Source organism: Carassius carassius, chromosome 1 (genome assembly GCF_963082965.1).
Source record: "Carassius carassius chromosome 1, fCarCar2.1, whole genome shotgun sequence".
NCBI classification, from domain to species: Eukaryota; Metazoa; Chordata; class Actinopteri; order Cypriniformes; family Cyprinidae; genus Carassius; species Carassius carassius.
This window is the reverse complement of record NC_081755.1, coordinates 7,420,747-7,492,835: the sequence shown is the minus strand read 5'-3', so window position 1 is coordinate 7,492,835 and position 72,089 is coordinate 7,420,747. Positions and strand designations below refer to the sequence as shown.

The window sequence follows — 72,089 nt, the reverse complement described above, 5'->3', positions numbered from 1 at the left end:
GCAACCAAAACAAAATTACGGAGTAGACTGGACATAAGCAACACACTTCGAGTGTCATTGTCTCCCGTTACCCCTGGATGGGACCGTCTCGTTGCAGAGAAACTAGCTCAAGGCTCTCATTGATTTAGCGTTATGGTGAGCTAAAATTTTCAGGAACTTTATATTCATTTTTGTGGGTATATTATTTTTAAGTCACGTTTAAATGTCACCATAGCGACCAGAGTGAGTGAACGTTAGGGTTAGGGGGCAGAGAGGATGCTATTCATGTTATGTTGTTGGTGTGATGTTACAAGGACACTGCTAATAAAGTTGCATACGAATACACATTGGATTCATGTTTATTATATTTACAATATACCACAGTTTTTATGCCAGTCATATCATTTTATTTTGTTGTATTTATCAGTCACACCTTAAAACCCGGCCCGTAAAAATGGTCCTTGGTGCTAAAAAAGTTTGGGGACCGCTGCTCTAGAGCATCATTTAATGTATGCGTGCACTCTGTCTATCTGTGTTTTGTTTGGATGGGGGAGGGTGAGGGGAAGGGTAGCTACTCTGTTGGAGCCAATCTGTAATCTTTATTATCTGCTATCTTCTTTGGTGGCTGTAGCCGGTACTGCATTTTTTTTCTTCACTTCTTAAAACTATAGTGAATTTACATTCTGCATTTAAATTAATATTCTCATGCAAATCCTCCAAGGGGTGGCCAGAGTTTGGGGGCGCCCCTGGCAGGTGAGAACATCCTTTGGAGACATCAGCGTTGACTCTCTTAAGTGTGTCTGGGTGAATGTCCCACTACCTCTGTGTGGTTGAGTGTGTATATATACAGGTTTGACTGTAATTGTTTGTGAGGGTCAAGTGTTCTTGCTTATATAGGGAAATATCATGGCAACCAACAAGTGAGAACATTGTACTGGTCCTCACTAGTTAAAAGCCTCATAAATGAGCCAAAACATGTTTGTATTCAAATCTAGTGTTTTGCAAATGTTGGGTAGGTACATCATAATGTTAACTTGATTAATGTGATCATCATGCAGCTAACAAAGCTCATTTCTCTTTTATTTGTTTTTCTACAGAACATTCGATGCCTCCCGGGATTTATTTATTTTTTAATAATTTGATGTATTTATTTAAATTAACATTTTTAATGACTAATTATAATGTATTATTTATATAACTTATTTTAATTAATTATTTGTAAATTATATATTTATTACTTACTGAATTATTTCTATATATTCATTTTTTATATTTATTTATTATAATAATGCATATATTTATATCTTTTAAATTAACCTGTTTAACGAACTTGTTGAAGAATTTACTTTGTTTTTAATGTCAATGTCAATGTCACCTTTATTTATATAGCGCTTTAAACAAAATACATTGCGTCAAAGCAACTGAACAACATTCATTAGGAAAACAGTGTCAATAATGCAAAAATGATAGTTAAAGGCAGTTCATCATTGGATTCAGTGATGTCATCTCTGTTCAGTTAAATAATGTCTGTGCATTTATTTGCAATCAAGTCAACGATATCGCTGTAGATGAAGTGTCCCCAACTAAGCAAGCCAGAGGCGACAGCGGCAAGGAACCGAAACTCCATCGGTGACAGAATGGAGAAAAAAACCTTGGGAGAAACCAGGCTCAGTTGGGGGGCCAGTTCTCCTCTGACCAGACGAAACCAGTAGTTCAATTCCAGGCTGCAGCAAAGTCAGATTGTGCAGAAGAATCATCTGTTTCCTGTGGTCTTGTCCTGGTGCTCCTCTGAGACAAGGTCTTTACAGGGGATCTGTATCTGGGGCTCTAGTTGTCCTGGTCTCCGCTGTCTTTCAGGGATGTAGAGGTCCTTTCTAGGTGCTGATCCAGCATCTGGTCTGGATACGTACTGGATCCGGGTGACTGCAGTGACCCTCTGATCTGGACACAGACTGGATCTGGTGGCCACGGTGACCTCGGAACAAGAGAGAAACAGACAAATATTAGCGTAGATGCCATTCTTCTAATGATGTAGCAAGTACATAGTAGGGATGGGACGGTATGAAAATTTAACATCACGATTATAGTGACTAAAATTATCACGATTATCAATATTATCACGGTTTTGTTGAAACGAGATGAAAGTGTTCAAAAATAGTTGATGCTCACACTGAAAACATTTCAGCAAGTTTTATATTTAATAATCAACAAACAACTAATAAAACAAGCAACTCTATGCACTTAGTTTAAAGAAAGATTAAATTCTGTGGCATTTCCTTCCTTACAATGAAAAGTGTAGAAGCATAGAAAAGCATAGAAAAGTCACTGACTTTCGCCATTCCTTCTCGAAAAAAAAAAAAAAAACATTGTGCGCTGCGCTTGCGTCAGACTGTTGCTGGCTGGACATGATTTAATAGCGAGTTATTAAAACCGCGATAATCAAACACGGTTTTAATGATAATTCATTTTTAAACGATATTACTAACCTTCAGCACATTTTATCACGGTTATCAATAAAACCGGTTATCGTCCCATCCCTAGTACATAGGTTGTTATGGGAAGTGTTTCCGGTTCCGGTTTACCTAATTAATGCAGCCTAAAAATCCTTTAACGGATTTGGATAATAAAAGCATATTAGTATGTTATGTGTATGCCAGGTTAAAGAGATGGGTCTTTAATCTAGATTTAAACTGCAAGAGTGTGTCTGCCTCCCGAACAATGTTAGGTAGGTTATTCCAGAGTTTGGGCGCCAAATAGGAAAAGGATCTGCCGCCTGCAGTTGATTTTGATATTCTAGGTATTATCAAATTGCCTGAGTTTTGAGAACGTAGCGGACGTAGAGGATTATAATGTAAAAGGAGCTCATTCAAATACTGAGGTGCTAAACGATTCAGGGCTTTATAAGTAATAAGCAATATTTTAAAATCTATGCGATGCTTGATAGGGAGCCAGTGCAGTGTTGACAGGACCGGGCTAATATGGTCATACTTCCTGGTTCTAGTAAGAACTCTTGCTGCTGCATTTTGGACTAGCTGTAGTTTGTTTACTAAGCGTGCAGAACAACCACCCAATAAAGCATTACAATAATCTAACCTTGAGGTCATAAATGCATGGATTAACATTTCTGCATTTGACATTGAGAGCATAGGCCGTAATTTAGATATATTTTTGAGATGGAAAAATGCAGTTTTACAAATGCTAGAAACGTGGCTTTCTAAGGAAAGATTGCGATCAAGTAGCACACCTAGGTTCCTAACTGATGACGAAGAATTGACAGAGCAACCATCAAGTCTTAGACAGTGTTCTAGGTTATTACAAGCAGAGTTTTTAGGTCCTATAATTAACACCTCTGTTTTTTCAGAATTTAGCAGTAAGAAATTACTCGTCATCCAGTTTTTTATATCGACTATGCAATCCATTAGTTTTTCAAATTGGTGTGTTTCACCGGGCTGCGAAAAAATATAGAGCTGAGTATCATCAGCATAACAGTGAAAGCTAACACCATGTTCCCTGATGATATCTCCCAAGGGTAACATATAAAGCGTGAAGAGTAGCGGCCCTAGTACTGAGCCTTGAGGTACTCCATACTGCACTTGTGATCGATAGGATACATCTTCATTCACTGCTACGAACTGATGGCGGTCATATAAGTACGATTTAAACCATGCTAATGCACTTCCACTGATGCCAACAAAGTATTCAAGTCTATGCAAAAGAATGTTGTGGTCAATTGTGTCAAACGCAGCACTAAGATCCAATAAAACTAATAGAGAGATACACCCACGATCAGATGATAAGAGCAGATCATTTGTAACTCTAAGAAGAGCAGTCACAGTACTATGATACGGTCTAAATCCTGACTGGAAATCCTCACATATACCATTTTTCTCTAAGAAGGAATATAATTGTGTGGATACCACCTTTTCTAGTATCTTGGACAGAAAAGGGAGATTCGAGATTGGTCTATAATTAACTAGTTCTTTGGGGTCAAGTTGTGGTTTTTTGATGAGAGGCTTAATAACAGCCAGTTTGAAGGTTTTGGGGACATGTCCTAATGACAATGAGGAATTAATAATAGTCAGAAGAGGATCTATGACTTCTGGAAGCACCTCTTTCAGGAGCTTAGATGGTATAGGGTCTAACATACATGTTGTTGGTTTAGATGATTTAACAAGTTTATACAATTCTTCCTCTCCTATGGTAGAGAATGAGTGGAACTGTTCCTCAGGGGGTCTATAGTGCACTGTCTGATGTGATACTGTAGCTGACGGCTGAATGGTTGCAATTTTATCTCTAATAGTATCGATTTTAGAAGTAAAGTAGTTCATAAACTCATTACTGCTGTGGTGTTGGGAAATGTCAACACTTGTTGAGGCTTTATTTTTCGTTAATTTAGCCACTGTATTGAATAAATACCTGGGGTTATGTTTGTTTTCTTCTAAAAGAGAAGAAAAGTAATCGAATCTAGCAGTTTTTAATGCTTTTCTGTAGGATATGTTACTTTCCCGCCAAGCAATACGAAATACCTCTAGTTTTGTTTTCCTCCAGCTGCGCTCCATTTTTCGGCCTGCTCTCTTTAGGGTGCGAGTATGCTCATTATACCATGGTGTCAAACTGTTTTCCTTAACCTTCCTTAAGCGTAAAGGAGCAACTTTATTTAAAGTGCTAGAAAAGAGAGAGTCCATAGTTTCTGTTACATCATCAAGTTGTTCTGAGGTTTTGGATATGCTAAGGAATTTGGATACATCAGGAAGATAACTTAAAAAGCAGTCTTTTGTGTTAGAAGTGATGGTTCTTCCATACCTGTAACAAGAAGTAGAATTTACAATTTTGGCTATATGAATTTTGCAAAGAACTAAATAATGATCTGAGATATCATCACTTGGCTGAATAATTTCAACACCATCAACATCAATTCCATGTGACAGTATTAAATCTAGAGTATGATTTCGACAATGAGTAGGTCCTGAAACGTGTTGTCTAACACCAATAGAGTTCAGAATGTCTATAAATGCTGATCCCAATGTACTTGTCAGGTTCAGGCTTTTTTTTCATTTTAAATGAAATTGTTTTAATGAACTGACTATTATAATAATGGATGTATTAAAAATATCTTTTTCCCAATAAAACCTAACCTACTCCAGGTGGTAACTAGGGTGTTGCTATGCGGTTTCTAGGTTGGTTTGGATAGTTGCTAGAGTGTAGATAGATAGACAGACAGACAGACCGACCGACCAATGGACCCCTAGGAGTCACCGATGCTCCTTTTGTGACCCCTAAAGTAGAGCTGTAATTGGGCCTTAAAAGTTAGGCCCCACAGGACTCGAGCCCGACAGATTTCAGCCCGAACCTGACAAGTACGTTTTGATTGACAGCTTTTTACAAGCCTGAACCCGTTTACAGCCCGACATTATTCAAATGTCCGCACGCAAACAGCTATTTTGCCTTTTGTCAAGAATGAGTCATTTATATATGTTTTAACAAATTATTCATGACTAACCTAGGCTATGGGCCACTTGGAAGTTGGAACAAAGAAATAAAATAAGTCCTCTGTAACATCATAACATCTCAGCACTTTTAATAGGCATAGGCTCATTTAGCCTATAAATAAGCCAACACACCAATAAAAATTTGTCTTTCTTGACAAATTTAATTAAGATCAAATCTAAATGAAGATGGGTATTTGGCAATAACAAAATTATGATTGAGGGTCCACCGGATTTGCTTCGCCACTAGCAGCTGACATTTAATAAAAGAATAATGCCAATATTAGCGTAAATACTCTGTCCACATTATGCATTTAAGACTCAATTAATATTTAATTATATTTAAAAAACATTTACTCACAGAGATTAGGCTAAGCCTACATGTTTTTGTGGAAGAAAATGATTGAATCCACTGAGGATGGCTCCAGCGCGTTCCTGCGCTCACTGATGGTGCGTCCAGCAATGTAACCAACTGGCTCATTATTCTTATTATATGGTCAAAACTTTTTGGCCAAAACTTTTCCACACCTCAGTCTCTGCTGGTGCAACCAAAATGTAATCGCCAGAGGCAAGCCTCCGTTTCACCTACTCTCACCTACAACTACATTTTCGCATCTCTCTCGCGCTAATCAAAACGCATCACATGACCGCTCATTTACCTCGCAAACCGGAGCGCAAGCCAAAGGCAATATATATATTTATATATATATTAGAAACATAGGTGTCGATTACGGGGGGGACGCGTCCCCCCCAGATTTCATCATGAGTCATTTTGTACCCACCACTTTTTTTTTTTTTTTAAACCTCAAGTTCAATTTAGCCGTTCTGCTGCTGCGCTGGCTACACGCTTTTCTGTTCATTAAAACTGCAACAACTGTAACATTGGGATACGTTCTAGGTTGGGGGAGGGGGAGGGGGAGTCATCAGGTCACTAAGGCAGGTGCAGCTCAGCTGACGTGCCTGTTCACTTTCACTTCTTCTCCGGACTGGACCATTTTGTTCGTGGTGCTACTGGCCGCCTGCATGAACATGTGGAGGAGGTAACGTATTAATTTATTCTTGACAATCAGTAAAAACTCCTTTCTCGTAGTTTTGACAAAGAACAGCACGTTAGATTGATAGTTTTTAGCAGCTAAATTCTATCATTGACGTTAGCCGGCAACATCAGCTTCTAGAAGCCAAGTAGCTGCTAACTGTCACAGTAAAGTTGCAAACTCTGGTCACAAATATAAAAGGAAATAAAAGAAAGAGTACAAAGGTCGATAGAGCGGTTATCTATTCTCCTCACACTCACGCATGCGCAGTTCTAATTTTTTTACCTCAGGTTAACATCAAAGCACAAAGTGACCGTTACACAGGAGTTCAAAATGAATTATCTATGCTACCCTCTGCCAGTCTTCCCATGTGTTGTATTTTTAACAAAGTAAAATTTATGGAGTTGCGGCATTTGCATGTTATTTTATGTAAAAAGTGATTTATTAGTGGTTAACTTAAACCAGGTAGGATCAGGCAGTCGATTCAAACATGTACGGTTAATTGCTGTGTGTATTGCCTATATTTCTGTCACTGATGCCAATCCAATACATTTTATTATGGTCCTTCCTTCTTTATGCATTCCAGCCAGTGTTGAGCTCCAGCCTTTGTGTGTGGACTGGACTGAAAAGAGGTGGCCAAATCTGACCAGGTATGGATGTGAATTCAGCAGATTTTGAATTGTTTGCTAAACAGAATTTGAGTGCTGTTTTTTAATTAGGCTACTATTTCTAGCAGAACACTGTGTGTGTGTGTGTGTGTTGATTGTAAAAAAAAAAAAAAAAAAAAAAAAAAAAAAAATTAAGTGCATGTGAATTCAGCAGATTTTTTAATGATTGCAAAAAAAATTAAGTATTGCTTTTTAATTGCAGAACACAAAATGGAACACAAAATGCACTTCTGTAAGTGACAAGCTGGACAACTGTCTACTGAGTACACATGCATTGAACAAATTAACGACAAATTAACGACGAGCAAAAGAGGAACGATTAAAAGACAATTAAAAAGTCAGCCTATTATCAGCTTAAAAATATAGAAAGGGTTAAAGGACATCTCAGCAGGATTTGGAAAAAACTCTACTAAAATTTTCCAAAGAGATGTGAACGCCTCTCGGATGTTCCAATGAAGGCCACAGCTATTTCTTTTCTGCCCATTTTTTGCAGTTTCTCCCTGTGGACATGGCAGACTGATACGCTGTTGAGCCGTGACTGTGCCATTGTGGAGCGGAGCCAGGTCTTCAAACGTCGCAGGGCACTGAAACTTCGCTCAGCTTCGCAAGAAGACACAGGGACTACAAGCAACAGCCTAACCAGAGCCTCCACTTGGTGAAACAGCCGTCTCACTTCTCGCACCATGGTCTTCAGGATCTGACTGACCTCCTGGCAAGAATGAAACTGGTAGCTTGCTTTCAGCATAGCCAGTTGCATTTGCAGCACCTCGGCGTCCAACTCTGGGTACAGCTCCACTACCTCACTCGACTCACCTGTCCGAAGGTGTTCCTCCAATTTGGCCAGGTGGCCAAGGCCCTCTTGGCTAAATCTGTCATCTAGCTGAGTGACAGCTGTATCGGTGGCACAGAAAAACTGTACTTGAAAGTACTCCTCTGCAGAAGATGGGATGTGACTGTTAGCTGGCCCACCATATAGGTTGGATGGTTTCCAAATATGTGGCAACTTTATTGCCTCGAGATCATAAGATAAGGCGAGTTCTACCGCTCTTGAGTAAAGACTCATAAATGACTCACTTGTTCTCTTCGCCAGGAAGGCTTTCTTGGTGCAATCCACAGCCTGCAACATCCCGCCAATTGATACTGCTCTCCCTTGCAAACTTTTATTGAGACCTTCCAGCTTCAGTAGGATATCCTGCCCCATTACAAGGCCAAGGACGGTGGTACCTTTGTGAAAATGGCCAAGAAGGCCTCTTGCTCGAGGAGCTGAGACACTCGCTTTGTCTGAAGCAATCTCCTCCAGTGCAGCCAGGACTACCTCATACTGTGTGAGGACCGACTTGATGGCTGGTGTGCACACAGTCCATCTTGTGGCACACAATGGCTTAATGGTGGTGAACGAGCCATTTTCAGATATGGCTATCTGTTCGAAGATGGACTTGAACTTCCCAGACTGGCCAAACAAACAACCCAGGTCATGGATCCATGTGAGGGCATCACTCACAACTGGTGCGGATGAGGAGACTGCCTGAGTGACCAGGTTCACACAATGCGGCCCACAGTGGACGAAAATGGCAAGCGGCTGTACTCTGCGGACCAAAGCTTGCATCCCAGCTATGTGCCCCGACATGTTTGCCGCTCCGTCATAAGTTTGGCCACGAAGACCTGAGAGTGGGAGGTTGAGACGGAGCAGCACATCGGAGGCAATTTTCCAAAGATGTGTGCCAGTTGTGGAAGAGGCCTCGTACATCCCCACAAACTCCTCCCTTGGCTCCAGGTCTTTGTCGACATAGCGCAGGCAGATGGAGATCTGCTCCGTTCCACTGATGTCCTGGGTTCCATCCATTATGAGGGAGTACTGCAGTACAGGTAAGGCAGAAATTTCTTCAGCAACCCCCCTAATTATGGTGTTTCCCATAATGCTCAACATTTCGTTTTGTATTTCAGGGCTGGTGTAGGTGTGATGCTTCTGCAGCCAGCTTGCCAGTTTGAGGTCATCCTCTGCCTTATCCCTGAGATAAGTCTGGAAGTTTCCCTCTTCGTTTGAATGGCCTCTAAGAGCCAAGCCCTGTTTGGAGAGATACCTCAGAGCACCTACAATTTCTAAGAGAGCAGACCTGGCTGCCTCTTGAGCACTTGCTGATGGGCTGCATAATTGCATTCTTACAGAATTTTGTAGATGCGTATGTGTGTTGACAGCTATAATGTGTGCCTTGCTGATCTCATGCCTACTGAAAGCATCCCTACCCTTTTTCCAGTTTCTGAAGCCTGCCGATATAAAGGTTGGTTCAGCACTTTTGGCCAAGTTGGAGGTTTTCTGCGCAAAGGTATTCATGCAATGAATACAAAAAACCCCCTTTATTTGATGGCTGTAGTGTAGCCAGGGGAACGCTTTGTACCAGCTGTCCTGGAACCTTAGCGTCCGGTTTGATTTGGTAAGTGGCTCAATATCCCTTGCACTGGGCTGGTGCGGGCAGTCTAAAGGATGGAGGTGGATCCCCTCATTATGAGTAGCTGGCTGCTCCTGAAATGTAATTAGTTCATTGGATATGAATGAAGGAGTAACTGAGTGGTAGTTTAGTTAATGGCATCATTTTTGTAAATAGTTATTTGTGTAAATAATTTAGTAGTTTAGTAAGTGGAATCATTTTTGTCAAACAGTAATGTTGCTTGTTTTAAGATTATTGTTGCTGTCTGTTTATTTGAATTGTATAGGTTTTTTCTCCAATTATATGCAGACCTCACCTCGTCATGCTCATCGGTCTGTTCCTGCCTGTCAGTCTTTCTTTCAGATGGACCTGGGACCTGTTCCTGATATAAACCATATGTAATGCAACTTGTTTTGCATTATTTTTGTTCATTTTGTTTTTCAGTTGTGTGTTGACCTCACCTCTCTATTGTGCACCAGTTCCTGACATTCAGTAAGTTCTTGTCCCTAATAATGTAAACAATACAGTGAAGATGGATGGTAACTTGACTGATTTTGCAGTCTCATTTTTATTGTGCTTTTTTAAACAAACACTTTTTTATAATGCCTGGATTTCTCCTTTTAGGACTTTGTTTCTGTTTTTGAATGTGCTACCTCACCTCGTCACTGTCTTCCACCAGTTCCTGGCTTTCACTTAGTTCCTGTTCCTAATAAAACAAATTTTAAAAGATTGATAACCCCATTGATTTTGGCCTGTGTCATTTTTATTGTGGTTTTATGTTGTGTACGCCCAACAGTCTACAGCAGTTCTTGTAATATCTTCTCTTCTTTTCTCCAAACCGTAAATGTAATAATTAATATTAAGTAATTGGAAATTGAAGGCATGATTCGAACAGGCTAAGTGGTCGTACAAAAAATTGTCACACTTTTGCTCTTCGAACCGACCATAGGAAATGAATGGGAAATTGACAAAAACACAAATATTCTCTACAAAAAGGCCTCGATGCAGAAAATAAAATGCTCCGCAATGAAGGGGTGACCCTTTAAAACATCAATAGTAAAAAAACATAACATAATAATTATAATTAATATAATTATAAAATTAATATAATGTTTAATAATAATAATAATAATAATAAGCTGTGATAAAAGCATTGCTTTTTATTTTATTTTTATTGAATTGTAATTACCTGTAACAAAATGCTTTCTCTGTATTCAGGTTTGACTGTAGTAATAATGGAAAAAACGTGTACACTTCACATCAAATTTATTTTAAAAAAATGTATAAACCTTGGCAAAAAGTATTATTTGGGAATTTATCTAAAAAATACATTCAAATCCACATCTTAAAAGTAACTAATTGGGTTCAAAAACAACTAGATTTCACAAAACTTTCCATAGAGAGAAATAACAAGTTTTATTTAATTTTCTATCAACAGATGGCACCATTTTTAGGTGTGCGGTCACTTCTGACCGGGAAGTTAACAAGTGGTACACCCACATGAAGAGCAAAGCAAACTGTGCGCTGCAGTAACTGCATGGGTAACTGCTAGCTAGCTAGCTAGCTAATAACATTGTTTGTCAAAAAGAGTGACAGAATGGGTTATTCATTTAGCCGATAAGATACCGGCACTTACTGTGCATGTCTGCTTCGCTTTAAAAAAAGCTCTGATGTCCTGTCCACTTCTTTTTGACATAATGCTGTTATTATTTTCTCTATATGACTATCGCGCTTCTTTTCTTTAAAGAATGTTTTTAAATGAGTTGACAGTTTGGAATGGACAGTGAACGAGCGGGAACGAGGCTACCTAGTCTTTGCTGGGATTGGCCAGAATTTCTGGCGAATGTATCATAGACGAGCAAGTCATTTAGCCTTTATACAATATCACAAGGTTGCATCCTAGTGCCATGGACTATAACATATCAAAGTGATAACCTGTAGAACAAATGGATGTTGTTGTACACACAGCATGGGTCTGCAGACCATTGACACAAAGGTAAGACGCGATAACTTATGTTTATTAAGATTTGCTGGTATTATGGCTAGGTCTTGTGCATTTGCACACAAGGGATCGGCTGTTTTAATTCTTCTTTTGCAATTAATGTTACGTTAGTTGTTACTTCCTTAGCCACCAACTTAATTAGCTAGTTACGGTTTGCGTTCATACAGCAAGTATTGGGGGAGATGATTGTTGAGTAGTCAGTATCTTGTTTAATTATTGCTTGAATCTATTGCTGAATTCTGGAATAGTTGTGATGATGATGATGATGAGGAATGGATCAAGTTTTAGTCAAAATGCCTGATGTAGATTGGATGGATGCATGTTGTTGTGAATTGAGAGCAGTCAGATCATGGTGTGATAGTCAATAGTGTTCATCTGTGCTACACGTATTTTTGCTTTTTCAATCTTGATAAAATTTGTAGTGCTTAAGTTGTGTTGTGTGTAGATATGGTAAATTGTACTGGGAATTAAATCAAATTATTACATGGCTTGGTTGAATTCCACTGTAGAATGAAGTCTGTTATTTCTTGATAATGACACCGTTGCCATGAAAAACAGAGCGTTGCTATGGACGCGGCAGGATTCTAATCGTAGATCCAATCTCTTGTTTCATGGAAAACACAGCAGATAATGAGTGTTTTTAGGAGTCACATTCTGAATCATTACTGATTTTGTTGATGTATTTGGGCATGTGGCATGCATTGTCCAAGGGTCCTCCTGTAATTTGAGCTGCAGCAGTAGGGGCAGAAGTAGCAGGGTCATTCCAATCAGCAAGCTCCAGAATCAGGGCTTCACGGAACACTCTTAGTGTTTTTATTTTTTATACAACATTACTGAGGTAATTCAACTCACTTGTTACAGTCAGCCACTGCAGCAGGTATGGTAACAGTCAGCTCCATCCTCATCCTCTGTACTGTGCGGTCTCCATTTGCTGAATGGAAGGAGGAGCACATGAGCACCTCGCTGGTTGTCAAAAAACAGTAGCTTGTCATTGCGTATCCACCTCATACTCCCATGTGGAGCATTTCTGGGCAGTCTGTTGTCAGTTGCTTGCGGGTTGCTGTGAATTGTCCCACAGGCCCAGATGCCCTTCTGGAGGAGGTCTCTGAACAGTTATGGGCTGGTGTAGAAATTGTCCACATACAGCTTGTAGCCTGCTGTTCCTAAGATTTTCTCATCCACCATCACCATCACCAATTCATAGCAGAGTCCTTTAGTTTGTTCTGCTTGTGCAACAGGGGATTTGCCCTCATAGATAAAAAAAAAAAAGAAATCCCGTTTGTAGCCATATGTGGAATCAGCACAAATAAAAAGTTTGTACCCCCATTTTGTTGGTTTCGTCTACTGCAATGTTCTGGTGAAAGTGGAAGAAGGTCTTGCAGGCCTCATGTATCTGCTGATAGACCGGCTTCAGTTTGCCAAGGCGATCATAGGCAAGAGTTCCTTTTTTTTTCTCCATGTTCTTTTTTGGATCAGTGAGATGCAGTGCTGATGATATTGCATGAAATTTCCTGCCTATTCTGTAGAGACTGGACCAATTCCTGTAATACGTCAGAGCAGGAACTTTTACCAGACCCATGTAAGACCTACTGGCAGGTATGAGTACAGATCCTTTATGGACATGTCCTGCCATGGTTTTCTTGCAGCATCTTGATTTTGTTCCGCATAGGCATTTGAATTCTGAATAATTGTCTGACATACTGAGGGTGAAAGATACAGCTGAAAGAGTTCTAGAGCACTGTACGACTCCATACGTATCAGCTGAGGCTCTGGAGACCTAGCTGGACGAAACACTGTCACAGGAGCAGAATGTCTAGTTCATCCAAGGTGTGCCATTTTGCTGAGATGCCACAAGAAAAAACAGATGTGTTTGTCTCCCTCTTCCTCTGTCTCTCCCTCTGCTTGGACCTCTTTCTCTCCTTCTTCCTATCCCACTCCCTCTTTCTCTCCCTCTGTCTTCATCTCTGAATCCACTGAAAGTTGCAGCTGAAGTAGATGATTCAGATGCAGAAGAGGTTGATGGTTGAGGTATGTCCTTATCCTTGTCCTCATCCTCGTCTTCATCAACTGAATACCTATTGCAACAAAATATTATGAACTGAACTATGAACTATAGTATAAAATTAATATACAATGTAGTACGAACTGAATATAGTATAAAACTAATATGTGCAACAATATATTACAAGTTGAATATAACATAAAAATAATAGTGCAATGCATAATTCAATGCATCATACATCTAAATATATAATTATCACATAATTATGGCACATTTGCACATAGACCATTAAAACTGCTAAAGGTTGTATAAAAGAAAAAAAAATGCATTAATTCACCGATCTAGGGCTGAATCAGAAATGTATTCAGGCAGAAGCATGTCTGACTTATCATCACTTGATGGATGATTTTGTTCATCTTTACTTTTGCGAAGTTCCTCAACAACTTATAACAATGTACAATGCCTTTAGGCCATCATGGATCGATCTTGTGAATGTGAGGTGAAAAATGACAATGTAGTAATGTTCTGGCTTTCTACTCTGCAGATTTACAAACATTCACCAGGTTTTCCAAACAGAACGCTGAGCGTGATTTGCACATGTTTGCAATCAACCATAAACACGTTTTCTATTGGATAAAGTTTATCTTGTCATCAGTGTTCAAAGAGGTCAAAGATTCTACCAACACAGCAATTAGTAAATTATTGCAAAACCATTCAAAAGAAAATCACATTTTATTACAAAATCAACATTATTATTCTCATTCAAGACAGTATATATGATATATGAATATAAAGATATACATCTTATATGTGGAAATATAATTGTATCCATATTTCTGGACAAATATTAGAATTAATGTTTTATTATAAAGCTTCAGCAGAAAAAGAAAAAAAATTAGTATGAATTATTGAAAGTGTGTGTATCGACTTTTTGTGACAAAGGTTACAACTGTTATGATGTAGCTTTATTTGAGATGCACTCTTGTCATAAGTTACTCTGTAACTGTTATTGTGGAATTGTGGACAAATCTCTATTTAGGAGTCTTAGACCTTTCAGACCACCTAGTTATTTTTATGAATAGAAGCTTATACCCAACCGTCCATACCTGTATTATTTGACCCATTTCTTCCTTTTCCTTGTGTGCAAACAAATTTGTTGCTCCTGCTGTGCAAGTATTTGATTGACAGCCTGACAGATTCTCCATATTTGCATTTAATTGTCACTACCTTCACTAGTTTCAAATTGTATAACAACAGAATTACTGGCAGAGATGAAGAACATGGACATAGATTGTGATGTGCTTTTACTTGCACTTACCTTAATTTGTTGCCATTTTTTAACTTTGTGGTAAATCAATAATTTATCTACGTATTCAGATTTTAGATTTTTACAAGATTCTGATCAGCCAATAATTTACGTTTGATAAGCTATTCTAATACATGTAAGTACACACAAATCTATGTAATATTTGATCCTCATATTGCTGAATCATAAATGATTTCTTCTTTTTCTCCCTTTTGCTTGTCTGTTAATCTGTTATACTAAGTACAGATAATATGTTATACTATATAATCTGTTATAATCTTTGGTTGCCAGATCATTGCATCCTCTGTGATGAGTTACTTTTGAACTGTGGCAGTGTCAGCAGGGGCAACCCACCTGTCACTCAAGTGGCCACGCCTTTAATTATGCAGAAATGTAAGGCTTAGTATAATTTTAATGGATGAGTTATAAAAAAATTCACCCCCTCACAGTTTTCATGAAGGGCAAAATTAGCTATATAGACCAAACTCATTTTTTGCACCAGGCTGTAAACATGTTTTTTTTTTTTTTTCCTGCTGTAAAGTTGGGCATTTTAACATGGGGAGTCTCCCTTTTGCAGCCAGCCTCAAGTGATGTTGTAGTTGCATAACAATAAGAAAGGGAGACCTCCCACCTTAGAAGAGGCTGTGTTGGCTTTCTATGCAAGTAACATTTGCACAATATGTTAATCAGACATATCTTTATTTTGAAATGTACAATTCTACATGTACTGTAGCTTTTACATAGACATAGGTGTCTTAGCCTTTAATGTATATAATATAATGAGATATAACACATTTAGCTATTAGCCAAAATGATCAAGTTTATTTTGAGAGACATTTGAAAGTTCGAGTAAATGTGTTGAGTAAAAACAAGGTTTCATAGCTTAAATGAAGATGTGAACAAAACTGCTATCTTTTTTCCTACAGTAGAATTCCATCAATGTAAGAACTATTTTTAAATATAATATCATCAACCAAAAATGCAGTTAATTTTATACGAATGTAATTCAGTCATATGCATTTTGTATTTTGTCTGCTGTAAACAAAGCCGATTTCATTACTTCTATTATTAGTCATTCAAAGCTTAATCTCATGGCCCTAACAGAGACCTGGATCAAACTAGAGGACACTGCTACACCTGCACTCTCCAATAATTTCTCATTTTCCCAATCCCCCCGTTTGACTGGAAGAGGTGGAGGTACTGGTCTACTCATCTCTAATGATTGGAAATTTAATCCTTTACAATCTTTGGGTATCAACAGCTCCTTTGAATCTCATTCAGTTACTGTTACCTACTTTTTTAAAATATATTTTGTAGTTGTCTATCGACCCCCAAGACCACTGGGTAACTTTTTGGATGAATAAGATGTGCTGCTCTCAACCTTTTCTGAGGATGGTACTTCCTTAGTTATGCTTGGAGATTTCAACATCCATCTAGATAAACCTCTGTTTGCTGATTTCCACTCTCTACTTGCCTCTTTTTATCTCAACCGAGTATCAACTACTGTTACTCACAAATCGGGCAACCAACTGGACCTTATTTATACATGACACTGCTCTACTGATCATGTTCTGGTTACTCCACTGCACACGTCGGATCACTTCCTCCTCACTCTTAACCTCAACATGTTCCCTGACAAATCACCTACCTCTCCACATGTCATCTTTCGACGTAACCTACGCGCACTTTCACCCTCCCGGCTTTCTGCAATGGTTTCATCTTCTCTTCCTTCCCCTAAACTGTTACTTCGATACTACTGATACTTTCTGCTCCACTCTTACATCTTGTTTAGACATTGTTTGCCCCTTATCTTCCAGGCCAGCTTGTAACACCCCTTCTGCCCCTTGGTTATCTGATGTTCTACGTGAACAATATTCTAAGCTTAGAGCTGCTGAAAGGGTGTGGCGCAAGTCCAAAAATACTACTGACCTTATTTTGTATCAGTCACTCCTATCTTCTTTCTCTGCTAATGTCTCCTCTGCTAAAATGACATACTACCATAACAAAATTAACAATTCATCTAATTCTCACATGCTTTTTAAAAAAATTTCCTCACTTCTTTGTCCTCCTCCTCCCCCTCGTGCTTCATCTCTAATAGCTGACGACTTTGCAACGTTTTTCATTAATAAAATTAAACACAGTGCACAATTTTCCACACCACAATCATTCATGCTCATATCACAAGCAAACTTACACTCATTTAGATCCTTCTCTTCACTCTCTGAGGCAGAATCTCAAAACTCATCCTTTCTAATCACTCTACTACTTGCCCGCTTGATCCAATCCATCTCATCTCCTTCAAGCCATTTCTCCTACAGTTGTACCTGCACTCACTCACATCATCAACACATCCCTCCACACTGGTGTTTTTCCCTCATCATTTAGACAGGCACGTATAACTCCACTAATTAAGAAACCCAACCTCAACCCATCTCTTTTAGAGAACTACAGACCAGTTTCCCTTCTTCCTTTCATTGCAAAAACACTTGAACGAGCTGTGTTCAAACAAGTCTCTACATTTCTCACACACAACAATCTCCTTGACAGCAACCAATCTGGCTTCAGAAGTGGACATTCAACTGAGACGGCCTTGCTCTCAGTTGTTGAAGCTCTAAGACTGGCAAGAGCAGAATCCAAATCTTCAGTACTTATCCCGCTTGATCTGTCCATTGCTTTTGACACGGTTAACCACCAGATCCTCCTATCAACCCTACAGGCAAATGGCATCTCAGGAACCACACTTCAATGGTTTGAGTCTTACCTATCAGATAGGTCCTTCAAAGTATCTTGGAGAGGTGACGTGTCCAAGTCTCAACATCTAACTACTGGGGTGCCTCAGGGCTCAGTTCTTGGACCTCTTCTCTTCTCTGTCTACATGGCATCATTAGGTTCTGTCATTCAGAAACATGGCTTTTCATACCACTGCTATGCTGATGACACTCAGCTCTACCTATCATTCCATCCTAATGATCCGACGGTAGCTATTCGTATCTCAGCTTGTCTAACAGACATTTCTTCCTGGATGATGGACTATCACCTTCAACTCAACCTTGCCAAGACAGAACTGCTTGTGATTCCAGCAAACCAATCGTTCCATCACAATTTCACCATCAAGTTAGGCACATCAGCCATAACTCCTTCAAAAACAGCTAGAAGCCTTGGAGTTATGATTGATGATCAGCTGACTTTCTCAGACCACATTGCTAAAACTATCCGATCCTGCAGATTTACTTTATTTAACATCAAGAAGATCAAGCCCTTTCTTTTGGAACATGCTGCACAACTCCTTGTTCAAGCTCTTGTTCTGTCCAGGCTGGACTATTGCAATGCCCTCTTGGAAGGTCTTCCAGCCAATTCTATCAAACCTTTACAATTAATTCAGAACGCAGCAGCAAGATAAATTTTTAATGAGCCAAAAAGAATACACGTCACACCTCTGTTTATCAATTTGCACTGGCTTCCAATAGCTGCTCGCATAAAATTCAAGGCATTGATGTTTGCCTACAAAACTACCACTGGCTCTGCACCCATTTACCTAAATTTGTTACTTTATACTTATGTGCCCTCTAGAAGCTTGTTTTCTGCAAGTGAACGTTGCTTGATTGTGCCATCCCAAAGAAGCACAGTTTTACGGACTTTTAAATTACATGTTCCCTCCTGGTGGAATGACCTCCCCAACTCAATCCGAGCACCTGAGTCCTTAGCCATCTTCAAGAATCGGCTTAAAACACATCTCTTCTATCTTTATTTGACCCTCTAACTTTAACACTCACTATTCTAATTCTATTCTTAAAAAAATCTAACTACCTTTCTAATCTATTTGTATTATATTTCCTTTTTATTTTGTTATGCAATTGTATATGTGTATGTGTGTGTATGTGTAAAGACCTCTAACTAGCTTGCTCTATTCTTATTTTTTATTCTATCTGTTTTCTTTTTATTTATTTTATTATTTAAAATCCCATGCTACATGTACTGTGTTAACCTAACTGAGACTTGTTATAGCACTTATATATCATTGTTATTTTTGTTGTTTTTGATTGCTTCCACTGTCTTCATCTGTAAGTCGCTTTGGATAAAAGCGTCTGCTAAGTGAATAAATGTAAATGTATTTATTTATTACATTGTCCTCCTCTGTAGAGTAAGTAACCATTTTAGAAATGATATTAGAACGATTACATTATTACAGTTTATTTAACTGCTTAGTTAACTTATTTAAAGTGCAATTTTATATTCCCTTTTAAAGAATGTTATTAACTTGTTCTTCTCGGTGTCTGTCTGTGTGTGTGTCTTTTACTGTCCTATCCTATCCATACCTTTATATAAATTTTTTCACTCAAACTTTTTTCTTGCTTCAATCTCTACCTCTCGCCCATTCTATTCTTTCTCTACCAAACCAAAAAACAACCTGCTGGCTGCTAAACCCCCAAACGCTGCTGCACTGCTTGCTGCTTCACTTGCTTGTGACCCAAACGCAATCTAAGCCAACACTCAAACCCCAAAACGCATGGACCCAAACGCAAATGCAAGCGTGCCAACCTGGGGCGTCGCTAGGCCCTTTTAAGGGGGGCTTCAGTTTTTAATCCACACTCTGCAGGGGAGCCAAGCAGAGTGAACATCAGATGCCGCGTTTCCACCGCAGGAACTTTACCCAGGAACTAGGGACTTTGGCCTGGTACTTGGTGTGTTTCCATTGCAGGAACCAGGAAATAAATAAAGTTCCGGGTAACAAAATGCCCCTCAGAAAGTCCCTGCTGGCGAGGTGGTACTTTTTCAAAGTTCTGGAGCTTTCGGGGGTGGGACTTGGGCACTAAACATCCTGATTGGTTGAGTTCACGCAGCATTGGTTGAGTTCAACCACCATTTATTCAGATCATTTTCAAAATATTACTGTTATTGTGCCATGAAATGTAATTTTAAAAGTATTTCAGGCGAGAATATAGTTGTTTAAAACTCAAATCTGTGGGTTATTTATAAAGACAGCGCCTATTTAAAAAAGTGTTTCGCCGATCTCGGAGACGGTGAACTCCACGCGATCAGCGGGAGCTCAGTCCTCATGTATCTGCCGAGAAGCAGCCTCACCTCGGCTAGACCTTCTGATATGTGCCGCTGGCTCTGATGTCTCTTTAGTGGTTAAACATAAAATATAATTCGTTTTGGGTAAATCTAACAGGTTATCTTTGGTCTGTATTCAATTTATCTATATGTTAAAATGAAAATAAAAAAGGCAAATTTATATAATATTTCGTTTCATTTTAATGGCTGTGTATATATAAACACATCCTTGAACTAAGTACATTTCTGCAGCTGTTATTATGTTTAAATGAAAATGAAAGGAGGCAGTGGTATTTGATATCCTATTTCGTTTTATTGTAAATATACAGAGAGGAAAATTGCAGTAGCCAAAGCGAGCTGAGTTCACGCAGCATTGTTTGGGTTAACCACCATTTACTCGGATCATTTTCAAAATATCACTGTTATTGTGTCATGAAATGTAATTTTAAAAGTATTTCGGGCGAGAATGTAGTTGTTTAAAGTTCAAATCTGTGGTTTATTTATAAAGACAGCGCCTATTTAAAAATGTGTTTCGCCAATCTCGGAGACGATGAGCTCCACGCGATCAGCGGGAGCTCAGTGATCATCTATCCGCCGATAAGCAGCCTCTCCTCAGCTAGACCTTCTGATATGTGCCGCTGGCTTTGATGTCTCTTTAGTGGTTAAACATAAAATATAATTCGTTTTGGATAAATCTAACAGGTTATCTTTGGTGTTTATTCAATTTATCTATATGTTAAAATGAAAATAAAAAAGGCAAATTTATAAAATAATTCGTTTCATTGTAATGGCTGTATATATATATAAACACATATCCTTGAACTAAGTACATTTCTGCAGCTCATTCATTATGTTTAAATGAAAACGAAAGGAGGCAGTGGTATTTGATATCATATTTCGTTTTATTGTAAATATACAGAGAGGAAAATTGCAGTAGCCATGGTCAGCTGACTGGAGTTATCAAGTACGCTGCTGTTTGCAGATTTACCGGACTTGCGTCGTCGCGGACATCACACTCCCGAGTCGAATGCACAAAGTCTGAACTACCGAGGATGCATGTCCAAAATCAGCGTACTTTGTATTGAGAAACGCACGATTTTTTAGGGGGGATAAATTGAAAGAACAGCATTGTTTCTTACATTTGTTACAGTTACATTTATTTGTTACATTTATATTATTTACATCAAGTTTTTGAATGGTATAGTATTGTATGTTGTTATTGAAACTTCATAATGTTTCACTTGATTAGACATTTACTCAAGAATTATAGTTTGAAGAAAGTCTTTGGAAAAAGTCTAACTAGTAAAATGTTTACAAGTTATGTGAAAACTAGTACAAGTATATAAATAAATAAAAAGAGACTTACTCATGTTTATGATCTCTGCTGAATAAAGTGCTTCATTGTTTTTTTCTGAGAAAATCCAAATCTCAAATCCTCAACCACATCACATCTTTTTCGGTGAATTATGTCTTATTCCTCTCATCGCGAAGCAAACAGTAAAATAAAAAAACTTGAAAAACAGTCTTGCTGCGTTTTCTTCTGTTGTGGGCGTATTCAAGCCGCGTGCTTCAGTGAAACATTAGAATCTGAATAGAGCGTTCAGCGCGGGGCGTGGTCACATTAAAAGATAATGAAGGGAGACGGGAAAAATGGACATTGCGTTGTTTTCATATGGATTACATTATCACAGAATATTAGTTTTCGGTAGTACTTGTTTAGTTTAAAAGAAGACATGTCAGGCTTTCTATAGATATATTTCTCATGTCTCTTCATTGAGTATTCACTGAGTTAAAGTTCATTTTAATGATGCATCTGTTTATGAAGATCAGCGCAGACAAAGGCTGCAGACAGCACACCTTGTATGTTATCTTTATTTTATATCTTTATCTTACGATCAAAACTGAAAGTGTAATTTAAGTTATTTTCGGGGTTATCAGGAGAAATTGCCTCATAACGCGTATATGCGTGAATCAACTTGAATCAACTGTTTGAACTTGTTATCAGTATAAAAGACACCTGTCCACAACCTCAAACACTCCAGTCACACTCCAAACTCCACTATGGTCAAGACCAAAGTCCTGTCAAAGGACACCAGAAACCAAATTGTAGACCTGCACCAGGATGGGAACACTGAATCTGCAATAGGTAAGCAGCTTGGTGTGAAGAAATTAACTGTGGGAGCAATTATTAGGAAATGGAAGACCACTAATAATCTCCCTCGATCTGGGGCTCCACGCAAGATCTCACCCCGTTGGGTCAAAATTATCATAAGAACGGTGAGCAAAAATCCCAGAACCACACGGGGGGACCTAGTGAATGACCTGAAGAGAGCTGGGACCAAAGTAACAAAGGCTACCATCAATAACACACTACGCTGCCAGGGACTCAAATCCTGCAGTGCTAGACGTGTCCCCATGCTTAAACCAGTACATGTCCAGGCCCATCTGAAGTTTGCTAGAGAGCTTTTGGATGATCCAGAAGAAGATTGGCAGAGTGTCATATGGTCAGATGAAACCAAAATAGAACTTTTTGGTAAAAACTCAACTTGTCGTGTTTGGAAGAGAAAGAATGCTAAGTTGCATCCAAAGAACACCATACCTACTGTGAAGCATTAGGGTGGAAACATCATGCTTTGGGGCTGTTTTTCTGGAAAGGGACCAGGACGACTGATCCGTGTAAAGGAAAGAATTAATGGGGCCATGTATCGTGAGATTTTGTGTGGAAACCTTCTCCATCAGCAAGGGCATTGAAGATGAAACGTGGCTGGGTCTTTCAGCATGACAATGATCCCAAACACACCACCCGGGCAACGAAGGAGTGGCTTCGTAAGAAGCATTTCAAGGTCCTGGAGTGGCCTAGCCAGTCTCCAGATCTCAACCCCATAGAACATTTTTGGCAAAATACCAGCAACAATGTGTGAAAACCTTGTGAAGACTTAAGGAAAACATTTGACCTCAGTCATTGTCAACAAAGGATATATAACCAAGTATGAAGATAAACTTCTGTCGTTGACCAAATACTTATTTTCTACCATAATTTGCAAATAAATTCATTTAAAATCATACAATGTGATTTTCTGTTTTCTCTTTTCTCAATTTGTCTCTCATAGTTGAAGTGTACCTATGATGAAAATTACAGGCCTCTCTCATCTTTTTAAGTGGGAGAACTTGCACAATTTGTTGCTGACTAAATACGTTTTTGCACCACTGTATTATTTTGTCAAATTTATTAATACTGACTCCTTGAACCGCAACCTTATTGTACTGTAGGGGTTTTAGTACCCGATTAATCCTAAGAGCTATGTTGTCCGGGGCTATATGCCCCCGGTAGGGTCTCCCAAGACAAACAGCGTCCTAGGTGACGGGTCAGACTGAGAGCGATCCAGAAGGAGCCTGAGCTTGTGCGGGAGGTTGAGATGTACCAACTGGAGATAGTCGGGCTCACCTCCATGCACAGCTTGGGTTCTGGAACCATGCCCCTTGAGAGAGACTGGACTCTCTACCACTCTGGAGTTGCCCGCAGTGAGAGGCGGCAGGTTGATGTGGGGTTGCTCATAGCTCCCCAGCTCCGCTGCCATGGTGTTGGGAGTTCACCCCGGTGAACCAGAGGGTCACTTCCCTGTGCCTTCGGGTTGGGGATAGGTTTCTCACTGTCATTTTTGCTTATGGGCCGAATGGCAGTGTAGAGTACCCGGCCTTCTTGGGGTCTCTGGGAGGCCTTTGTAAGTCCTCCTACGAGCAGGCAACCTGCTAGCATATGTTCAGCTGGCATATGCTACCCTGTGTATTCTGTGTCAGCTATAGGCCCTCACTTGTGCTGGCCTCACGACAACTGGGTGCTATCACTCACACAGGTCACTGGAAGACAGCCATGTGGCATTTTGTATGAGACCCCATTCGTCAGTCTCTTTCTGACGACTGAAAGTGAATGTCTAGGTTACATATGTAACCCTCGTTCCCTGAAGGAGGGAACGGAGATGTTACATCGCTGTCACTGGGCTCGGCTCCTCAGCGAAGACTTGAGTGTGAGTTGCTCACGCTGCTCCTTATATACCCACACAGCGGGGCGGAGCTTGCAATGCAAATCCCGCAGACCGAGGTACACTGTGTATCATTGGCTCATTTTGTTGCCACTTGAAGGTGATTGGGATCTCGGACGAGATCCCATTCCTCAGTCTCTTTCTGACGATAACATCTCAGTTCCCTCCTTCAGGGAACGAGGGTTACATACGTAACCTAGATGTATGATTGTGATATTAATTGAAAATTGATTGTAAAAAAAATGTAATGGAATTGTTTTATACTATTTCTGTGACACTCCTCCATAGAAACACACTCACTGAGAAACTAAAAGATTGGGTAAAATTATATATAATATAGCAAAATAAGTACAAAAATGTTTTATTTTTTCCTTTACAAAATATAACTTGTTAATGTATAATTATGTACCTTCATGTATAAAGGAACAAATTGCATTCAATACACATTTTTGGTTCAGTTTATTCCAATAACTTTGATCCAGTAATTATATGTAAAGAATGCACACCGGAAATGAAAGATCCAAATGCAGTGTTTTAATGGGTAATCCAAAAATCAATATCCAAAAACTGACAAGAGGTCAAAAACAAGAAAGGCAGTCCAAAAACAAGAAACATGAAAAACCACAAGGGAACACGAGAAAGCCGGGTGACGGAAAACAAGGACTCCATCAAACAGAATGAGACAGGCTGGTTTATATGGACAGTTGAAAACAATGAAAGTGGAGACAGCTGAGTGCAATAACAGGTGTGCAATTAACAGTGATGAATGGGACAAAGGCTTGTGGGAAATGTAGTGCCTGCAGTGGGGTGACTATGGGGAAGTGAGACCACTAATGGACACCCAGGGAAACACAGACCAGACACTGTGACATTACCCCGCCCCCCTCTAACGAGCAGCTACCAGATGCTTCACCCAAACACCAGAACAAACCATGGAACACAGAGACCAGGAGGGAGTTGGACTGTGGGGGATAAGGGGGAGGGACAGAGGACCAGGTCCATAGAGGGAAACAGAGACAGGAAGTGAAAAAAACAACCACAAGGAGACCAGGATGGAAGTGGACCAGCGGAGGACCAGGGGGAGGGACAGAGGGCCAGGTCCATAGAGGGAAACAGAGAAAAACAAAACAACAACAAAACAAAGAGGCCAGGAGGGAGCGGAAAGTTCAGGGGCCCAGGACAGAGCTGACAGGGCAGGAATCCAGGGTGGAGCAGAAGCAAACTGGAGCCCATCGGGATGGCGCAGATGAAACTGGAGCCCACCACAGCCGAGCAGACGGGACTGACGCCCAACAGGTCGGTGCAGAGAACCACCACCGCATTGTGGTCGAGATAGAGGCCCACCAAGGCGGTGCAGAGGGCCACCACAGCCGAGCAGACAAGACAGATGCCCACCTGGGCGGCTCAGAAGACCACCATCTCCGTGTGGTCAAGACAGAAGCCGACCAGGGCGGCGCAGAGGACCACCACAGCTGAGCAGACGAGTCAGAAGACCACCACAGCCATGCGGTCGAGACAGAGGCCCACCAGGGCGACGCAGAGGACCACCACAGCCGTGCGGTCTAGACAGAAGCCCACCAGGGCGGCGCAGAAGACCACCACAGCTGTGCGGTCGAGACAGAGGCCCACCAGGGCAGCGCAGAGGACCACCACAGTGGGATCGATGGCACAGGAGAGCTAGTCTGGTTAGGTAAGCCTGAAATAGAGAACATGAACAGGTTAAGGGTGGCCTCCGTGGCCCTGATGAGATGGTAGATGGTCTCCATGGCCATGACAGGATAGGACGAGCGCTCAGGAAGTTCGGCTGAGACGTGACGAGGCTCTGGAAATTCCGCAGAGATGTGACGAGGCTCTGGTAGTTCAGCAGAGACGTGAAAATGCTCTGGTATTTCAGCAGAGACGTGAAGAGGCTCTGGTAGATCCGTGGTGATTTGACTGGGTTCAGGAAGATCAACAGTCGCTTGACTTGACTCAGGAAGATCAACGGTGACTTGCCCTTGCTCATAGGTACACGGTGAACCCCCAAAAATCCAGGATCTCCAGCTCCTTCATCTCCCACTCAGGCACAGGGTTATCCAGACAAGCATTAAAAAAGGTCTTTAAGTGCCTCATCATTGTATCCCATTTCTACCGCCATGGTCCAGAATATTTGTGCCAAACCACCCACCTCACTCCCCTCTTGACGAAGGGTGATCAAATTTAGGAACCTCCCCCTCCGCTCCTCCATGCTGGCTGGGGAATGGATACGAAATCCCACACTGCTGGATCTGGGCATGGATGGAGTCCTTCTGTAACGAATGCACACCGGAAACGAGAGATCCAAATGCAGTGTTTTAATGGGTAATCCAAAAATCAATATCCAAAAACAGGCAAGAGGTCGAAAACAAGAAAGGCAGTCCAAAAACAAGAAACATGAAAAACTACAAGGGAACACGAGAAAGCCGGGTGATGGAAAATAAGGACTCCATCAAACAGAATGAGACAGGCTGGTTTATATGGACAGGTGATAACAATGAAAGTGGAGACAGCTGAGTGCAATAAAAGGTGTGCAATTAACAGTGATGAATGGGACAAAGGCTTGTGGGAAATGTAGTGCCTGCAGTGGGGTGACTATGGGGAAGTGAGACCACTAGTGGACACCCAGGGAAACACAGACCAGACACTGTGACACTATTATAACAAAATTGAATGTTTTTGGATAAAAAAAAAGATTAAATAAGTAATTTTTGCTCCAAGTTATATTTTACAAGGAGGATTAGCAGACCAAATAGGTAATAGATTGGCATGCACCATGGATTTCATACATTTTGTGGCTTTTTAAAACATATATGTAGGTTCATTTATTTTAGAACCTCTACCTTCCCCACCTTTGGAAAGGCAAGTATTACATTAAATTGACACATTTTTAACTGATTAACAATAATACAAATATAATACATTATTTTTCAATAATACACCTTTGCATGACTTTTCAATTGGTTTTTTAAAGTCAAGAAGTTTGAAAAGCCTTGATGAAATATTTCAAAGCATTGGCAAATTTGCTAAACCTGGGGCCAGAATTAAGGACTACGGTGTTTATAATGCAGCTGAGTTATGGAGAGATGTCTGCAAAGACTTGGAAGTTCCCAATTTTTAGTAAATCAACTAAAAATTTGTAAAGCCACTGCACATCTTTAGAAGGTATTTTCTGTTACGTAAAAAAAAAAGACACAATAAAAATAAGTTCCATTGAAATGCCATTTTTTATTCTGAGGGGTTACTTTATGTTGCTAATAATATATACTTTTAGGGTTCCTGAGAGAATCTGACTACAGCTTTAAAGGATGACAATGCTGAGGAACAGTCTGAATCTTCATGTGAAAAGGTGGTAAACTTAAAAAGAAATTTAATGGTTAAAAATGGGAATTACCAAAAACATGTCAGATTATTTATTATACATATGGAGATATCATTAAAATCATTATCTGCACAGCATGAACTTCCACAAGGCTGCAGGTTTTTAGATTTTAGCATTTACTTAGTTTGTAGTTGTTATATTAAGTACCTCTAATGCTTCTAAAAGAGGCATGCACCGAATCAGATATTGCATAATGTAAATTAAACACACACCCTTTGCAAACTTGTAGTGTACATATAAGTGGTCTCCTCAGGTCAGTCCTGATGCTACAGTTGACAGCAACATTGAGTATGAGGCCCAGGATGCTATGGAGGCCGAGTCTCCTTTAGTTAAGGTGAAGCCTTTGTCTGTGTAGCATTTAGTAGTGGCCAATTTTTATTATTATTTTACTTATATTTTAAATGATGTAAAGATGTTCAGAATCATTTTGAAGTTTGTGCATAATGTAGAATTATGCAGAAAAAAAAGAGAACTATTTCAGTGCCTAGGTTACTGCACATTTTCGGATTGTCCCATTTGTATGGAGGTCACTGTAAAGGATGGAAGTGTGACACTTCAGGGAGAGGTGGTGTGTCAGCATGGACGAATTGAGAAGACGACTTATATGGGCCGATAACGGAGACATATTTGCAAAACAACTGGAATCAGTGCTTCCATGAACCTTACCTTTGCAGTGTCTGGACAAAATACCACCTAAGGTTTTTGAGTCAGGATGTAGAGGCCAGGCACCTATAGTAGCTGTCCTCAAAAACATTGCCTTCAAACACATGGAAGAAATAGAGTAGACTTGAAAATGAAATATTACGTTTGGAAAAAATGGTGGAGCACAAAACAGATGACGAAAATTAAGTTCTTCAAAAGGTGCTCTTGCACCCAAGAGGAGTAATGAGAGGGACTTTTCAACGATGCAGGGATGACAGTGTATCTCGAGGCCACAGGTAGCATTGTTAAAAAACCACAAGGAAAATCTGCTCCTTTTTATGTGTATGAGCTGGTGGTGACCTGTTGCAACACCTGCCAAAACACCAATGCATCAGTGTAATTTTTTATGAAGTCATTTCAAACAGATTACTACAAGTTATTTGGGAGGAAATCTGTGAGGAGGTCTGTGATGATTATGTGCGATGGGTTGCTTGTTCTGTTGCAAATTGTTGCCTACAGTTTTTGTAAATTTCCTTTGGATGTCTTGATCAGTATGTACTGTGACATTGTCACAGGACAGTTGAAAGATGTAATCAAACTGCCAATTCTTCATCGCTGCCTGAGCCACATCATGAAGTATGCTAAAGTGTTCTGCAGGAAACAGTATGTTTTATATATTAATTTTTATGTAATTCTGTGTAGTCATAAATGCTTAGTCATTTGGTGATTGATTAAGTTAAAATTATTCTTTAATCAGTTAACAAGGTCAATGAAAAACTCCAAAAAGTTGGTACTATCAAAAGAGTTCAGAGTAGTTGCTAGTCTTTGTTTTAAGACAAACAGCTGCCTTTGTCCTAAAAGAAAAGTTAGGTTACATTTTATGATTATCTTTGTTACATGGTAATTACATTCAAGTACTGAGTAATATTAAATAACTAGAGGTAATTGCTGTAGGGTTAGGATTTTGGTTTGTTTATTTTGATTCAAGGTTAACTGCATATAATTAAGCAGTATCAATAGCTATTTCTACAGTAACTGCATAAACATAAATAACAATGACAATAAAATGAAAGAGTGTTCCCAAAACTTAAGAATGTAAGAACGGTACTACAATTACTGCTATTTTTGTACAATAATACATTTAAAACACGCTAAAACTAGCATCATATTTGTCAGTTCCCCCAAACAATACAGGCTGTCTATGCATCTTTTTGGCCTCTTGAAAAGTGCTGCCACACTGATGGAAAAGGATGATATAATTACCAGCATGACAGGACTGTTCTCAAGCCCTCAGAGTGGTGAAAACATTGTACCCGGTGGGGTCTTCTGCTGTTGTAGCCCATCCGCCTCAAGGTTGTGCCTGTTGTGGCTTCAAAAATGCTTTGCTGCATACCTTGGTTGTTAAGAGTGGTTATTTCAGTCAAAGTTGCTATTCTATTAGCTTGAATCAGTCGGCCCATTCTCCTCGGATGGACTACAACAGCAGAAGACCCCACCGGGTACCACTCATCTCCACTACAAATAAGAAAAAGAGGCTACTTTTTGCACGAGCTCACTAAATTTATACAGTTGAAGACTGGAAAAATGTTGTCTGGTCTGACGAGTCATGATTTCTGTTGAGACATTCAGATGGTAGAGTCAGAATTTGGCGTAAACAGAATGAGAACATGGATCCATCGTGCCTTGTTACCACTGTGCAGGCTGGTGGTGGTGTAATGGTGTGGGGGATGTTTTATTGGCATACTTTAGGCCCCTTAGTGCCAATTGGCCATCGTTTAAATGCTACGGCCTACCTGAGCATTGTTTCTGACCATGTCCATCCCTTTATTACCACCATGTACCCATCCTCCGATGGCTAATTCCAGCAGGATAATGCACCATGTCACAAAGCTCGAATCATTTCAAATTGGTTTCTTGAACATGACAATGAGTTCACTGTACTAAAATGGCCCCCACAGTCACCAGATCTCAACCCAATAGAGCATCTTTGGGATGTGGTGGAACGGGAGCTTCGTGCCCTGGATGTGCATCCCATAAATCTCCATCAACTTCAAGATTCTATCCTATAAATATGGGCCAACATTTCTAAAGAATGCTTTCAGCACCTTGTTGAATCAATGCCACGTAGAATTAAGGCAGTTCTGAAGGCGAAAGGGGGTCAAACACAGTATTAGTATGGTGTTCCTAATAATCCTTTAGGTGAATGTATATATCATTGCTCATTTTGTTGTTTTTGATTGCTTCCACTGTCCTCATTTGTAAGTGGCTTTGGATAAAAGTGTCTGCTAAATGAATAAATGTAAATGTCTCTTTCAGGGAAGACATTGCATTTTCCATCATGACACTGCCAGACCACATACTGCATCAATTACAACATCATGGCTGCGTGAAAGAAGGATCCAGGTACTGAAATGGCCAGCCTGCAGTCCAGATCTTTCACCCACAGAAAACATTTGGCACATCATAAAGAGGAAGATGCGACAAAGACCTAAGACAGTTGAGCAACTAGAAGCCTGTATTAGACAAGAATGGGATCAAATTCCTATTCCTAAACTTGAGCAACTTGTCTCCTCAGTCCCCAGACGTTTGCAGACTGTTATAAAAAGAAGAGGGGATGCCACACAATGGTAAAGATGGCCTTGTCTCAACTTTTGTTTAGATGTGTTGATGCCATGAAATTTAAAATCAAATTATTTTTCCCTTAAAATGATACATTTTCTCAGTTTAAACATTTGATATCTCATCTATGTTGTTTTCTAAATAAAATATAGAAATTTGAAACTTCCACATCATTGCATTATTCACAATTTGTACAGTGTCCCAACTTTTTTGGAATCGGGTTTGTAAACCATATATTGTTGCGTTGTATGTTTACTGTCCTATACTGTTGGATATTTAAATAAATAACCAGATAGAGAACAAATTCAATCACCCACGTAATGTTGTTCATAAATGACAGGATTCTGTATTAAAGCCCTGATCACACTGTTCTTAATGAAGTATTTTGTATCATTATTTCTGTTTGAGACATTCAAATAAACACAGAAGTACTGGAATAAAACCAAAATAGTTTGGATATAAACACTACGGAACTGATCAAAATAGAATACACCTTTTTAAAGTGATGATGCTTCAAATACAGTTAATATCAATTAGAATGTATTGCCATTTTACTGACTTCTCCAGTGGAACGCTGCCCACTTGGATGCAAAGTTATTCCCAGCCTTGACATCTGACTTCCAAATCGACCACAGTATTCATTATTATTTTTGGCCTGTCTATTAACTTTTACTTTTACTCATAATACTTTAGGTTTCTACAGCATTAAGGGTTTATCTATAAATGTATGTTGGTGGGGAGGTATGAAATGACCAGACTCAGTAATTGTGCAATGCAACTAGCAATTTATCATTTAGAACTCGGAATTACGCAAATAAATCATCTGCAACCACGCAAATTATCAAAGTGTTACTAAGAAGAACAACTAAGAAATTAAACATTATTTAAACTATAAACAAAATTATTGAACATTACACAATAATAGGTTGAACATTACTTACAGAAATATAAGAAGGTTGAATTTATTTAGTGAATGAAAGTTATTTAGATTAAATTACAGAAAAGTTAAAAGAAAAGATAAGTAAAAAAAACAACAAACTTAAATGGATAGTTTACCCAAAATTGAAAATGTTATGCTTACCCCCAGGAAATCAAAGATTTTTCAGTAGTTAAAAATCTCAGTTTGTGTTCTGCTGAAGAAACAAAGTCACCTAAAAGTTGCCCTTGGGGGTAAGCAGATAAACATCATGTTCATTTTTGGGTGAACTATACCTTTAGCCAATGTCTTCAACATTCATTGGATCAACAGTTGATTGGATCAAGTGCTTCCAAGCTCTCAGCTGCGTCCAGGGATTCCATGTCTCCATTCCCCACTGTTAACTGTCTCAGTGCAGCGATATAGTTCACTATGGACTCACGAGTGCCTTCCACTCGTTACATGATCTAGGGATGCCCCATCTTACAGTAGATTCAATGATCCCTCACGTTTATGTGAATCCAGGAATTCTACTGTCAAGAACATGTCTTTGTATGTGCCTAACTTTCATTTTTAGTGGCAGCTGGTTTACTAGGTCATCAGTGTAGCCTGCATAGAAATGGGTTGGGACAACATAGTCGTCCAGCCTGCTGTCAAGAAGGATGAGCTTGTCATTTTTTTTCTCACACCCCAATTATCTCAAGTCCTTCCTCCTGGATCTGCTGGTCAATAGTCTGGAAAAGAATAAAAACAATTCATGTGTATGGTAAAGCTTAGTGTTTTGTTAACAATGTAGTCTTAGGCCACCAGTATTTAATGGTTTAATGGTTTAAAATCAGTTATCATTTCTATCTCCTGCTTTAGTGTGTCAGTAAGGAAATGTCTTTTTACATTTCTAAATCTGTCCGGAACCACATGGAGAAACAGAACAAACTGAGACAGACTAAATCCTTAAGGACTGTGGCAAAGTTTTAAAGATGCATCAAGAAACCAAGCTGCAAAGCTACAGTACTGTTCAAAGTTTTAAGCACTTGTTGGAAAATGCTGTATAATTGTCACGGAGCGCGCGCCTGTCACTGAGCGCGCGCCTTCACCTCTCTCCGATCTCATGCGCTTCTTGTCACCTGAGTTCTAGGACTGCAATTCCCATCCTTCTCTTCTGCTATCATTAGTTTCCAGCCCTGTCTGGTTTTCTCATCAGCATCATCATATCCACCTGTTAATCATTATCCCCCCTTTATCTGGACTGCCTGGTTCTGTGTTTCTCTGTGAAGTGTTGTTTTACCACGCTGCATGTTGCTTCGTGCTACCTTAGTGTTTTATGCTCTGTGCATCCTTGGTTTGATACCTGCTTCAATAAAGTCCTGCAGATGGATCCGACTGCCTCTACTTCGTAATTACAGAACACTTCACCACCACAAGATCCAGCAGACTTCCTGAGTCTTGCTTCCGAGGTTCATTCCCAGGCATCTGTGTTACTCACACACCAACAGCAGCTGACCAAGTTAACGAATCTCACCGAAGAACTTGTGAGGTCTGTTCATACTCTCACTCTGCAGAGTGCGGTCGCTAATTCAGCTCAAGCTCCCGCTGCACCTGTGCCCGTCACATCAAGCGTGAGTACGGCTGCATGCAATCCCAAATTATCTCTACCAGAGAAGTTTAATGGCTTACCAGCTGCCTGTAGAGGATTTCTGTTGCAGTGTGAATTATTCGTCAGCCAGCAACCCCAGCTGTATCCCAATGACGCGTCCCGCGTTTCATTCATCTGCTCACTACTCACCGAGAGGGCGTTGGAGTGGGCGACTGCTCTCTGGTCTGGGGGTCATCATACCTTTCCCTCCTTTAATGTTTTTGTCTCAATTCAGAGAGGTATTTGAACATCCCGCTGGCGGCAAGGAACCAGGGGAACAACTCCTCACATTAAGTCAAGGGAATTCCACCGCGGCGGATTACACGCTTTCCTTCCGCACCCTGGCAGAGCAGACGGGGTGGACTGAGTCACCGCTTAAACTGCTGTATCGTAGGGGGCTGCAAACGCATCTGCAAGGGGAATTGGCGTGTCGCGATGATGGGATGTCCCTCGGAGAACTTATGGAGCTTGCCATTCGCCTCGACAATCTCATCCGCTCTCGACGCACGCCTCTCACATCCAGCTTTTTCACTCCTCCCCCTTCCGGCACGGATTACGAGCCTATGCAGGTCAGCTTCACACATCTCACCACAGAGGAACGTGAGAGAAGGATGCGGAGTAAATTATGCCTGTATTGTGGCCAAGCCGGTCATCAGAGAGTTTCATGTCCTGTAAGACCCAGATCCAGTGATACCTCTGCGGTGAGTCCTTTGATTAATTCTCCACGTTCTCTCACCCTCGAAGTTTCATTGTATTTTAATGGGAGTAGTTGTGAAACAAGAGCTTTAATTGACTCTGGTGCCGCTGGTAATTTTGTCGATTTGGAGTTTGCCTTGTCTAAAAATATCTCTCTCATTCCTTGTGAGTCTCATGTGGCTGTGGCCGCTCTGGATGGACGCCCCCTGGGGACAGGGGAGGTACAATACATCACGCAGCCTCTGACGCTCAACTTCGGGTCTCGTCACACGGAGAGAATTCAGTTGTACTCAATAAACTCACCCCTTCATCCTGTGATTCTGGGATTGCCATGGCTGGAGAGACACAACCCTCTCATTTCCTGGGTCGACAGGAGAATCAATCAATGGTCCCCTTTCTGTCACGCCCACTGCTTGCCTGCTCTCCATGGTCCTGAATCTAGCCACAGTTCCCCCCAGAGAGTGAATCTGCAAGGAGTTCCTGCTGTATATCATGATCTGGCTCAGGCTTTCAGCGAGAGAGAGGCTTCACTTTTACCCCCGCACCGGTCCAGTGACTGCGCCATTGAACTTCTACCTGGAGCCGTTCCCCCGCACGGCCGTGTGTATCCACTTTCGCAACCGGAGACTGAGGCCATGAGAGCGTATATCGAGGAACAGCTTGCTAAAGGATTTATCACCACTTCCACATCCCCGGCGTCCGCGGGGTTTTTCTTCGTCAAGAAGAAGGACAGGAGTCTTCGGCCCTGCATCGATTTCCGTGGTCTCAATGAGGTAACTGTGAAATATTGATACCCTCTGCCTTTAGTCCCTGCAGCACTGGAGATGCTTCGCTCAGCCCGGTACTTCACCAAATTGGATTTGAGGAACGCTTACAACCTCATTCGCATACGGAGAGGTGACGAGTGGAAGACGGCCTTTTCTACGACTACTGGCCACTATGAGTATCGGGTAATGCCCTTCGGGCTGTCCAATAGTCCTTCTGTGTTCCAGTCTTTCGTTAATGAGGTCTTCCGGGACATGCTGAATCAGAGGGTTATTGTTTATATTGATGATATCTTGATTTTTTCAGAGACTCTCGAAGCTCATGTACGGGACGTGCGTGCAGTTCTCAAACGTTTGATTAAGAATCAGCTCTACGCCAAAACTCAAAAGTGCGAGTTTCATCTGACGCGCATCACCTTCCTGGGATATGTCATCAGCGCTGAGGGGGTTCTCATGGATGACAGCAAGGTCAAGGCCGTGGTGGACTGGCCTCAACCTTCTTCTGTGAAGGAGTTACAGCGATTTCTGGGGTTCGCCAACTTTTATCGTAGGTTCATTCGTAACTTCAGTCTCATTGTGGCTCCTCTCACATCTCTTCTCCAGGGCGGGAAGCGCTTCCGATGGTCTTCTGAGTGTACTGCAGCGTTTAATCAGCTGAAAGAGAGATTCACTGCTGCACCCATCCTCCATCATCCAAACCCGGAGAGGGAGTTCGTCGTGGAGGTTGACACCTCGAACACTGGAGTGGGTGCGATCCTGTCCCAACGTCACGGTAACCCTGCAAGAATGTTTCCCTGTGCCTTTTACTCCCGCAAGTTAAGCTCGGCAGAGCGCAATTATGATGTGGGAGACGGGGAGCTTCTAACCATGAAGGCTGCCCTGGAGGAATGGAGGCACTGGCTGGAGGGGGCACGTCAACCTTTCACCGTCCTCACAGACCACCGAAACCTTGAATACATCAGGTCTGCCAAGCGTTTGAATGCTCGCCAGGCTCGCTGGTCACTGTTTTTCTCCCGTTTCAATTTCAGGATCACGTACAGACCTGGGTCCAAGAACGGGAAGGCTGATGCTCTGTCTCGTCAGTTCGAGGATTTCAACGAAATCACCAAGCCAGAACCCATCCTACCTCCCACTCTGATCGTGGCACCTGTGCATTGGGATATTATCTCTGAGGTCACTGAGGCTCAACAAGCTCTTCCTGTACCGGCCGAGTGTCCTGTGGACCGCCTTTTCGTGCCTCTCGAGCTCCGTGAGCGGGTGCTTCAATGGGTTCACTGCACACCCAGCGCGGGACACCCAGGTATCACTGCTACTGTACAGTTAGTCTCCAACTGCTTCTGGTGGTCCACACTCTGGGCTGATGTTATCAAATTCATCCATCAATGTTCCACCTGTAACACTGTCAAATCTTCCCACCTTAAACCTGCCGGTCTCTTACAGCCACTTCCAGTTCCTCAGCGCCCGTGGTCCCACATCGCTGTGGATTTCGTAACGGATTTACCTCCGTCTCAGGGATTCACCACAGTGCTGTCAGTCGTGGATCGCTTCTCCAAGTCCTGTCGTTTCATTCCCCTTAAGGGTCTACCCACTGCCATGCAGACTGTGGAGGAACTTCTCAATCACGTATTTCGTCTGTTTGGTCTCCCCGAGGACATTGTCTCCGACCGTGGCCCTCAGTTCACTTCCCGTGTATGGAGGGGACTTTGCTCCAAACTCAATATCAACATCAGCCTCACCTCTGGATACCACCCGCAGTCTAACGGTCAGGCTGAACGGGCGAACCAGGACCTCATTCGGTTTCTACGAACATACTGTTACGAGAACCAACAGGACTGGAGCCGATTCTTGGTTTGGGCGGAGTACGCCCAAAATTCCCTGGTAAAGCCTGCCACTGGTCTAACGCCCTTCCAATGAGTCTTAGGTTTCCAACCCCCTCTCTTCCCGTGGTCAGGAGAGCCGTCAGACCTCTCTGCAGTGGATACGTGGTTGCAACGCAGCGAGGCCACTTGGAATACCGCTCATGTCCATCTGCGACGTGCCATCCGCCACTTTAAACGTCATGCGGATCGTAGGAGACGTGAGGGTCCGCGGTATAGGCCTGGAAAGTGGGTGTGGCTCTCCACCCGTGATCTGCGTTTAAGGCTCCCAAGCAAGAAGTTGTCCCCTCGCTTCATTGGGCCCTTCAAGATTCTTCGACAGATCACTCCAGTCTCATTTTGTTTGGCTCTCCCAGCACATTATAGAATCTCACCCACCTTTCATATGTGTCTTTTCAGACCCGCTGCCGCTCCCAGGAGAGAGGAGGCTCAGGAGGGGATCGGTTCCGTGCAGGCTCCCCCAATTGAGGTCGGAGGCGAGGAGGCATACCGGGTACGAGACATCATGGACTCCAGACGTCGCGGCGGGGTACTGCAATACTTGATTGACTGGGAGGGCTATGGCCCTGAGGAACGTTCCTGGGTCAGGTCTCAGGACGTCCTGGACCCTGCTCTTCTTACCACCTACCATCACACTCACCCAGATCGTCCCGCTCCAAGACCCCGTGGAAGACCCCGCCGTCGTTCAGGTCCTCGCTTCCGGAGCCGCTCGCAGGGTGGGGGCTCTGTCACAGAGCACGCGCCTGTCACTGAGCGCGCGCCTTCACCTCTCTCCGGTCTCATGCGCTCCTTGTCACCTGAGTTCTAGGACTGCAATTCCCATCCTTCCCTTCTGCTATCATTAGTTTCCAGCCCTGTGTGGTTTTCTCATCAGCATCATCATATCCACCTGTTAATCATTATCCCCCCTTTATCTGGACTGCCTGGTTCTGTGTTTCTCTGTGAAGTGTTGTTTTACCACGCTGCATGTTGCTTCGTGCTACCTTAGTGTTTTATGCTCTGTGCATCCTTGGTTTGATACCTGCTTCAATAAAGTCCTGCAGATGGATCCGACTGCCTCTACTTCGTCATTACAATAATGAGGATGCTTTCATAAATATTGATAGATTTTCTTTATCAATTATCTTCTATTAACTAATTTAAATCAACATTTAATGTGAGCATTCTTTGCGTTTAAAGCAGCTTTTGCCCTCAGTGCACCTGAGCAGATTTTCTCAGGGAGCTTTGCAGATGTCTTAGAGAGACAGTTCTTCTGGATTGAGTCTATCTTAGTTTGTTCGGTTTCTTCATGTCATCCAGACAGACTGATGATGATCAGATCAGATCTCAAAACAAAAACAAAACAAAAATCTCACTAGATTATTATGATTAACGGCTGAATGAATGTTTGGAAATGTTATTTCCTACTGACTCACTACAGCAACGGTTTTCAATTCCAGTCCTGGGAGATCCTTGCTCTGCACATTTTGCATGTCTCCCTTCTTTATCACACCTGATTGAGATTCAATTAATGGATCTAATGAGCTGATTACTAATGTTGGGTACATCCTAAAAGATTTTTTTAAATTCATAAGATCTTCAAAATGTGAAAGACCACAAACATGAGGTTCTGCTCCTATAGTGTGGTGTCCTTGGGGTCCTCCCCCACACATCAGGGTTTCTGATTGTAAATATTTGTGATTGGGGCACCTCTGACGTTCTTCCAAACAGATTCAGTCACTCTTAACACAACTCAAACCACAGGAAAATCTGATAAGATATATTTACAACCACCAAGATAATCAGGACATTACCTAGGATTGTCAGAAGGGGAGAAATCAGCCCAAATATCTTGTGGTGTGTACCCAGCATAACTTTTTTTATATCTGGTGAAAATTCTAGTGGCCTCAATGACTTTACCAGTCCTATAAGATTACTGCTACACGTTAGCAGTTGTAACTTGCACAATAAATTGATATATTGATTATTGCAACCGGCCTATGGATGAGTGTTGTGCAGCATATAATGTGTACCTTGACAGTTGTGTAGTTGGAAGAAGCGAATTTGCCCTTTCAATCTGGTGTTATTGTGGCCTTTAGGTGGGTGAGCTTCACCATGTCCCCAACATGGGTACCTGTCCTTTGGTCATCCTGGCCATTTCAACCTGGAAAAGGACACACAGGTGAGGATAGTTTCTCAGTGCTGGTTCAGGAATCCCTCAAGTGTATATTTTAAGTGTATTACTTATAACGTATTCCCAGCCAAGCTTAATTCACCTAAATTGTGTATGTCAGAAAAGCATGTTGGCAGACTCCAGGACCATGATTGAGAAACACAAGTACAATAGGGGCTTTTGCACTGATTAGTTGAAGGAACTAGGTTTTGGGATTACAGAGATGAGCTGTAGGCATATAAATTCCAGTTCCTGTGGGGCGCACATGCCAAAAAAGTCAGTAGCCAATACAGTAGTTCAAGGAATTATGAAAATGTTCCTCCAGTGGAAATGCCCCTTATTGGTTATAGTTGCTTATATTAAGTAAATCAGGATAACTGCTTTTGAAGTCACTCACCTTTTCTATCAACCCCCAGAGACTCCTGTTGTGAAAAATGGTGTCTTCTTCACCAGTCTTTAGTGGGGAAGGTGGACAGGGGGCCTCTTTTTTTGCTTTCTTGGCCTCCTCCGTTATGGCCAGTGGAGTCTTTTTAAATTGAATTGTTGCTTGATTGGCAGACATTACCATTTCTAACTGAAAGATAAACTGTCTCCCCATCGGTGAGTGCACAGTAAAGTGGTGAACTTATTCATGCCGACATGTATTTTATTCTTGTCTCTCACAAATGTCCAAGCCTTTTGACTCCTACAGGTAGCTAAACACCAAGTGGTGATGAGAGACTGTAGGGAGTGTTCATCCTAAGAATGGCACAAGAAAAAAGAAAAAGGTATTATTTGGATCTCTGTGTTTCGGATTTGACAGTGTTTGCAAAGATATTGACTTTGTCCTTCTTTAGGTGTACATGGTCGTACAGGTCTCTGATTCTGATGGAGGGCTGATGAGCCAGGTGCACATTGGGCAGGTGACAGTGGCGCCGCTAGAAAACTTTAATGGGGGGGGGGGGGCTATTGAGGCCACAGTAAGTCTTGCATCAAAATAAAGAGGAAAAAAAAAAAATAAGGGTTTGCAATATTGACATAAAAATGATATCTCTGCGATTTCTGGATTTTATCAATAATTAGACAAGATATTGCTGAGTGTGTTATTGTGCTGATATCTTATTTCTAATTGTGGTGACTGCTGACTAGTATTTTTTTTTTTTTTTTTACTTTGTACCATTTTTTCTAAAAGTGTGCACCATCTTTTAGGTCAAATACTTGCATATGGGCTGTTCCCAACAAATGCAATCAGTATCAACAAAATTGATCTTTGCAATGCAGAGAAAACAGAAGCTGCATCTGAAGTGTGTCTGGGTGAATGTCCCTCTACCTCTGTGTGGTTGAGTGTGTGTGTATATATACAGGTTTGGCATTTATTGTTTGTGAGGGTCCAGTGTTCTTGCTTATATAGGGAAATATCATGGCAACCAACAAGTGAGAACATTGTACTGGTCCTCACTAGTTAAAAAGGCTTACATATGAGCCAAAACATGTTTTTATTCAAATCTAGTGTTTTGCACATGTTGGGTAGGTACACAATAATACCTTTTATTTATAGGCGCCTTTCAAGACACTCAAGGACACCGTACAAGCAATTCTAAACAAATACTTTTTATCCGAGCTTTAAAATGAGAAATAGAATCCAGCTGGCGAATGTGCAAAGGTTAAAGAGTTCTATAGCTTTGGTGCTGCACAACTAAAAGCCCAACAACCAAAGGAACTCATCTTGAAGTTTGGAACAGACAATAAATGTGCAGACAGACCGACCGCTAGGAGTCACCGATGCTCCTTTTGAGACCCCTAAAATAGAGCTGTATTCGGGCCTTAAAAGTTAGGCCAGCCTCTCAAACACAATAACACTGTGTTCCCAAAAGATTCGTTGCAGTCATTGAACCCTTATGTTGTTTTAATTGTCTGCCAATTTCCACATTTCATAAGAAAAAGTAGTGGTATCGTCAAAGGATAAAATCAAAGGATAAACATGAATGTCCACTAATGAATCAGGAAGTCTTTATTGTAAAAAAAATAAATAAATTCTACATTCCCAACTCTGGACACTTCTAAATTTTTCAATTTGTTTTTTACATTGTGGTATATGGCTCAGTCAGTACTCCTACTCCCATATATGAAATACAGGGAATACAATGGAAATTGGAAGTGGATTGCAATAAGGTTCGTAATAGTCAAATAATATTTTTGAAACAATCCCTTACTGAAAATCCTAGAAACGCCCCTGTTGCCCAAGCATCTTAACAAATAAAGCCACCCGAAAATACTTGAAACCACAAAAACTTTTTGAAAACCAAAACCCTTTGAAAAACTTGATCGTGAAAAACGTGAACATCAAACCCAGGTGAGAATAGTGAACTACACATTCAGAAAGAGTGAAGAATTTTCCAGATCACACAATGTTGGAATATCAACTCTTTTAAAGTACACATTCATAAAGAGGAGTGAATCACATAAACAGCGCAGAAAGCTTCAGTCTTCATTGGGCACCAGTAACAGTACCAACTCAGGTATGAGTGAGGAAAACCCATACGTGCTGTCTGTTAAAGCGTCTCCCTGTCAGGCCGATGCGAGATACAATGTGTACTCCAGAGGACGTCAGTGTACTTGTACTTCCTTAATGTTCCTAGCAGTTCATAAGGAACCAAATGAGCTTCAGGGTTTCGATTTAGATGTCATTTTACAGAAAGGTGATGCAGTTTACACTAGTGTCAAACAAGCTCTGCAGAGCAAAGTAAAAACCAGCTTCGAGATACCACATTCAGAGGTATGGATTTCTGAGAGATACACCTGCACTTGGCAACTATGAAAATCTAGAGAATACTCTGCAGTGTCACAGAGCTGATGTGAGTGATGCTTTGCTGTTGTGTGGAGGCTCATGTACCACTGTATTCAGAGATCGATCAGGGAGGTTTGGTTATTTTGATGAAGGCACAGGTACAGCGATATTTCAGAAATTTTTCATCAATTACCGGATCTCGTGGACAGGCTTTTAATATTGTTTCAAGGGTGTTTCGATATTAGAGACCAGGAAGAGTTTGAGCAGCTGCCTGTATCATTCATTAGCATGATGACTGAAAGCTGTGTACGTACCGAAGTCTCCCTGAGCTGATGTGACTTGAACATGATGAACCATGTGTGTATGTGTTAAATAGGGAAGGTGTGTGTGTGTGTGTGTGTGTGTTAGATAAAGAATGGAAAGCGAATGTCCTTTCCAAGGATCACCACCTTGCCGTGGTGGAAAGGCTTGTGTGTTCCAATGATCCCAAGATTAAGTCATTCTGGATATTTATATTCCAGTTTGATAGGCTTAGGGGTTAGGTTCCAAACTAAGTGCGATCCAAATAGGCATTAACAGAATAAAATTATATTTAAAGCATTATTATTTGATGGTCTTCGGAGGGAGCATTCTGACTTTGGGACAGCCTTCGCCGCGCCGCTGTGACGCAATCACATTTCAAATGCGAACTCTGGAGTCCATGCATTTCAATTTGGGACACAGCTTCTATCAGCAGGCGCCGTTGTCTTCTACTTGTTTTGAGGCGTATAGCAGACTTAGAAGCGCATTATCGCCACTTATCTCTCAAATGGACCACTGACACTCCTAATTGAGATTATACATAGAGTGAGACCAATTGTTTCATGTTTTAGGACATCAATATATCATTATGTAGCCTGACTACTTCAGACCAGCTTCCAGATTTCTTCCGGCTCCACAACAGCCGTCCAATCAACAAACAGAGGGCGGTGATGTAGATGCTAAGCTAAGCGCCGAATTTAGCATTGTAGTTTAGGTTAGGGAAATCGAAAACGACCGCGGACATGGAGACACGGGATGCTTTTCGCTCTGTTGTGGAGAATATTCACTGCATTTGCCTACTGAAGCCCGAACAAGAAGAGTTTTTCTTCACATTTTGAATGGAAGTGAAGTTGTGGCCCTACTCCTGACAGGTTTTGGGAAAAGTTAATTTATCAACTGTTACCGATCATCACCAAGAAACTGGGGAGACCAAAGTCCGACAAGAGCGTAATTGTGATTGTGTCCCCCTTGGTTGCTCTCACGCAGGATCAGGTTAAGGAGGCAGCAAAACTCGCTCAATGGTTTTGTTTTCGCAGCATACCTGTGTTTACTGCAGAAACATTAACTCATTGTCTGCATGCGCTCTCTTTGAAAAAAACAATCATCGCCATATTTCTTGTTAACATCTTTCATTAATCACAGTCTCTTTTGTATTTGGCCAGTTTGGAGAAAGACTCACCAAACCTGACCAGCCAGGCATTTGTGGAAATGGCTCCAGATCGGCGATGTAGTATTTTGGTCATCTCTGACCTGTGACCAAGACTGTCTTAGTACTGCGCAGTTTACAAAACCCAGACTGGTATGGCTCAAAAAGGTTGTTAACAGTCAAATGATTGTGCAATTGAGAAGCAACAACACCCAAAAATGTGTGTGTGTTTTTAGAGGAGCAAAAGTGTCCAAATTGGAAGTGAAGGTTTTATTGAAAATAAAATGTTGTCCTCATGGGGAGCTGTAGATAACCCTTCTAAAGAAAAGGTAATAGATTCAGCAAAAACAGCATAGTCAATTGGTTCCCATTTATGGTAAGAGGAATGGTTCCTGCCTAATAGAACACATACCTTCTTACTTAAAAAAGACAATAGAGTGGTCTGAAAGACCAAGATCATCAATGGAAATGTTAGATACTATGTCATTATTTGCAATGTCTAAGTCCAGAGTATGACTTTTGGAGTGAATAGGAAAGTGAACAGACTGAGCCAAATTATAGCAGTCCAGCAGAGATAAAAAGTCCTTTGCCATAACACATGCTTCCTGATCAACATGAATAAAAACTCCCCCAGGATTAAAACTCTGCTGTATTTAAAAAAAAACAATGTTGTCAGCAGATCAGCAAAATTCTGTTAGGTCTTGGAGATCTGTACACTGTAACAATGACAGATACACGAGGAGTACATATACTTAAAGCCAGACATTCAAATGTAGTAAAGCGAGGAACAGGCATAGGGCATACCTTGAGTAGCACATTGTAAAGTACCATGATACCCCCAGCTCTGCCAGTGAGGTAGCAGATCAAAAAGACCACCAGTGGTGGTTTCTCCATTAGGGCGATTGGGCTACGAACTACCAAAGTGCAAGAGGATTTTTTTTCTTTTACATTGAACCACAGTGTTACGCTAGCTTTCACTATTCTAGACTGTTTGTTCTGCCTCTAAATAGTCCAATCAGCGTCGAATTCCGTTTTGTGCAGTACCGCCCCATTTTGGCCGATTTCTGTCAAACTGAGAATCGCCCCGAGTGCTCTCATAGACTTCCATACAAGATCATTTTTTTTCTAACTGCAGGCACTGCAATGCAAAGTCAATGATTTCTGGGAGGGCTAGCCCTAACGTGCCTTCGTCATCGTGCGTAACCTTAACTTGTGCAACGACTGGTGGGAACAGTGACATCCAATAATATGTAAAAAACTATTTTGAATTTTAATAACAAGAACAAATTTAAAACTACTTTAATACCTTTTATCAAATTTGAAAAAAAAAAAAAAAACAGATATGGGGATAACTATGCCTTTGCCAACTCAAATTTTTGTCAGCTGAACTTGATCGACATTACCTCAGCACAGATTAAAGATTATCATGTAATTGAAAGAAATACCATTCATTCGTCGTAGCAATAAGGATGAATTGGCAATTAAAGAATTAGAACCACCGAGACCAAATTTAAACATTAAGCAGGACTTAGTATGAGTGGAGAAAAAGGCTAATAAGGCTGCCAAGTAGCTGAAGGACCACGCATGGACAACTTCAGGTGCATCATCTCTCAGAGAAGGTGAAAAAACATAAAAGAGCTAAGAAGCATATGGATAGTAGAGAGCAGTGTAATATAAGTGTAACATGGGAGTCAGAAATGATCCATATGCAGTACTTTATTATATAAGAATGGTCAAACAGGCAGAGATCAGCGAACAGTGTCAGGGGGATATCGAAAATCAGAAACAGTACCAAGCGGAGGTCAGGGCAGGCAGCAGTGAAGCATAGTCGGTATAAACATTCCAAGATCAGACACGGAAGGAACCAAACACAAGAAAACACTCAGACAGGCCAGGACTAAATAAGACTTTGCAAAGACTGAGAGTCAAGGCACAGTTTATATAGGGGAGTGGTAATGGGGAACACTTGGCTGTGATAAGCCCTAAGAACGGGACACCAAATACAAAAGTCCTGATGATCGTGACCATAAGTGAGCAATGTAATATAAGTGAGTAATTTCAGTAAGCAGTGTAATGTGAGGAATGTGATTTAAGTGAGCAGTGTAATATAAGCTAGTTGTGTAAACAGTGATTTATGTGACTTCAATTATTTCTTATATTCTCGCCACGGCGGCACATATACTAAAATTGGATCGATACAGAGAAAATTAGCATGGCCCCTGTGAAAGGATGACATGCAAATCTGTGAAGTGCTCCATCTTTTGGGGAAGTCGTGGCCTAGTGGTTAGAGAGCTTGACTCCTAACCCTAGGGTTGTGGGTTTGAGTCTCGGGCCAGCAATACAACAACTTAGTTGCCCTTGAGCGAGGCACCGAACCCCCAACTGCTCCCCAGGTGCCGCAGCATAAATGGCTGCTCACTGCTCCGGGTGTGTGTTCCTGGTGTGTGTATGTGTTCACTGCTGTGTGTGTGTGGACTTTGGATGGGTTAAATGCAGAGCACGAATTCTGAGTATGGGTCACAATACTTGGCTGTATGTCACGTAACGTCACTTAAACGGATATCTAAGTAAAACGTTTTTTTTTTGTGGAAAAACCACGTCCTGGCATCAGTCTTAATTTGCTGCTAAATTATGTTAACATGCATATAGAAACATAATGAGAGCAAGAGATTGATTCCTAATGTCAGTTTATTTTAAATTAATACTATGGTAGCTGAGTTCCCTTTACTTCTTTAACTAGGCGTTATTTTATCAATTGAATGGGTGACCTGTACTCATTAATCAAGCAAACATTTGCCCCCCCTGAGAGAATTGTCAGGAGCCGCCACTGAAGAAGACCATCATCCTTCTTGTGCCAGGTTTCAGTAAGAAACAATAAGTCCAGTTCATTTTCTGCGATAATATCTGTCAGAAGCAGGGCTTTATTGTTCACAGATCGCGCATTAAATAATGCATAATTTAAAAGAGTTAGTAGGCACCATTGCGCTGGAATTCCACTCCACCCAGGGCAACTACAAGACAGAGGATAATTCCATTTTAAAATCAGTTAAATCTTTAATCCGTTTGTTTGATGCTTGTTATGTACTAAGTCATATTAGATATATATTATTATTATAGAAATACATTATAGAAAATTTCTTGTTAAGTCACGCTCACATGCGCTGATAGCTCTGAAGTAAGCTAACCCTGAAACTGAACCTACTCCGGAGAAGGTTATCTTCAGAAAGCAATTTGTTATGGTTACTTATTTCACTGGTAATTGTGACCATTGACAAAAAAAGGGCTACTACTACTACTTATGCCTCGTTTCCACCGAAATTACCAGGAACTTTTTTCCCCCCAGCCCTGTTGCTTTCTGCGTTTCCACCACAGTGTAAAGTACCGGGAAGATTAGTCAAATAGATTGGTGACGTAGGTCTGCATGCGTTTCTCAATACAAAGCAAGTTGATTTTGGACATGCATCCTCGGTAGTTCAGACTGTGCATTCGACTCGGGAGTGTGATGTCCGCAACGACGCAAACCCGATAAATCTGCAAACAGCAGCGTACTTGATAACATGAGTCAGCTCGCATTGACTACAGCAATTTTTGCTCTCTGAACATACAGTAAAACAAATTATGAAATCAAATACAACTGCCTCCTTTCGTTATCATTTAAACATAATAACATCTGCAGAAATGTACTTATTTCAGGAATATGTGTATATATACAACCATTACAATGAAACAAAATATTATATAAATTTGCCTGCTTTATTTTCATTTTCATTTTAACATATAGATAAATTGAACACAGACCAGGTCAAGCCAAGGTGAGGCTGCTCTCGGCGGATACATGAGCACTGAGCTCCCGCTGATCGCGTGGAGCTCACGTTAGTGCTGGGCAGTTTGACCAAAAATGTATATAACGTTTTTTTTTTTTTTCATGCATAATCAGGTGTACAATGCATTTTCTGCTGGTTGATATTCCAAGACGTGCTTGCTGCTATGGTGCTGGAGCAAATTGCTCGTGTTGCTGCCTTTGGCGACAATTTTAGCCCGACAGCACTTGCATAAAATGAAAACCAAAAAAAACCTCCAAACAACAGACCAGGCTCCTCTTTTTGGCTGTAACGCCTGTTTCACACATAATCTGCAGCACGGTCTCATTGTGCTTTCACACAGAATGTGTTTGCAGTCCGCTACTGATCCGCGTCGTTTTAGTCCACAAACACAACATTTGTTCATTGTTTTGATTTCATATCATGTAAAATATATATATATATATATATATATATATATATATATATATATATATATGTCTTTTTTTTCAGCTTTGTAAGTCTTTTATCACAGAACAGTAACAATCTTTCATATACACATTAGTTTAAACTCAAATATAAACAACGCATTATTCATGCATTTTAATTCTAGGTTTGTATAATAAGCTGCTCAAGCAAATGGCAAAACATTTAAACTCAATAATTTGCCTACTTTTCTTAAAATATTTAAAATTAAAACACCACAGACAAGAAACAGTCTCGTGCATTTTGCATTTAAATCTTTATCACAAGCAATCCCACGGGTCTTAATGAACTGTTTTTCAGCTTCCATAAAAGTGAATATCTATATTGTTTTCCTTGTTTATCTAAAAGTGCTCTTTTTCTTGTTTTAAACCTAGCCAAAAACCCATGTGACTGCATTTCCATATCAATCCATGTCCATTTTTCCCGCGAACAATGCGCTTTCACTTTAATTCAGCGCCTGCAGCACAGCAAAAATAGACTCGGTACGAAAACGATCGCTGCACTGCTTGAACGCACTGACGGACCGCAACGTCGTGCAGTATGAATGCTGGAATCCGTTAATACGCACTGCAGACGAACTATGTGTGAAACAGGCATTATAACGTAACACCAGAGCACTACTGAGTTTACCCTCACCACGCCTCACAGTCACTGCTTAGAAGTGCAACATTGTAAAGGGTCCGTCTGAAACAGTGTCGCACGGCCGCGGTGCAGCATAACGTTCGTTCCGAACGCTGAGTAATTAAATACACCGGTATGGCGGTATATTCAATAATACGAAATACGTATGAATCGTAACAAAAATATACACCGGTTTTCGGTATGAACGGTTTACCCCCCAGCACTAAACTACATTCTCGCCTGAAATACTTTTAAAATAACATTTCATGACAAAATAACAGTAATATTTTGAAAAGGATCAGAATAAATGGCGGTTGCACTCTGACTCAACCAATGCTGCGTGAACTCAACCAATCAGGATGTTTAGCGGCCAAGTCCCGCCCCCGAAAGTTCCAGAACTTTGAAAAAGTACTACCTCGCCAGCAGGGACTTTTTTTTACCCAGAACTTTATTTAGTTCCTGGTTCCTGCGGTGGAAACACACCGAGTACCAAACCAAAGTCCCTAGATCCTGGGTAAAGTTCCTGCGGTGGAAACACGGCATTACATACCCTGAAAGTTACCTCCGTTTTTGTATCTGAAAGTTGAGGTTATCCACTTACTTACCCTTAAACATACCCAGGTATGTCATATAACCTGCTTCCCGGAACACCCCCCGGTATTGCACAAAGCAAACATTGAGACACTGAGGCCTGATTTCACAAACGGGGCTTATCTTAAGCCAGGACTAAGCCTTATTTAAATTAAGATATTTAAGCAACTTTTACAAAAATGCCTTAGAAGAAAACATTACAGGTGTGCATCCGGACACAGAACAATGACACTGTAATATTTTAAGGCATGTCAGAGCAAGATATTTTCAGTTGAGACAGTTCGAAACAAGAATTTTAGTCTGGAAATAGCTTAAGTCTCGTCTGTGAAAGCGGAGTGAGATTCTTTACTGCTTAATAAAATTAATCTCAAGTACATTTGCTTGATTTATGTTATCATTGCATTTGTTGTGGTACATAATATTAAGCTTAAAATGTAATATAAATTGAGCTATATCAATTTTTATTTTATAGTATGGAATTTTGCCCCACCACTTTTGGAGTGGTGGTGGCACCCATGGTAGTCTCCATAATGATGGATGCTGTGATTTGGAGAAGTTTGGAATAAAGTCAATATTTTTTGTTATTGTGGTGCACTAAAAGTATTCTCGTAGATTTATAAAATTATAGTTGAACCACTGATGTCACATCGACTGTTTTATTGATGTCCTCACTTAATTTCTGGCCCTAGGAACATTTCAGTTGCATTACGGTCTACAGAGGATCAAAAAGCTCTCAGATTTCATCAAAAATATCTCAATTGTGGTCTGAAGACTAACATAGGTCTCAGGGGTGTGGAACCACTTGAGAGTGAGTAATGACAGAATTTTCATTTTTGGGTGAACTATCTCTTTAATGTTACACATGATGTGGACTATGTGGATCCATACTATGTAAAATTCCTGAGTCCATGTCTAATACACTGTTAATAATTGAGTCAAAGATCGAGTACCTCAACTCTAACATTTACCAAAACAGCACCTTCTCAATATAGAATCCTGCTGAATATACACCATACTCCTGGTTCTCACTTCTGAGCTTCCTACATAAAATAATGTTATCACATGATTCCTGTCTGTGAAACTTTTTCAACACTGATGACATTAAACAGTTTTCTCAAATGAATCCTCATGTGTTGATCAAGATCGGTTTGAAAATATGCTGTGCAATCTTTTCTTGTGATGGTTACGGCTCGATTTTTTTGTAAAACCTTTTCCACACTGTTGGCAGGTGAAGGGACTCTCTCCATTGTTAACTCTCATGGGGGCTAGAAACAGTCCATACAGATCAAAACTCTCTTCACACTGAAGGCATGTATAAAGTTTTTCTTGTGTGAATTCTCATGTGCCTGTTAAAGAATCCTTTTTTAACAAAGCTTATTCCACACAGTTGGCAGATAAAAGGACTCTTTGAAGTCTTGTGAACTTCAAGGGTTTCTTTTTGAGTAAAACTCTTCCCATACTGTTAGCAGGTGTAAGGCTTCTTTCCAGTATGAATTCTCATGTGCCTGTCAATGCTTCCTTTATTTGTGAAACTTTTTCCACACTGTTGGCAGGTGTAAGGCTTCTCTCCAGTGTGAATTCTCATATGCACTTTAAGAGTTCCTTTATGTGCGAAACTTTTTCCACACTGTTGGCAAGTGTAAGGCTTCTCTCCAGTGTGAATTCTCATGTGCACTTTAAGATTTTGTTTATGTATGAAACTGACTCCACACTGTTTGCAGGTGTAAGATTTTCCTCCAGTATGAATTTTCATGTGCCTGTCAATGCTTCCTTTAATTGTGAAACTGACTCCACACTGTTTGCAGGTGTAAGGCTTCTCTCCAGTGTGAATTCTCATGTGCACTTTAAGATTTCCTTTATGTGTGAAACTTTTTCCACACTGTTGGCATGTGTAAGGCTTCTCTCCATTGTGAATTATTATGTGCACTTTAAGGTTCCCGTTTTGTGTGAAACTGACTCCACACTGTTTGCAGGTGTAAGGCTTCTCTCCAGTGTGAATTCTCATGTGCACTTTAAGATTTCCTTTATTTGTGAAACTTTTTCCACACTGTTGGCAGGTGTAAGGCTTCTCTCCATTGTGAATTATGTGCACTTTAAGGTTCCCGTTTTGTGTGAAACTGACTGCACACTGTTGGCAGGCGTAAGGCTTCTCTCCAGTGTGAATTCTCATGTGGTTGTCAATGTTTCCTTTTTTTGTGAAACTTTTTCCACACTGTTGGCAGGTGTACAGCATCTCTTCAGTGTGGATTCTCATGTGCTCTTTAAGGTTTCTTTTGTGAGTGACACTGACTCCACACTGTTGGCAGGTAAAAGACTTGTCTCCAGTGTGGATTCTCATGTGCCTGTTAAGGTCTCCTTTATGCTTGAAACTCTTTCCACACTGTTGGCAGGTAAAAGACTTGTCTCCGGTGTGGATTCTCATGTGTCTGTTAAGGTTTACTTTATGCTTGAAATGCTTTCCACACTGTTGGCAGGTAAAAGACTTGTCTCCGGTGTGAACTCTCATGTGGACTTGATGGTTTCCATGTTCAGTGAAACTCTTTTCACAGTGAAAAGGGGTGAAATAATTTTTAGTTCCTGTTTTATGAGCTGTTTTCTGTGAGAAAATCTCTTTAATCTGTGGGTAAATTAAAGATTCTTCCTTGGTTTTAAAATCATGATGAGTCTCACATTGTTCTTCCTCTTCCGTTTCATTCGGTACTATGCACTCTTCTTTCAGCAGCATGAGGTCTATGATGAAAAAAGGCAAATGAATGTTAGCCCAGTTTAATAGCACAAAGAAACAGACATCAAAACATTTACCAACAAGCTAGATCAGGGGTTTCAAACTCAGTTATTGGAGGGTCAAAGCCCTGCACAGTTTTGATGCAACCATAATTAAACACACCTGATCTAGCTAATCAGGGGCCCGTTGCACAAAAGTAGAATTAAGAAAGTCAGGATAACAGAACAGTCGCGGCTTGACCTAGTTTAATCAGTGCATCCTGGCTTAATCCGTTGCACGTTTGCTGAGCCAGGATGAGAACGCGCGGATATGTCAAGCCAGCTTTATATAGTTTGGATAAATGCACGTTCACGGCATTCTTAAAAAGATCACGAAATCGATCACAGAATCACCGATGAAAAATGGACAAAACCGGTGCGGCATACTTTTCGTCTAATGAGCAACAGCTTCTTATGGAAAAGTATGAAGAAGTGAAACATATAATATGTAAAAAAAGGCAATACAGCTGCTGTAATAAAGCAAAGAGAGAATGACTGGCAAACAATAGTGGACCGATTGAATGCATAAGTAGTCCAAATAACCAGTGCTCCACTGAAACCCCTCATGATTACAATCCAAGGAGTTTCTTGTCATTTTCAAAAATAATTGTATACTTTGCTTTAAATGTGACCAGTGGATATGCATTTAACATGAAGAATAATTGCAAAGACTTACCCACTATGTGCATCTATTTGATGTAGTTTCTTTTATGTCTATAATCTGTTAAATCTTTTTACTCTTATGTATTTGTATGTAGGTTTTCTTTCTAATCGCTTTTATGTAATCTATAATCAGATAATTTGCTCTATTTTTATCCATCTAATCTATTTTATCATTTGTATCTATCTATTCCTCTTAAAGAACAAACATGTCTGGCCAAAAAAAGGACTTGGCAGCAAGTCAAGATTAAATACAAGAATATTTTGCAGGCTGGTAAGTGACTTGTTTGCAGAGAACATAGGTGACATGTTTGATAACATTTTATTGTCTGTGCTGATTTTAGCAATAAAAAAAAAGTCATATCTGGCATAGGGGGTGGCCCTCCAACCCAAGATTTCACCACAGCAGAGGAGCTGGCCCTGGACTTAAATAAAGGGAAGCCAGTGATTGAAGGGATCCAGAGAGGGACAGCCACTGACTCTGGCCCAGCAAGGAATACTGATCTCCTCATACAAAGTACATTATTGCCATACTACTACACATGGAAAATATTGAAATCCATATATATTTTGTTATGTGGACTGTGTGACTTTGCCTTACCTTGCAGTGGCTGGTAAGTACCTTACACTTTTGGAGCCACCAGACTATAATTCGTAGGTGAATATTCTTTATTAAATCATAGGCTTTGCATGTCCTGTCAAAAATATCAATACAAGTATTGAATATGGCAAAGGGAAGCAACATCTACACCAGTAGAGTGGACTTCTGACGATGATGAGACCGTGTCGCTGGTGTCAGGAGAAAGCAGGCTAGATTCAGATGCGGGTAAACTCAAGGCTTTATTCACAAAGCGGGGACAGAGAAGATGAGTCACGTTTCACAGGTTTCACTCGCAGTGACAGGATGAACAGCAGATGAGTCACGTTTCACAGGTTTCACTCGCAGTGACAGGATGAACAGCAGATGAGTCACGTTTCACAGGTTTCACTCGCAGTGACAGGATGAACAGCAGATGCTACTAGGAGCTTTGGGCTTGTAGGAACTAGAGCAGAGAAATAAGCTAAACACACTGGAGCCTGAGGACAAGACACGACAGGGTGAGTACAAAGAGCTGCTAGATGATCGGAGCTATCGGTACGAATAACAACAGTCTGACAATAGACAGAGAAACACTGGGAATAATAAAGGGGAAAAAATTAGAAGGACATAGAGAACAGGTGGCGAGCAATTACGGTTAACAACGGGGAAACAAGGGAGGCGGGGAAAACACAAACAGGCAGACGCGGTGAGCTGTCAAACCATCCCAACACACACACACCCACACCAGAAAGACAGGTGATTAGCCCCGAGACCCGACAGTACCCCCCCTCCCAGGAGCGTCACCTGGCGCTCTAGGAAGGGGCCTACCTCGATGCCGCCGGAAGTCCTCAATCAACGAGCGGTCCAGAATGTCCCGGGCGGGCACCCAACACCTCTCTTCTGGACCATACCCCTCCCAGTCCACAAGATACTGAAACCCCCTGCCGCGGCGCCGCTCATCGAGTAATCTCTTAACCGTATAGGTAGGAGATCCATCCACAACACGAGGGGGTGGGGGGGTGGGGCGACTGCAAGCAGGATTAAGGGGGGAAGAGAACACAGGCTTGACCCTGGAAACATGAAACACCGGGTGAACCCGACCAAAAGTAGGAGGGAGCTTGAGCCTGATCGCCACCGGACTAACCACCTTGATGATGCGGAAAGGCCCAATGAATCTGGGTGCCAGCTTATGAGAAGGTGCCCGAAGAGGCAGATCCTTGGTAGAGAGCCAAACCCGTTGACCACACACATAGGTAGGAGGAGAGGACCGGCGACGATCAGCTGCAGCCTTGGTTCTGTCAGAGGCTTGGACCAAAATCCTCCTGACTCTCTCCCAGGTGCGACGGCAGCGCTGGACGAAAGCCAGGGCGGATGGAACCGCTGCGTCGGGTTCCTGTGATGGGAACAGAGGTGGATTATAACCAACAGCACACTCAAAAGGGGACATACCTGACGCGGCCGCAGGAAGGGTGTTATGGGCGTATTCTGCCCAGGAGAGCTGCTGACACCAGGAACTCGGATTGTTGGATGCTAGACAGCGGAGCATTCTTCCTAGATCCTGGTTGGCCCGCTCACACTGCCCATTGGTCTGAGGATGAAAAACAGATGACAGACTAGCAGAGGACGAACTGGGGACCCCTATCTGAAACCACATCCACCGGTAACCCGTGGAGATGGAAGACGTGATCCACCACCAGTTGGGCGGTCTCCCGGGCGGAGGGTAGCTTGGGCAGGGGAATAAAATGAACCGCTTTGGAAAAGCTATCCACCACCGTGAGAACTACAGTGTTTCCCTTCGACGGAGGAAGCCCAGAGACGAAATCAAGGGCAATGTGTGACCAAGGACGGGAAGGGATAGGGAGAGGATGCAGTAGACCATCAGGAGGGCGATTGACAGGCTTACTTTGGGCACATGTGGGGCAGGCCAACACAAACTGTCTAACATCTGCGGCCATAGTAGGCCACCATAAACGCTGTCGGATGGCAGACAACGTTCTCCGAATACCTGGATGGCAGACTAACCTGGATGAGTGACCCCACTCAAGGACCTCAGAGCGCAGCGCAGCGCAGCCGGCACCGGCAACCTGCCCGCCGGACACTCTCCCGGCACCTGCACCCCTCGACCGGCCTACTCAACTCGCTGCTCGATACCCCACGAAAGAGCCCCGACCACCACCCCCTCAGGAAGGATGGCCTCGGCCGCAAACTCCCCCCCCGGAGCACCGAACAGGCGAGAGAGGGCATCAGGCTTGGTGTTCTTTGATCCCGGCCGGTACGAGAGGGTGAAGTTGAATCTGGCAAAGAAGAGCGCCCAGCGGGCCTGACGCGAGCTCAGCCTCTTGGCCGAACGGATGTACTCTAGGTTCTTGTGATCCGTCCAGACCAAGAAGGGCTGCGCTGACCCCTCCAACCAATGACGCCACTCACCCAAGGCCAATCGTACCGCCGGCAGCTCTCTGTTGCCGATGTCATAGTTACGTTCTGCAGGGCTGAGACGACGAGAGAAGAATGCACAAGGATGAACCTTCCCATCATGGAGGGAACGCTGAGATAGAACTGTGCCAACCCCAATGTCCGAAGCATCAACCTCGACAATGAACTGGGCCTCCGGATCTGGAACCATCAGAACAGGTGCAGAGACAAAACGGGACTTTAAAATGTCAAAGGCTACCTGCGCTTCTCGGTTCCAGCTGAAGGACACCTTAGTGGAGGTTGAGGCTGTCAGCGGTGCAGCGATCTGACCAAAATTCCGGATGTAACGCCGGTAGAAGTTGGCAAAACCCAGGAAACGCTGCAGAGCCTTCCGGGAGTCAGGGACCGGCCACTGGGCAACAGCTTCAATCTTAGCGGGATCAGGCTTGATCCCCTCCGTAGAAATAATATGGCCAAGGAACGTAACAGACTCAGCGTGGAATTCGCACTTCTCCGCCTTGACAAACAACTGGTTATCTAGTAACCGCTGGAGAACCCGTCTGACATGCTGGGTGTGTAATTGGAGAGAAGAAGAAAAAATCAAAATATCATCCAAATACACAAAGACAAATTGATTAATCATGTCACCCAACACGCTGTTGACGAGTCCCTGGAAAACGGCTGGAGCATTGGTCAGACCAAACGGAAGAACCAAGTACTCGTAGTGTCCCGAAGGGGTGTTAAATGCCGTCTTCCACTCATCTCCCTCCCGAATGCGCACCAAGTGGTAGGCGTAGTGCAGGTCTAACTTGGTGAAGACCCGAGCTCCCTGTAATAATTCAAAAGCAGAAGACATTAAAGGTAGCGGGTACCTGTTCTTGATAGTAATGTCATTCAAACCTCTGTAATCAATACAAGGGCGCAGGGAGCCGTCCTTCTTCTGAACAAAGAAAAACCCTGCACCAGCTGGAGAGGAGGAATGGCGGATGAGCCCAGCCTGAAGTGACTCACGTATGTACTTGTCCATGGCCTCTCTCTCAGGACCTGAAAGGGAATATAAACGACTCTTAGGCGGAGAAGAGCCCGGGAGGAGATCAATGGCACAGTCGTAAGGGCGATGCGGAGGTAGCGAAGGTGGCCCGGGCCCTACTGAAGACCCCCCAAAGATCATGGTACTCCGCCGGAACACCAGTCAGGTCAGAGGGATCCTCCTGAGGAACACAAGACACAGAGACAGCACAAAGAGCAGCACCCAAACATGACACGTGACAAGACTGACTCCAGGCTAAAACAGAATTACTGACCCAATGAATGTGGGGATTGTGCTTGTGCAACCATGGGTGTCCCAGAACTAAAGGAGCCATAGGGGAATCAATAATAAACAGTTCAATCCGCTCATGATGACTGCCAGCAATATGGAGGTCTATCTTGGGAGTGACGTGGGTGATGGTGGTAAGAGGACGGTCAGCTAACGACCATGCTGAAACGGGACTAACCAAAGGAACAAGCGGGATCTTCCAACGTTGAGCAGAGGCAGCATCAAGGAAGTTCCCCTCAGCCCCTGAGTCCACAAGGGCGAGTCCAGTGTGTGAATGACTCTGGAAGGAGAGTTGGAACGGCAGCTGAGTGCATGTTGCAGGAGAGCTTGAGCTGAGAACGGTGCCCACCAGGACACTCCGCCTCCGTGGTGGACCCTGGCCCTTAAATGGGCACTGAAGGGCAAAGTGGCCTCCCTTGCCGCAGTATAGACACGCCCCGACGACAGACGCTCCTGCTTCTGCCGTGGTGTAAGCCGTAGACGACCCAACTGCATGGGCTCCTCCTCCGATGGCTGTCGGCTGGCTGAACTGGCTGAAGAGGACTCTAGGTGGCGCCATGGGGCGGGTGTTTGCCGTTGTTTGCGGCGCCGGCTCAAACGACCCTCAATGTGGAGCACGAGACTAATGAGCCTATCCAATTCCCGCGGGAGCTCTATGGCCGCGAGTTCATCCGAAATGGCGAAATCCAACCCATCAAGAAAACGAGCACGCAGCGCGCTCTCATTCCAGCTGGATGCCGCAGCTAAAGTCTGGAACTGGATAGCATAGTCAGTGACGGAGCTCCTCCCCTGAGACAGTCGTGATAACTGGGCCGCCGCCTCGTCACCCTGAGCAGAGCGATCAAACAACTTGGCCATCTCTAAACTGAAATCCGCGAAGGTGGCACAACAGGGAGCCCGCGATCTCCAAACGGCGAACCCCCATTTGCGGGCACGGCCCGAGAGGAGTGTAAGGACGTAAGCCACCTTGGTCTCTTCATTTGCGTAACGCCGGGGCTGCAGAGAAAACACCAGCGAGCATTGGGAGAGAAACGCTTGACAGGCGTTAGGATCGCCATCGTAGACCGGCGGATTGTTGGCATGGGGTTCGGACTCGTGTGACATACCGGTGTGAGGAACGGGGCCCCGGCTCGTTGCCTCTCGCTGAAGATCGTCCACCTGTGTGAGGAGTTCGGTGACTCGGCCACTGAGAACTTCCACATCCAGCGCGGTGGTGTTGAGCTGGGTGACATGCTGCCCGATCAACACTCCCTGTTGAGCGAGAGCCGAGCGAAGCGGATCAGATCCCGCTGAATCCATAATATGGTCAGACTGTTCTGTCAGGAGAAAGCAGGCTGGATTCAGATGCGGGTAAACTCAAGGCTTTATTCACAAAGCGGGGACAGAGAAGATGAGTCACGTTTCACAGGTTTCACTCGCAGTGACAGGATGAACAGCAGATGAGTCACGTTTCACAGGTTTCACTCGCAGTGACGGGATGAACAGCAGATGAGTCACGTTTCACAGGTTTCACTCGCAGTGACAGGATGAACAGCAGATGCTACTAGGAGCTCTGGGCTTGTAGGAACTAGAGCAGAGAAATAAGCTAAACACACTGGAGCCTGAGGACAAGACACGCTAGATGATCGGAGCTATCGGTACGAATAACAACAGTCTGACAATAGACAGAGAAACACAGGGAATAATAAAGGGGAAAAAATTAGAAGGACATAGAGAACAGGTGGCGAGCAATTACGGTTAACAACGGGGAAACAAGGGAGGCGGGGAAAACACAAACAGGCAGACGCGGTGAGCTGTCAAACCATCCCAACACACACACACCCACACCAGAAAGACAGGTGATTAGCCCCGAGACCCGACAGCTGGACTCCAGAAGGCTCAAGGTATCATGTCAATTTTGTCGAAATAGATACATTTAAGTTCATAATAGATAAGAAGTCAGGGAAGTGGTATTAATAGAAAATATTTGTTACAGGATCCTGACACTGGGCAGCCTGATAACATAGTGAGTATTTCCTACAGTAAACTTACATTATTGAAAAAATTCTGCTATTCTAACTAAAAGGTGCAGGACATGGAGCTTGAGATGCAAATTAAACGCAAGACACTGAGGAAACTGGAACTGGAAATCCAGAAACTAGAAAGAGAAGTGACTTCAGTTCATACTGTAACCATGACTGTAACACAATGTATTAATCATCATAATTTTTTTCTCCAAAGCTCCAAGCTGACAAGTGATAACAGCAAAATAAAAGAAAAATATTCCAAAACCATTGTGGTCTTGTAACTTTTTTTATGAATGTCAAGTACACTATAGTTATTGATTCAGTGAAGTGGAACTAGAATTTGGGAAGATAACCACAGTGTGTGCTACCGATGCCAAATAAAATGCATGTACACATGAAAGTTAGATTTACATTTACATTTATTCATTTAGCACACGCTTTTATCCAAAGCGACTTATAGATGAGGACAGTGGAAGCAATCAAAAACAACAAAAAGAACAATGATATATAAGTGCTATAACAAGTCTCAGTTAGGTTAACAGTACACGTAGCATGGGATTTTAAATAATATAATAAATAAAAAGAAAACAGATAGAATAAAAAAAGAATAGAGCAAGCTAGTGTTATAGATCTTTACATATACAAACACACACACACACATATACAATTGCATAATACATGAAAAGAAATAGAATACAAAAAGATTAGAAAGGTAGTTAGATTTTTTTAAAGAATAGAATTAGAATAGTGAGTGTTAAAGTTAGAGGGTCAAATAAAGATGTAAGAGATGTGTTTTAAGCCAATTCTTGAAGATGGTTAAGGACTCAGCTGTCCGGATTGAGTTGGGGAGGTCATTCCACCAGGAGGGAACATTTAAACAATTTAAAAGTCCGTAAAAGTGACTTTGTGCTTCTTTGGGATGGCACAATCAAACGACGTTCACGTGCAGAAAGCAAGCTTCTAGGAGGGCACATAAGTATAAGTAATGAATTTAGGTAAAGGGGTGCACAACCAGTGGTGGTTTTTTAGGCAAACATCAATGCCTTGAATTTTATGCAAGCAGCTATTGGTAGCCAGTGCAAATTGATAAACAGAGGTGTGACATGCATTGTTTTCGGCTCATTAAAATTTATCTTGCTGCCATGTTCTGGATTTATTGGAATGACAGAACCTAATGATGCCATGTAGAAAGAGAAGTGGTCCAAGAACTGAGCCCTGAGGCACCCCAGTAGGACATCTCATCTCTCCAGTATGGTTGAAAGGAGGATCTGGTGGTTAACCATGTCAAAACCAGCGGACAGATCAAGCAAGATAAGTATTGAAGATTTGGATTACACTCTTTCAGACATTTCCACACTGAAGCAGAATCACTGGAAGAGAATTGTTCTGGCTATCCAGAATAATTCCTCTTTGCCACTCTTATCTCCTTTTTTCCAGTGTATTTGGGCTGTTTATACAAGACTTTGTCCCCTTTTCCTGTAAGCATCTTCTTTGGCCTGACAGAGCTGTCTTGAGTTTTACAGTGAACCATGGTTTGTCATAGTTCCAAGTTAGATGAGTCCTGGTAGGAATGCACATATCTTCACAGAAACTGATAGAAGACATTACAGTCTCGGTGAGCTTGTCCAGATCGGTGGCAGCAGCTTCAAAACACTCCAAACAGTGAGTGAGAAACAGAATTGTAAATCCCACTCTGCTTCATTGGTCCATATTTTTTTTTAATACATGTTTAGCTTATTTAAGTTTTTGCTTGTAATTCGGTATGAGAACTACTAGTGATCTGAGAGCCCCAAAGCTGTCTGTGTAATATGCACCTCTTTTAGCTGTATAACAGGTAACGGGGGACACATGAAGCGGGGACATTTAACGTGTCATTTTAAGCTTATTTTGGCAGTTTGAAACGGCTCACCATAGCGAACTTTCTTGAGGAGTTCGCTTTGGCTCCTTAACACCTTTGAGCAACCACTGGTCTGTGGCAATGATGTAATCAGTGTGTGTGTGTGTTCACACTTCCCATTAAGGATTGATAATGGAAATGTAATGGCTCTTTTGTATTGCAAACTTGACTCTGAACTGCTGCTAATCATTATTCTTTTGTCAATAATATTCTATTCTATTGGTGCTCATCTCATACCTTGATACTAGGGGTGTAACGATACGTGTATTCGTATTGAACCGTTCGGTACGAGGCTTTCGGTTCGTTACGCGGTACGCATTATGGACCGAACGGTTCGTTGGACTAATTAATTATATTTGGAAAAAAAAATTTGTGAACTATAATGATATGCGTTCAACAAGGTAGCCCAATAACCCAAACGACGTAACAGGCAACGCCCCTGACACCCCCGAAAAAGAAAAAAACAACAACTTATATGTTTATGTTATGGGCCTTTCACGCAGGACGCGGTATGCGCGGCGCTGCGCTATAAAACCCATTCATCTCAATGGCTTGCGCCGCGCAAGGACGTTTTGTTGCTGCGTCGACCGAAGCGCAAGCGCAATCGCATCATTTGCGTGCTTGCGCGCAGGCCACGGTCAAAGTTCAAAATAGTTAAACTTTTGCCGCTGTGCTCTGTGACGATTACCAGCGCGACCAATAGAATCGGGGGATCCAAAACAAGCACGGAAATCAAAATGGATGAATGGCTAGTACTGTGTGTGTCAGAATTTTCTGAGCTGTACGATACAAGTTTGAGGTAGTATAGGGACATCGTCAGGAAAGCTGTGTCATGGAGACATATCTCCATTCAAGGAACAACAGACTATGAACTCCCGCTAAAAGTTTTTAAAACTCCGCCTACGCCATAGCGCAGCGCAAATCGCGTTGTATCTGAAGGGCAACGCTGAACCCAGCGGCAAGAGCCGCGCATACCGCGTCGTGTGTGAAAGGCCCATTACTCTGTAGTGGAAAACTTAGGTTTTAAGAACATGCTTAATGTAATTGAGCCCCGTTACAATATTCCTTCACGAGCCCATTTCAGACAGACCGTAATTCCTGCTTCGTTCCAAAAAACATAAAGTTATAGAGTTCCATATAAAAAGTTACATCTTTGTATTTGTTTATAACTAATATAACATTTTCATTTTTTTTTTTATAAGGAGCCGTTTTTGTTTTATACAGTATGCTGCTAAGAAAACACCATAGAAGATGGGTAAAGAAAAGCTCCATCATTGTTCAATGTAAAAAAAACAAAAAAAAACATACTTTGTTAGTTTTAATAAAGAAAACATTTTTTAAAAATCAAGGAAATTTATCTGCCAATTTTTTATTTTTGCTGTATCTAAAACGTACAGAACCGTACCGAACCGAACCGTGACACCAGTGTATTGTATCGAACCGAACCGTGAATTTTGTGAAACCGTTACACCCCTACTTGATACACTTCATCATTGCATCCTTGTTGTGTTGCTGTGTGAGCAGCACAATACATTTACATAAATGTATTCCTGCAGCGCAGGGGTGTTGAAATGTTTGAAAACGGTATACTGTCGCTCAGCCTTTTCAAATTTATTTTTAACCCCAAAAGAAGAATGAAAATTATATCTGGGGCAGTTGAAGATGCTGAGGAGTCAGAAATTCCTGCTAAGAAACAGAAGATTATTTTGGACAGCTTCTTCAAAATTGCATCATGTAAATGCCAAACTATACCTAAGTCAGAGAGAGAATCCACTGAATTATAGCTGAACATTTACAGACAGCTGAAGTTGATGGTGAGCAGCACAAGGCTAATTTTCCAGGAGCGGCCAGTCTAGCAAAAAAATACCTCTGCATCCCTGCCACAAGTTCCCCATCTGAGCAGGCTTTCAGCACAAGAGGGAATATCCCATGCCACAGATCAGCACTAAAACATACTTGTGCTTTTCCACTGCAGTTTAGTAATGCTTTAGAGTAGGCTCGATTACTTACAAAGGAAATAATTGATGTGGGCCGTTTAATTAGTAGAAAATAATGCACACCTGAAGTTGTGATGTGGCCATGACATGAAGCGGAGTATTCCACTTATACTATGGTAAACACACCTAAAGACATCTATCAGATGAAATATTTAAAGGGATTCGTCTGGTTTTTGTACTTATCACTATAGTGAGTAGGATTATTTCTTCCACATCTCATCCAATGCCTCTTTTGCTAGTTCCAAAACTTAATTTTAAAGCTGGTAATGGAGGCTTGTCAGAATTTACCAGTAAGAAATTACTCGTCATCCAGTTTTTTATATTGACTATACATTCCGTTAGTTTTTCAAAATTGGTATGTTTCGCCAAGCGGCAAAGAAATTGAGTATCATCAGCATAACAGTGAAAGCTAACACAGTGTTTCCTGATGATATCTCCCAAGGGTCTCTAAACAGGGCTGTTATTACCTCACTAGTGAGAAATGTCATGTGTGGCCTTTGAGATGCTACACTATATAAACTAACTGATAAAATCGTCAAGGCAGCGCTGACAAGCCCTTTTTGCGCAAACTGCGTGACTGTTATCACCGTCTTACTATGCAAAGTGATATGGAACTGATAATGCAGTCAAGAGAGATGCCTGGAACTACTTTAGCCATGCGTTTCCCAGAAAATAATTGCACATTTACACATTATATATTTTAACATTTTCCCCCCATTGTTGAATTTGAATTTAAATTACACCTGTGAAAGATATTAATTGGGGGAAGTTTAGAATAGGTTTGTCCACATCAGACTGTGAAATGTGGCATACAGTGAAATTTGTTGTTATGCTAAGGTTAATGTAAGTTCATGTTTTCATATGCTATATTTATCAATTACTCAGGAAAAACTTAAGCATATAAGGTGAAGCCCTTTACGTTTGTGAAATATTTGTTTATTTATCATATAAAGGGCTTCTTGCCAATTTTCCCAATGTAATTACAGTGAAATAAAATTGCTCATACCCTGAAATAGAATTTTGGTCATACTCTAAATGCAAGTGTATCTGATGTTCAACGACACTAAAACACTTCAAAAACTAAACAAAGTGAATATTATGGTTACCCATATGACCCCAGCTGATAAATCAATAAGCCCTTTCACAAATATAGACTTTTCCACAAAATTACCAGAAAATTTGTATTGTAAAAAGTGCTAAACAAATAAATTTGAATTTAATTTTGTTTTTAATGACAGCTCTCCTAAAAATATATCCTATTCCTAAAATAAGAAATATCCAAATATATATTGCATTGCAGTATCACAATTTAATCGCAACATATCATATCGCAACCCCTGTATTGTGATACGTATCGTATCGTCAGATTCTTGACAATACACAGCCCTAATTGCTGTGTTCACACCTGCCCAAAAGATCCACACTTAAAGGTGAAATTAACTTTAGTTTGATTAACTCGATCCAAACAGGACAAGTGTAATTACACCCTTAATGATGAGTGACAGCATTAAAATGTTTTATAAAGGCCAGCTTTTGTTTTGTGTATTCAATGCCCATGTTTGAAATGTCTTTTAAATATTTATTTGGGGCATTTACAGGGTTATTTTTCTCTACAATTATTGTTAATTATTAGTGATTACATTCATTCATGAAAAAAAATTCATGCACTTATTTAGTTTAAAAATTAATTAATTGACAGCCCTAATTAAAAATCTCCAAATTTTGGATAATTGAAACATTTAATTGAAAGAACTGTATCCAAAATATTAGATTTTATGTAAATTCTCAGATTTTTGGCACTCAGTCTTGTGCATTTAGCCGTTATACTACATGGACAGCTAATGGTTAAATTAAAACAGTCAAAAGTAATTAAACCTTTTTGGGGGGGGGGGGGGCAACTTTTCTACTTCAGTATGTTTCCTCAGATTCATGAAAACAAACATCATTAGCTCTCACAGATCAAGCCACACGATTGAGCTTCTGTTTACATGTTTAGTGTGTAAGATGGTTTAGAAATTAAAATAAAAAATATATACAAAAAGTAGCCTAATTAAGTTAAAATGAAATTGTAAAGAGTAAAAAGAGTTATTCTTCAGAAACGTTATCAAATAAAAGTGTAAAAGTTTGAAACCGTACTACAGTCAAAAACGAATCCACCAAAAGTATTAAGTAGAGTAATTAAGTTAAATTTCTCATACACACCTGCACATGCTTCAAAAAACATCATGTTTTCCTGTAGAGCTTGACATTTTAGTAAGAATCAAATGAGAATGAAAACCAACCTGTTTGTTCCTCAGTATCTTCTTGTTTGACTCTCAATGTTTCTTCAATCTTCACGTCTTCAGTCTCCTCTTTAATAAACGCCATCTTTTATAACAGTGTGTGGATCTCATCAGGAGTTTTTCTGTGTTTGGACAATCTGTCATGTTTAAGAAGAGAATAATTAAAGATAAATCAATCCAAACTAAATCTCAGAGTTGTGTCTCAATCAGCTCCTGGTTCAGTAGTCAACGCACTTGTTAGGGACTCAAATAGAGTAACAATAATTAACACACGTACAGTTTCACAGTCTGAGCGGTTTCTCCAGAAAGAAACTTACACCGAATGATCTTAAAATGTGTCGGTGCCTTTGTTTTGTCTCAAGATGCACACCAGTGATGGGTTTTTTTTTATATAAATAAAAATTACCGATTTAACTACCGCCAAACCAGGGCATAAACTAAACCCTCCCTGCTTAATGAACCATCACTTGTAAAAACTAAGAGTAAACGGTTCACATTTATGTAAAGAATGTAAATGTTTAAAAACACAAACCCTTCTTCAGTCGACCACAGACACAGGAGCGCGACGCTGCCTTGTGACATCACAGCGCCATATCAAAATAAAAGTCCTCCACACCCCAAACAGATCTTCTTCTCCTAACTTTTTTTAAGCGGATGGCAAACCAACCGACTGGACTGGAGTGTGAAGCACTGATAGGCAGATAAAAAAAAAAAAAAAAAAAAAGATATATATATATATATATATATATATATATTTCTTTAATGTATTTTATAATAGCACCATATATTCTACTTTGTTCTGCGTTTTCGTTCAAAAGACTTATCATATTGAATGAATTTTAACCTTTCTTTTCCATATTTTTTACATTTCATTAATACATGTATTACATGTAAAATACTAATAATTTATTATTCTAACATTGTGTTTATCGGCATATATTTCTATAACCACCAATTCATATTCTTCAATCTCATTAATAACTCTGAATTCTAATTCATTTTTTATAAAAGTGGCCACCCCACCTCCATTACCGGTCTTTCTATCTTTCCTTACAATATTATACCCTTCCAGAACAAAGTTTAATTTAGGTTTTAACCACGTTTCTTGTAGACAAATTATGTTTGGTTTTCACATCTAATAAGTCTATAGACTTTTTAAATTCTGATCCATTTGCAATAAGACTCCTGGCATTCCATTGCAGGATTGTTAAAACCATTATTATTATTATGCACTTCCACATGCTGTTTCAGTACTTGATTGAGTCTTTAGCATATCATTTATTTTTTACAATGTAACACCTGCTACTTTCAACTACCTCTCAGCTGCTAGAAATATGATTTTAATTGTCTCTGTTCTGCTTTCTGTTTGAGCTGAACAATTTACTACTTCAGCCATAAATTAAACAAATTCCAATTTCCTGATCACCAAACTATCCTCTTTCGTCTTACTTAGAACCAAAGTATTTTCAGCTAGTTCTTTTACTTTTACCGCTCTGTGTGTCTGCTCTTTTTGTGCTGCTTCAGCGCAAGTTAATCCCTCAGTTATTCTCACATTTTGGATTTTCACAGCATGTTTGTGAATACTACATCCCCCAAAGCCAGCACTATGCTCACCTCCACAATTGCAGCATTTCACCACATTTACCAAATTCATGGTCACCCCCACATCTCGCACAGCATTGTTTTCCTCTGCAAACTGCACTAACATGTCCATATTTCTGGCACTTGAAGCATCTAAGCGGAGGAGGCACGTAAGGTCTTACTGGATAACTTACGTATCCTATTTTTACCCTCTCTAGCATTCTTTCCTCATCGAACTGAAGCATTACTGACAAACTGTCCTTTCTTTCTTTATTTTGCACGTACTGAAGCCGTTTTGCTCCAACTACCTTCGCCCCTTCAACGCAACTTTTAATTTTATCAGTATTTACATCAGTAGGAATTCTAGTTATGAATCCTCTAACCCAAGGTTTCGTCTTCATCAAAGTGCATGACACCGAGAGTCCAAGCATCAAAGTTATACTTAGAGCCTTCTTTTGTTGTTTTCCATCCTTACACATGATAATCAAGTTTCCGTCTCTCAGAGTCTTTGTACTATGAATTTCACCTAAGGCTTTATTTAGCGATTTAGTCAGTTTAATTTGGTTTATCGTCAAACCTGATTCTGCAAATATTCATCACTTTATGTTCATCTATGTTTTTCCTACTCACTTGATCCTCCTTTCCATTATCCGTAAATGATCCTTGACTAGTAGTTTTCTTTCTTTTCCAATTTACTACTTTCCACCATTCATTCCCTCCTGTACTCCCGCTACACGATTCATCTTCCATTTCAGGATCACTACCAGAGCTACCGTTATTTCCAGCCATCAGTGCTCCAGTCACAGTCGTGTCCTCTACCAGGGATCACCGACCCCAAACAGACCAAGTAGTTATTCAGGATTTTATGAGTTATTTGAAGTTGAATTATTGGTTAAAAATTTTTTGCTAGAACTTTTTCTAACTGTTAACCCCCACTATTTTTTTCATCGCTGTTGTAATGTCTGGGAATCCAGAATGCACATGCATCAACAGAAACATATATTAACTGAACCCTGTTTGTTTTACGTGTTATTTATAGTAAACCATATTACAGATGCTTTGTCAGATTTAAGTTGAAGAGCAGTCTCCGTGTGCGGGAACTGAACGGTTCAGTTTTTTCAGTGAACTGTCCCATTCCTAGTAAATATAAATGTAATTCTGACCGACCTGCTCCCTTATTGGCGAACATGGCTGGGATTTTACAGCAAATTGCTGCGTCTGTGGCCAGGGCTTTTCTCCTTTTTATACGTTGCGTCTCTGCTCCTTTGCGTTTACGCTCCATTTTTTGCGCAATTTTCTAAGATAAAGCCTGCCTCTGGATATAGCCAATTAGGCAGTGCTTTGCTGATGTTTGGTCATGTGGTGGTGTCATTTTCACTCCGAGATCGCCTGATTCGTAGATTCATAAGACCGTCAATTAATTCGTAGTTGTATACCAGCCTATTGCACGTCAGCCTGATCGACTGCACAGCGGCAGCCAGCAGGCCACAATGACCGTCAGGCCACCGGGAAACGTCCCGGTGCTCCCGATGGCCAGTCCGCCCCTGATGGCCAAAATAACAAAAGAAAACTAACTAAGACATAATTAAACATTAACTTGCCTAACAAAACAAAAACCCAAAATAAAATAAATGAATCTCCCCTTTTCTCCCTAGCTGTCCAAAAACAGGAGAAAACAAGGGATCATAAAGCAAATGGCGACCTCCGCCCTACGGCTTCCAAAACAAACATAAGGTTACATCACAATATTAAAGCAAACATAAGAAAGAACTTTCACTCAAAATGATAACAACCCAACCGCTACCACCAGCACAAGAACTGAAATGAATGTCTGGGGCAGGAGACGGCGGGCAGGACGGCAGCGACCAATACCGCAGAGCTCTGCGACACACACACACACAGCGAGCTCACAATGCCGAACAACATCAACCGATAACCCACATGTCGAATGACCCACACGCCTTCTCTCAGTGCCATACTACTACAGTACTACAGTACTACAGATACTACAGTGATCACCAGTGATCATTTTGCAGTACTGAGGTGTGTTGTGTTGTTCAGAGCTTTCTGACCCTCCATAGACAGCCATGCAGAGGAAGTAAGAACATCAGGTGTAGAGGAAAGCACATGCATGCATCATGATACTCAACAAAGTCGGATGATTTGATTTGTAGGAGAAGTGTTGAATAAAGTCATTATTTTTGTTTTCTTAGCACACTAAAAGTATTCTTGTAGATTTGTAAAATTACGGTTGAACCAGTGATGTCACATGGACTGTTTGGACATTTCTTGGCCTTTGTTTTTTATGTTGTTGTCTATGGGGGATTAGAAAGCTCAAAAATATTTTAATTTTTGTTCTGAACATGAATAAAGTTTTTAGGGGGCTTGGAACGACATGAGGGTGAGTAATTAATGACAGAACTTTCATTTTAAAGGGATCAACAATCCCTTTAATGTTGACATGATCACCAGAGATCAGCAATTCCTTTATTATAGAGCATAGGCTGATAAAAGGTTTAAAGGGGTGGTTAATTGCTAGTTCACTTTTTAATGTTAGTGTAATGTTGCGGTTCAAGCATAATCAAATTGAAAATTCAATGCAAACAGAGATTCTGTCATTTAAAATTCTAGAAGTTTAACGCCTAAAAAAAACATCTGTTAAGGGACAACAACAAGTTTCTTCCCTCAGGTCCATTACATAACAAACCCAGATAAACCCTGTCCCCGGGAACACGCAATGAAGGGGGCGAGGCCATGCTGTGCTGCTGTAGAGGAAGAGAAAACTAGGGGTGCCTGTAAAATCTGTTCATATATGAATTGCGAATCTGTCTTCTTATGATTCCAAAAGATTCACAACTTTAAAAATCAATGTTCTAAAGCACCAGCTCTTAATACTATTCCTTGCGTCACCTGCTCTGCACACTCTGTATCTCTCTCATTCAGATCAGCTCCAACAAACTGTTCCAATTATACACTTAAGGTTCTGCCCAATCCTCTTCAATTATATTTTGAGTCTCATTCAGGCTCAAATTGATAAGCAATATACATGACGCCATTGTTTACAATTCAACCAGAGCACATCCACAGCCAGTTTAAAAGGGTGAACTTACCTTGCTGTTCTCATATTGTTTTTAAAGAATGAATTATTATTATTATTATTATTAAAGAGGGAGTTCTTCAAATGTGGTTTAGCTAACATGTCAGCGAGAAAAAGAAGCAGAGGCATAGAAGCAAACGGAAAGTTTCTCAAACTTTCTGCTTTTCATGACCGTTCCAAACGGTCCATTTATGGGTCTGAGCATGTTATGGAACAACAGCAAAATTAAAGAGTATGTCTTTAATATTTGTTCATAGGGCTTTCAATCAAAATAATTTCAGGTTTAATTATTTAAAGTGCTTTCATATTAATAGCATTAAAATGAAAAATTTGCTGAGAACAGTGAACAACCCAGATTGGAACCTTTAGGGTCCTAACCGGAGTAATACTCTTTCCTCAAAACAAAATAATTAAAAATGTCTTCATAAGTTATGGCAGGTCACTTCTTGATTTCATCCTCCCACTGTGTTATACACCACAGGTGTAGTAAATATTTTCCGTCATGGTGTTTAATGGTGTTCTGTATGTGCTCCTACCACATCGCTACATACGCTCTTTATACAGTGCTAGAGAAATGGATGTTTAACACATTTAAGTACTGTTATGGAAATGTTTAGTTTTGTTAAATCTTGCATTGATTGCATTAATATCATTTAAGTATCTTTTTAACATTACAATGATCAAGGTAGTACTGTATATATAGTCCATAGGGACATTGAGTTATTTTATGTAACTTGTGCATGCAACTGCTTTAGGTTGAAAAACAACATTTAAGGGGAAACTGTGTACCAGGGACGGGCAGTTTTGAGAGTAACCAGACTTCTACCATGTAATGTGCATGAGATTTACATGTGTTTTATGGGGTGATGTGCACTGAGCAGCATGATTGTCTCAAAGGTCCTAATCTGTCAACAAAAGAGAAAGACAGCAAAGATCGTAGCTGTGCAATATTTCTGAGATTAAAGTACGAGGTCTTAACAGTGTTCAGAACGAAAGTCTCAAACGACAAGCTGGAATCAAAAATAACGCCCAGATTTTTTATTTACTTTGTCTGTTGATGGTGTTGCTCTTGAGTTACAAAGTTAAAGATCCAGCAGTACGCAATTTATGGGAGGAGCTGAGAAGCACAACTTCTGTTTTGGAACTATTCAAACCATAGACTGTATAAAAACATGGACGTAGTGTCCGTGGCGTCACCCGTAGAATCCTGAAAAGCTTTTCTGAAGCTCAAATTGGGTGGAGTGGGCTGTCTCCATATTGGCAGCGCATAACCGTGCATCACTCCAGGGAAAATGGTGGGAACTGGTTTCTGAAACCACATCCACCTCTGGGTTATAATAATATTCACCCCCCTCACAGTTGTCATGAAGGGCAAAATTAGCTATATAGACCAAAATCACTTTTTGTAACAGACTGTTAAAAAAAATTATGTTTTAAAGTTGGGCATTTATCATAAGGAGTACACAGGACTGACACACTTTTGGCTTCTAGTGGCCAGTCGATGAATTGCAGTTTTAGTCACTTTCGTGTAGGCTTCAAAAGAGAGAGCGGGAGGTTGCTGCTCGATTCAAACACAATGCATTTTCAGACTTCCACAACTTAATCTCAGAAAGACAGTGTGAAATAGAGCTGTGACGGTGGCAGATTTTTACCACCCACGGTGGTAATGGACCAACAACCGCCAGTGACGCGGTGTTGAAAAAAAAAAAAAGATATACAGGTGCTGGTCATATAATTAGAATATCATCAAAAAGTTGATTTCACTGATTCCATTCAAAAAGTGGTTTGTTTCTTTTAATTTTGATGCTTATAACTGACAACTAAAGAAAATCCCAAATTCAGTATCTCAGAAAATTTGAATATTGTGAAAAGGTTCAATATTGAAGACACCTGGTGCCACAGTCTAATCAGCTAACTAACTCAAATCACCTGCAAAGGCCTTTAAATGGTCTCTCAGTCTAGTTCTGTAGGCTACACAATCATGGGGAAGACTGCTGACTTTAAAGTTGTTCAAAAGACGACCATTGACACCTTGCACAAGGAGGGCAAGACACAAAAGGCCATTGCAAAAGAGGCTGGCTGTTCACAGAGCTCTGTGTCCAAGTACATTAATAGAGAGGCAAAGGGAAGGAAAAGATGTGGTAGAAAATAAAAAGTGTACAAGCAATGGGGGTAACCGCACCCTGGAGAGGATTGTGAAACAAAACCCATTCAAAAATGTGGGGAAGATTCACAAAGAGTGGACTGCAGCTGGAGTCAGTGCTTTAATAACCACTATACACAGACGTTTGCAAGACATGTGTTTCAGTGGATTCCTTGTGTCAAACCACTCTTGAACAACAGACAGCGTCAGAAGCGTCTCACTTCAAAAAGGACTGGACTGCTGCTGAGTGGTCCAAAGTTATGTTCTCTGATGAAAGTAAATTTTGCATGATCAGGGTCCCAGAGGTCTGGAGGTAGAGAGGAGAGGCACACAATCCACGTTGCTTGAGGTCCAGTGTAAAGTTTCCACAGTCAGTGATGGTTTGCGGAGCCATGTCATCTGCTGGTGTTGGTCCACTTTGTTTTCTGAGGTCCAAGGTAAACAAAGCCGTATACCAGGAAGTTTTAGAGCACTTCTTGCTTCCTGATGCTGACCAACTTTATGGACATGTAGATTTCATTTTCCAAAAGGATTTGACACCTGAACACAGTGCCAAAGCTTCCAGTACCTGGTTTAAGGACCATGGTATCCCTGTTCTTAATTGGCCAGCAAACTCGCCTGACCTTAACCCCATAAAAAAACTATGGGGTATTGTGAAGAGGAAGATGCGATATGCCAGATCCAAGAATGCAGAAGAGCTGAAGGCCACTATCAGAGCAACCTGGGCTCTCATAACACCTGAGCAGGTCCACAGACTGATCGACTCCAAGCCCCAACTAAGTATTGAATGCTGTACATGCTCAAACTTTTGATTTTCATACATTTTAGTTGGCCAAGATTTCTAAAAAGCCTTTCTTTGTATTGTTCTTAAGTTATATTCTAATTTTCTGAGATAATGAATTTGGGATTTGCCTTAGTTGTCAGTTATAATCATCAAAATGTAAAGA

General features: G+C 41.2%; 1 protein-coding gene and 1 non-coding gene across 2 annotated transcripts; one reads left to right on the top strand and one right to left on the bottom strand.

Annotated features, from left to right (window-relative positions):
* Positions 1-45,069: 45,069 nt before the first annotated feature.
* LOC132154070 (U6 spliceosomal RNA) lies at positions 45,070-45,172 on the top strand. The gene has a single exon (XR_009437057.1). It is a non-coding gene; the product is annotated as a U6 spliceosomal RNA (small nuclear RNA).
* Positions 45,173-49,868: 4,696 nt separating this feature from the next.
* LOC132090925 (gastrula zinc finger protein XlCGF57.1-like) lies at positions 49,869-64,691 on the bottom strand. Its single transcript, XM_059530079.1, has 3 exons — positions 64,322-64,691; positions 50,160-51,136; positions 49,869-50,075 (listed from the first exon to the last, which is right to left on the bottom strand). Exons 1-3 carry the CDS (start codon positions 64,404-64,406, stop codon positions 49,869-49,871), a joined length of 1,269 nt encoding a protein of 422 aa, XP_059386062.1. The 5' UTR covers positions 64,407-64,691.
* Positions 64,692-72,089: the final 7,398 nt, after the last annotated feature.

Excerpts from the sequence above, each read along its gene's own strand:
- LOC132090925 (XM_059530079.1), bottom strand. The coding sequence starts at position 64,406 with ATGGCGTTTATTAAAGAGGAGACTGAAGACGTGAAGATTGAAGAAACA. Across the intron at positions 51,137-64,321 it reads AGATACTGAGGAACAAACAG|ACCTCATGCTGCTGAAAGAA; the intron begins GTTGGTTTTCAT and ends TTTTCATCATAG. Across the intron at positions 50,076-50,159 it reads AAGGAAGCATTGACAGGCAC|ATGAGAATTCACACTGGAGA; the intron begins ATGAAAATTCAT and ends CTTAAAGTGCAC.